General features: G+C 38.1%; 5 protein-coding genes across 5 annotated transcripts in view; 3 read left to right on the plus strand and 2 right to left on the minus strand.

Annotated features, from left to right (window-relative positions):
- Nucleotides 1-22,654: 22,654 nt before the first annotated feature.
- On the minus strand, nucleotides 22,655-26,687 carry LOC145131842 (protein NETWORKED 2A-like). Its single transcript, XM_079066492.1, has 2 exons — nucleotides 26,066-26,687; nucleotides 22,655-25,862 (listed from the first exon to the last, which is right to left on the minus strand). Exons 1-2 carry the CDS (start codon nucleotides 26,196-26,198, stop codon nucleotides 22,921-22,923), a joined length of 3,075 nt encoding a protein of 1,024 aa, XP_078922618.1. The 5' UTR covers nucleotides 26,199-26,687; the 3' UTR covers nucleotides 22,655-22,920.
- An 806-nt stretch (nucleotides 26,688-27,493) lies between these two features.
- Nucleotides 27,494-28,632, plus strand: LOC145169475 (transcription factor bHLH131-like). Its single transcript, XM_079088031.1, has 2 exons — nucleotides 27,494-27,863; nucleotides 28,066-28,632. The coding sequence occupies exons 1-2, from the start codon at nucleotides 27,726-27,728 to the stop codon at nucleotides 28,615-28,617; spliced, it is 690 nt and encodes a 229-aa protein (XP_078944157.1). The 5' UTR covers nucleotides 27,494-27,725; the 3' UTR covers nucleotides 28,618-28,632.
- A 484-nt stretch (nucleotides 28,633-29,116) lies between these two features.
- LOC145131847 (ubiquitin carboxyl-terminal hydrolase 17-like) lies at nucleotides 29,117-35,015 on the minus strand. Its single transcript, XM_079066496.1, has 11 exons — nucleotides 34,322-35,015; nucleotides 31,586-32,603; nucleotides 31,405-31,493; nucleotides 31,224-31,309; nucleotides 30,988-31,150; nucleotides 30,766-30,889; nucleotides 30,527-30,684; nucleotides 30,363-30,447; nucleotides 30,031-30,243; nucleotides 29,880-29,941; nucleotides 29,117-29,807 (listed from the first exon to the last, which is right to left on the minus strand). Exons 1-11 carry the CDS (start codon nucleotides 34,684-34,686, stop codon nucleotides 29,237-29,239), a joined length of 2,934 nt encoding a protein of 977 aa, XP_078922622.1. The 5' UTR covers nucleotides 34,687-35,015; the 3' UTR covers nucleotides 29,117-29,236.
- Nucleotides 35,016-35,786: 771 nt separating this feature from the next.
- Nucleotides 35,787-49,270, plus strand: LOC145110747 (rho GTPase-activating protein REN1-like). The gene is made up of 24 exons (XM_079047092.1): nucleotides 35,787-36,071; nucleotides 36,305-36,388; nucleotides 36,794-36,830; nucleotides 37,549-37,625; nucleotides 37,780-37,850; nucleotides 37,961-38,039; nucleotides 38,558-38,702; nucleotides 38,826-38,945; nucleotides 39,071-39,148; nucleotides 39,300-39,355; nucleotides 39,462-39,531; nucleotides 39,671-39,755; nucleotides 39,846-40,092; nucleotides 40,173-40,382; nucleotides 40,469-40,702; nucleotides 40,819-40,850; nucleotides 40,925-40,985; nucleotides 41,085-41,168; nucleotides 41,331-41,432; nucleotides 41,537-41,610; nucleotides 41,695-41,743; nucleotides 48,588-48,665; nucleotides 48,756-48,905; nucleotides 48,980-49,270. The coding sequence occupies exons 1-24, from the start codon at nucleotides 35,838-35,840 to the stop codon at nucleotides 49,268-49,270; spliced, it is 2,748 nt and encodes a 915-aa protein (XP_078903218.1). The 5' UTR covers nucleotides 35,787-35,837.
- Nucleotides 49,271-69,788: 20,518 nt separating this feature from the next.
- Nucleotides 69,789-72,089, plus strand: part of LOC145131854 (14-3-3-like protein G-BOX factor 14 lambda) — a 3,249-nt gene continuing 948 nt past the window's right edge. The window contains exons 1-2 of the mRNA XM_079066503.1: nucleotides 69,789-70,386; nucleotides 71,110-71,232. Of these exons, the coding sequence (XP_078922629.1) occupies nucleotides 69,883-70,386; nucleotides 71,110-71,232 (627 nt within the window). The 5' untranslated portion in view covers nucleotides 69,789-69,882. The remainder of the gene's footprint in view (nucleotides 70,387-71,109; nucleotides 71,233-72,089) is intronic.

Genomic DNA, 72,089 nt, shown 5'->3' on the forward strand with positions numbered 1-72,089 from the left:
TGTGTCTTAATATACTAAATAGGACTCGTTTGGTCTTCGGGACTTCACCCGTGAAACTTATCATCCTATATCGAACATTCAATCGAATCACTCACATAAGGTGAGTTCATACCCCTACAATTTACTCTTTTAAATGCTTTTAGGGGGAGAATACAAGTAGAAAACTATGGAATTGTGCTATTTATTTACATGTGGAAACAAACAAACCAAAAAGGAATTCTTATACTTAATTGTTGTTAAAGCCATTTTAAAAACTCTTTTAAACTATTTTAGGTTTCTGTTTTTATCAAAATCATATTCGTGTACATATTTATGTATAAGTATGCCTTAACGGACTTAGGACTATTTCTAAATATCGTAACTCATGTTCCTTGTTCGGTTGTGGGCTTAGGGTAGGATCACTAGTCCGACTGTCGGTTAAATCATAGTTATACTTGTTAAATATATGCCTGAATATTAAATTTCATTATTTTCAAGGAATATGCATAACTCAGTTGTACACATTAGACAAACTGAGTCTTTTCAGTAACAATTCAAACAAACATACTAGTAAACTATAATAGGTATATTTTAGAGGATCACTACATACTATTACTAGAACAGAGAAACAATATATGCGTCAGTACATACATACTATTACTATTCATTACAAAGCATATTATTCATATACAAGAACAGGAAGGAACCTACATACTATAACAGGAACAAGATAACTAAAATGTCAGCCACTACTTCATGACATAGCAATACACTTGCTATGTCACATTTTGTAACCAGAGTCTCCTGGGAGGAGAGTGTGAGTTTGTGTATAGATCTATACGGGATTGACAATCCCGCACCTCGCTGCTAGCTACAGTGGGACCTACAGGTCTATGGGTGACAAATGTCAAATCATTTTCGACGTCTGAAGAACGCCATGTTATATACTAGTCTATCGAGCATGGTTACAACCAAATCTCATTTAACCTTAATTAACCAATTGGTTTTCAAGGTAGTTAATACATCAGTAGTGTCTTTTATACAATTACTACCGTGAGTCTTCATTTTTCCATTACATTCATACCGTGATATTCTCACATGTGAAATGCATACAATTTTCGAGTAAATGTAGTTTTATAAATATGGAAAACATACATTTATACTATTTCAAGTACAAACATATAAACATTTTACTCTACTTTCAAAGAAAACAGGTCATACAAACAGTTGGGTCTTGGTAGAAGACTACTTTTCATTTAAAGGCAGGAAATATAGGATTTTCTGGGAAAGATACAAACATTTTTACTAAACATATACAAACATTTCATGAAACAAGAGAAAACCTTTAAATACTAAAATACTTATGCACTCACCAACTTAAATGTTGATTCTCTCTTTCAAAATAACTTGTATTCTCAGGAAACCAGTAGACAAGTGCACTAGCAGGTTTTTGAGAAGACTGAGCATGTTCAGATTCGTCTCTTATTTTGTTATACATTTTTGGTGGCATACTACTTTACAAACAACACACATGTATTAACTATTCTATTAATGCAATGGACGTTGTTACTTGTTTTACTATTTTGCATTATTGTGATACTGTACATGACGTCCTCCACCCCCGAATATTTCCGCCATCTCAGTTTGGGGGTGTGACAGTTGTGTTCTGGGCTAATTGAAGGATTGGATCATATGATATGGCCCAAAAAAGGGGTTTGGGCCCACTTTGGAAAATTGGGCCACTAATGGGCTTGTAAGTACATGGATTTCGTTGGGCTAGCTATGGACATGTATAATGATTCAGAAAAAGTATATGGGCTTTAGGAAAGGCCCATGTAAAGGTTTTGACCCAATTTGGAAAATTGGGTCATTAGTAGGCCTTTATGGATTTTGGAGTTTTGGACTTGATTGGTTTTGGACTTGGGCCTTAGCTAAGTATCTTGTGGTCCAGGGGTTAAATGGCTATTTTACCCAAGTATGGATTATGGATCATGGTTTAGGACCCAATTGCTAATTGGGTGATATTGTGATATTGATAGCTTCAGGAGTTGCCAAGGCAAAAGTAAGGATTTCTTGTTGTGGACTTGTAACACCCGTTCCTCGAGGTATTATTTAATTTATTGAGTTAATAATTGTTTTGGACTAACACTTGGACAATGGATTCATTTGGAGTGGACTTAGGAAGTGAGCTGTGAAGATGGGCCGCCCATAAGTCGTACGTCGGGCGTAACCTGACGTACGCGGGGCGTAAAGGCCATTGTATTCGAGGGACATGGGTACGTATGCCCAGCGTACGTGGGCAGATGCTAAACCCTAATTTTAGGGTTAAGGACCTATAAATACATCATTATAGCCTCCCCTTTTGGCCTTCTCACCTGTCCATCACCCTCAGAGAAACCCTAACTCGTTCATACTCTTCCTTGTGTGTGTGTGTGTGTGTTTGACATTTTTGAGCTTATTTTGGCAAAGAAGGACTTGGAAGAAGGAAGGAATGGTTGGAGAAGAAGCCCTTGAGTACCTTGAGCTCAAGGATCTAGAACAATCTCACCATTTGGCAGCAAGAGGAGGTATAAAGCTCCTATCTTTCCTCCTCAAAGTCTAGATCTAGGGTTTTGAAGATTTGGACCTTTTTAGGTCCAAAGATTGGCTCTTGACCTTGAAACTTCGATTTTGAGCTTAGGATTGCCACCCTTGAAGCTCAATGAGTTCCCTTAGCCATAAAGTTGCAAGCTTTGAGGCTTTTATGAAGCCATGCAAGAGATCTAGCCATTTTTATCGAAGCTCATTGTTATTCTTAGTGTTGGGCTCATTTGGTGGGTTGCAAGCCACCAAGTGATCAACTTTAAGGGTTAGAACAAAGCATGGGACTCAGATCTGTAGTTTGGACAGAGGGTCTTAAGAGATTAGGTCGTTTTGGAGAAAAGTGCTTTACATGAGAATATGTTGGGTGTACACGCCGGTACCCACAGTGTACAAGCCTTTTCAGAAGTACGCGCAGCATACATAGAGGTACGCCCAGCGTACGCTCAGACAGTGGACTTTTGTTATTGGGCCTTGGTTTGGGCCAAGTCCTGGATACAGTAGTAATGGGCTGTGATGGGCCTTTAGGCGTCAGTTAAGGGCCTAAGGATTAGTGGGCTTGGTAGGAAAGCCTATTTGAAGAGTTGGGCCTAATTTAGAAAATTGGGCCATTTGGGGACTTAATGGGCTTGAGTGACGACTAGAAAGGATTGGGCCTATGTCATGGCCCAAAATAGATCAGAGGGGTAAAATAGTCATTTTACCCATGGGAGGGTCATCAATTTTTGACTAAATGTTTATTTGGTCATTATAGTCGGGAAGTAGTTGGAGCAGCAGACGGTGTCACCTTTGCACGAGTTATTCAGCAGTCAGTTTGAGAGGTGAGTTTTCCTTCAGTAGGAATGGGTCTAAGGCACCAATGTCGGCCCGTTTAAGTAGTTATAGTATACCGGGGTGAGCCCGATGCAGTTTATATGTTTTCGGACCTTGGTCCGATGCCGGGGCGGTCCCGAGAGATAGTTATGTTTGCTTGATTTCTTTGTGATTCATGCATGTTACTTGTTATGTGTTGGGTGTTCCCGGCTTCGGTCTGACGTCGGGGCAAGTCCGATGTATGCTAGTCTAAATGTTGTATGTTATATGTTCCGGGCTTCGGCCCGATGTCGGGCAAGCCCGATGCAGTATATATGATTATGTTATATGCTTATGTTATGTTGTGTATGTGCAGGGGTAATCCCGATGCCGGGTTGAGCCCGATGCCCGGTGAGGCTGGATATCGGGGTGAGCCTGATGCCGGACAGGAGTCCGATGTCGGGTAAGTCGATGTCGGAATTCGTCTCGATACAGTTGGGAGTAATCCCAAAGTTAAGTGATTTGTATATGCATTTGTATGGTATGTGGTAGTTTGGGGGAGCTCACTAAGCTTCGTGCTTACAGTTTCAGTTTTGGTTTCACGTACTTCCGGTAGCAAGGGGAAGAGCTCGGGATGATCGCATGGCACACACCACAGTCACAGCATGGGAGTTTACTCTGATGTTTTGTTATGAGATTTTGATTTGAGACAGACACTATGATGTTTTATGATACATGATTTATGATTTTACTTATGACTTTGGATGGTTTATGATTTTAATAATGATTTGAAAACGAAATTTTTGGGTCATATTATTGGGGTGTTTCAAGTTGGTATCAGAGCCTTGGTTTGAGGGATTCGGGCACACTCTCGAGTGTGTCTGAACTCAAACTAAGGAAGTGGTATAAAATTTTCAAAAGAAAATCATTTTTACAAAAAGGAATTGGAAAACAGGAAAGAATTTTGAAAAGAGAAAAGGGGCGTGGTGCATGCAATCAGCCGAGCTCAAGTAAGTACTCCCAAATTACCCATACAAGTTTATGAAATGATATGTTTTCTAGCTTTATTAGAACAACATGCTAGATTATGACTAAGGATCTAGGAAGGATGCCTTATGTGCCTGTTATATGTGTATTAGCTTTATGAATTGCGTGCTAGTACAGATCGGACAGTATGATAGCCAGAGTAGTATGTGCTTGATTATGTGTACTCAATGCTCGAATGTTGCTTTCTTTGTGCTTTTAGGAGTCTTAGTTATCTTTTACTAACTAGTAAATGAATATGTTACATTACATATTGCGAGGATTAAATAATTTCAGAAGGTTAGGTCTAGCTCTATTGCGCAGCTCTTGTCTGAGTCCAACTGTTGTAGGGTAGGATCTCTCATTCGAAGAATTATCTAGTCTTAGTGAAGTGTAATAGTATGCACGAGCTAGTTAGGGGGAGGTAGCAGGGACTCTTTATACAACTGATGGTGGAGAGTGGGTTGGTGATTATCCTAGGGCAAGCCTAGGAAGAGTTTAGTATGAGATCAGCAGTAGTAGTAGAAGGGACTTGGTGGATTCAAGGCAGTTCTTGAGGAAAGTACGGATAGATGTGGAAGGTAGTATGGGCCCGTACTACTGAAAGAAGAGGATTCGTACTCGAATCAAGGAAGGCTGAGATAAGACCAGGGAACTTGTAGTATATGTGATCCCTCAAGTTATGTTAGTACTCTGACGTTTGTTATGATGTGTTTTCAGAATGGTGGTCTTACACCCTAGACCAACAGTTGGCAGTTCAGGTGCCGGAGAGGGATCGGGTTTAGGCTCTGGAGCCGAGCATCTAGATGAGTAGACCAGGGAGTTTCTCTCCTCAGAGATCACTCGCATTATACTTGAGCAGACCCCGGTGATCTTCGGTTCGATCAAGGAGGGTATTCTGGAGCTTATGGATGAGAGATTGAGTGTGTTCCGCACTGAGGTGGCGGCCATGATGGGGTCGCGCACGCTCACCTTCAGGGAGTTTAGAACATGTGAAGCTCTAGATTACCATGGGGCTCGGGACCCTATTGCTAGTGCCAGATGGTTGGCGGATGTCGCCAACGCATTCCACACCAACAGATGTCCAGAGGGGGACAAGGTTAGGCTTGCGTCCTGTCTTTTAAAGGACGGGGCACGTGACTGGTCGGAGGAGGTTTCGAGAGCCATTGGAGATGACATAGTTCTGGAGGCGATGGCTTGGGGTGATTTCACGACCAGGTTCAGGGTCGAGTTCGCACCTATCATTGAGGTGCAGCAGCTTGCTAGGGAGTTTCAGGACCTCCAGCAGACGACGGAGACGGTGGCGGAGATCACCACCAAGTTCAGAGAGATATTCCTACTTGTTCTGCAGTATGTGGCAGACAAAGAGATGAAGAAGGCCAGATACCATGAGATGTTGAGGAGTGACATTAGACAGTTTGTGAGTCGCTCCAGCTGCAAGACGCTGGAGGACATGATTGATAGGGCTTAGGAGAGGGAGTTGGATTTGGAGATGGAGAGGAAGAGGAAACCAGAGGGGGTTCAGTCAGGAGGTTCGGGCAAGAAGCCCAAGGTATCAAATTATAGATCTCAGGGCCAGCAGAGCCACGGTCATTGTGGCAAATGCGGCAGGATGCACGAGGGGACGTGCAGGGCGGGGAGTTCGGGCTGCTACAAGTGCGGCCGAACTAGTCATATGAGCCAAGATTGCACAACGACTACCACCACCACCACAGCAGCAGATCTGATTTGTTTCAGTGCGATCAGAGGGGACACAAGCGGTCCTAGTGCCCGAGTTTAGCACCAGCAGGGAAGGTGGTAGCACCTTCTCCTGCCACATTGAGGATTACAGATGGACGTCAGGGTCGGGCTGAGGCGCCTACGGCGCGAAGCAGGGCTTTTTAGCTTACTGCAGAGGAGGCACGAGCAGCTCCTGACGTGGTGACGGGTATCTATCTTTCTCTTATCTCTATATTTGATATTGTTTATTGCTCATGTTTGTTTGTTTTGTTATAGGATCATTCCTAGTGAACGGTATACCAGCCTTAGTACTATTTGATTCGGGAGCTACCCGATCCTTTGTGTCACTTGCACTTAGCAAGCGATTTAGTAGAGCTCTAGGGTAACTGGATTGCCCACTCGACGTTAAGATAGCCGATGACAGGACCGTCAGGGTCGCGAGAGTTCATAGAGGATGTACACTACGGTTATTTGATGAGCAGTTCTCAATGGATTTGGTTCCTATTCCCCTGTGAGGGAAAAAGGTTATCGTGGGTATGGATTGTTGAGCCCCAACGGGGCAGTGATTGATTGTGAACTGCAGCTAGTGAGGGTTCACACTCCTAGTGGGGGAGAGTTAGTGATTCAGGGTGAGAGGCCACATCGCGGACTGATTCTTTGTTCAGCGGTGAGAGCGAGGCACTACTTTCAGCAAGGTTGCACAGGATAAGTCGCCTATGTCATGGATACCCGGGATAAGGGTAAGGCGACAGTCAATGATGTACCAGTAGTGTGAGAGTACCCGGACATATTCCCAGAGGATTTGCCTGGGATACCTCCGGAGAGACAGGTTGAGTTCCGGATTGACATGGTCCTTGGTGCGACTCTGATAGCCAAGGCACCATATCGGTTGGCTCCTCCCGAGATGCAGGAGTTGTCTACGCAGCTGCAGGAGCTGCTAGACAAGGGTTTTATCAGGCCGAGCAGTTCGCCATGGGGATCCCTAATCCTGTTTGTAAAAAAGAAGGATGATTTGTTCATAGATTACCAGGAGCCCTGATCCGTATGTGCATAGATTACCAGGAGCTGAACAAAGTAACGGTGAAGAACCGTTACCCACTCCCGAAGATAGATGATTTGTTCGACCAGCTTCAGGGAGCATCTTGGTTCTCCAAGATTGATCTACGATCAGGATACCACCAGATGCGGGTCAGAGATGATGATGTGCAAAAGACCGCTTTTAGGACCCGCTATGGTCATTATGAGTTTGTGGTGATGCCGTTTGGGCTCACCATTACTCCAGCCACGTTCATGGACCTCATGAACCGCGTGTGCAGACCGATGTTGGATCGGTCTATACTAGTATTCATTGACGACATCTTGGTTTACTACAAGACTTAAGAGCAACAAGAGGAGCACCTGAGAGGGGTTCTAGAGACACTGAGGAGGGAGAGACTTTTCACAAAGTTCTCCAAGTGTGAGTTCTGGTTGCGCGAGGTGTAGTTCCTTGGGCACCTCGTCAACCAGAAGGGTATTCTGGTAGATCTTGCCAAAATAGAGGCCGTGATGCAGTGGGAGATTGCGAGGTCTCCATCTGAGATTCGGAGTTTCTTAGGTCTGGCATGGTATTACAGGAGATTTATCCAGGACTTCTCCAAGATAGCAGTTCCGTTGACCCGACTGACCAAGAAGTCGATGGTTTTTCGTTGGGGTTCTGAGCAGCAGACAGCCTTTGAGACGCTCAGACAACGATTGTGTGAGACGCCGATTCTCACCCTGCCAGAGGGAGTAGATGAATTCGTAGTCTACTGTAACGCTTCGATCACAGGTATGGGAGCAGTATTGATGCAGCGAGGTCATGTGATAGCCTACGCTTCAAGGCAGCTGAAGCCTCACGAGGCTAACTATCCGACACATGATTTGGAGCTAGGGGTTGTGGTGTTCACCCTCAAGATTTGGCGGCATTACCTCTACGGGGTCCGGTGTACCATTTACACGGACCATAAGAGTTTGAGGTACCTCATGGATCAGCCGAATCTGAACATGAGGCAGCGTCGGTGGTTAGATGTGGTGAAGGATTATGATTGTGAGATCCTATATCACCCGGGAAAGGCCAATGTAGTGGATGATGCCCTGAGCCGCAAGGCGGTAGCAGCCCCGATCCGAGATATTTGTTTGCGGATGACAGTGATTACTCCACTGCTGGAGCAGATTAGGGAGCCGCAGGTTGAGGGCCTGAAGGAGGAGCGCCAAAAGTGCGAGAGGATTGTGGGCCGAGTAGCTTCGTTTGATTACGATAGCCGAGGGTTGTTGACCCTACATGGGAGGGTCTGGGTACCGTATTGGGGCGGAGTGTTGGGTTATAAGCATTCTAACACTCCTAAGTGTACATGCAACCCTAAATACCTTAGATCTATGTTTTCTCTATTATACATACAATTAAGAACATCCAAGGTATTATCCTAATCTAGCATACAAAATAATAAATATAACAAGATAGAATACATACCTCTTTGATGTAGAATGTCTTCATGAAGCTTGAGTGCCTAGTGCCCCAAGTGTGACACCTCAAATGGTTCACACAACACCAAATACACTTGGAATAACTTGAGAGAAACTTGAACATTCCTTAAAATCGTCTAGCCCTCACACTCACACATTAGTGCACGATTTCTTGAGCCATGGGACTCTTTTATATGGTGGCTATTAGGGTTACACCATGTAACTCATAACTTTACCCATTCCTTATGCTCCATGGATTTTAACCTCCATGGAGTATCCATGGGTCACCCCATGGACTTAGTCCAACATAAGGAATCTTGGATCACAAGCCCACATATATAAGAATGAATGATTTACACAATCAACCCATATATTTAATTAGTCTCCTTTTGATCACTTAATTAATTCCAAATTAATTCTTGATCAATACTAATTAAATAACCTTATTAATATATTAGAACTTATAATATATTAACCAACCTTAAGTGTTATTTCTCTCATTATAGTCTATCCAAATGCATGATGTCATGCAACCCAAATGGACCATGTCGGGTCGGGTCAAGTCTTACCAATTATAGTTATGGACTTAGACATTAATCCAACAGTCTCCCACTTGGATAAGTCTAAAACTATTATTGCGTATGACTTCAGGAACCGATCAGCAATCGTAGCTCTCAAAAGCTTCTGTCGAACTCTGACCTTGTCGATGAACTCTGACATTTGTCAATGACTTGTCCATTAGATAAGGGATCATATATTCCTCCATTCTAGATATCATATGGACTGAGACATGGATTATCAATCATTCTCTCTGTCCATTTGTTGTTTCCCGATTTCCGATTCATGATGACTAACTGATTGAACAAATCAAATCAGTCCTGGCTTGGCCAAGCACTCACATGTATCATCTTTAAATCATCGAGGGGCCCACAGATATCGCTTTTATCCCGAAGGTAAAAGGAATGGATAAACTTCAACTCATATTGCTTGTTCTACTACTTGTTGAATCATACACAAAGGCACGTTTTATAACATCGAGTTACCAATGCGTTTTCGTGCAATCAATGTATAACCAACTCATAGTAACAACTCATATCTCTAGGTTTTAAGAATATAAGATATTATCGTCTCATGATCACTCGTGATAAAATCCATGAAGTGATTCAAATGAGTGTGGGTTGAATCCAATACTCATAACTTATGAGCACTCATGAGTGTTGTAGCACCGCTTTGTCCAACATCTTAGACCTCTACAAGCCAACCCATGACAGTCTTGATTCATATCTACTTCCAACATATGACCGACTGTGGATAGTTTGAATAACTTAGTCATTCAGGAAGAATGACCTAGTTTATTCTGGAAGTCAAAACATTCAAAATGAAACACAAGAATAAATGAATCAAATATGGTATCAAACCCTATGAATATAAATAGACCACTTTTATTTATCACCATACTGATTACTCATTATTTCATTGTTTCGGTTTTATCAACTTTATACTTGAATTTAAAACAATAGTTGTCCCATGCTCCAAGCATGTACACTATGTTTTCTAAACACTAGTCATGCCATACACCAAGTATGCATACTATGTTTGTCTATGATCTTTACTTTGTAAAATAGATCAATTGAACATCACTCCAATGATCCTCTTTTCACAGTCCCAAATCCTTACTGCAAATGCAAGAATTCCAAATTCATGCCATTTACTGAAATCTGTTAGATTCTAAACTTATATGCATTGATCCTCTTAATGATTATGCACGAAGTCAGAAAGACTTGACAACAATCATTACAGAGCATTCCAAAGGAGATCAGCTCCTTGGAAACATCCTTCTTTCATTAAGTTTCCTAATCTTACACAGATTGACTAATTTCTAACTTTGAAACATTTCCATATTCCATTTTGACTATCACTTCTGAACAAGAGTTGCCTTCTTACAGATTATGTCAATATGGTCCTTCCAGAATTAACATTATACTTCCAACTGTCCTTGAGCAACCAATCTTTGGTAAACCTTATATTGTCCTCGACAATTGCTTAATCATTTTAGTCATATCCAATTCTAGACCTTTTCCCTTCATAATGCCCCAGGCATTTGGAAAATTTTAGAAAGGATGAATATAGCACATGTAATCGATCCTATATCCGAAGCATATGGGACACGATTCATGATGTCTCACATAAAGACTAAACCAGTCTTTTGCTATAATATTTCCATTTCAATTTGCCAAGTTCTCAAAATTCAGATTATGAAAAAGGATGCCGTAATCATAATCGAATTTTAGAACGCAAATAATGGACCCATATATAGAATTTCCTTATGTTGAGCCATTCCAACATGAAATTCATATATATATCCTTGATTAAATACGATTAAAATCTCAATCTAAGCTTTTAGAATTGAAATGAAGTATAATTTCCTCTCCCTTAATTATAGCAAAACAACTTTTTCAACCCCTGCAACCTCACGAATTGAAACTTTTGTTTTCTATAATTAACATTGCTAACTTGCAACCTTTGTCATAATTATCATGCTCCCACTAACATGATGATTATTAGCATAACACTTATGCTCCCACTAGCTTTGACATGTACTCAGAAATCAGCTGACTTTCTTACCAAAGTTCAGATTTCTGATACTAGATTGTTTTGATAAAATTTTATCAAAATCATACACCTCTCTTAGATAGCTCACATGTGTGTCTAAACAATTTTAGAACTATGAAAAGGGATGCCTTAATCATAGTCTCAATTGTTTAGACCTTTGCCACTTCTCACAAGTCCATGTTAGTGTGTCGGTAAACCACACACGCTCCACTAACGACTTTGAGAATGCAAATATCACAATTGCTATCTAGCTAAAATCTACTTAGTGAAAGTGTTTCATCACCATCATTTTCATGAATCGGAGAGAAACCTTATGACACTTAGATTTAATAGTGTATGTGTTCTTATCCATGTGAATTTGTCAAAACCATAATCACAAGACAAGGTTAGTGACAAATCCAAACTCATATTGATTAAACTTGTGCAATCTTAAATTCTTGCTATTTGGCAGCTCAGGTGCCTGCCATTGCTTCCAAGTAGTTGTGCAACCAATTGAGAACTCTCAGAACTCCTATGCAAAGCCAACTTGAATAGGCACAAAAATTTCAACACGATAGGTTATAAACCTCAAGTCGTGTGCTAGTGAAGGACTTTAGGTTTTATTCTTGATTAAGTCTTGAAACTTTCAAGAGCTTTAAGACTCCCACTGTCCTCTTGACATATAAGACTCCTTTGTCAAATATTCAAGAGATAGTGCGGATTCTTTATCAAGACTAACACTTTACACAATTGGCCTAAGTTGGTCTCTGTTTTATCCAAAACATCACAACTTACCAATTTCAAATGTACAAGAGTAGATAACCTTTTACTCTTACATTTGACTAGTGTTAACAAACCCTCTTTAAGATATGTCACTCAAGTTACAATCTTGGAGTATGACTCTAAGAATTGTTTTGGAACGAAGTATGACTCATCTTTTTGATTTAACCATTTCAACAATTCATGACTCCTCTTCTTAGTCATAAGAATGCACTAAGATGACTTTAGAGGACCAATTGTGATATGGTATCTTAATCATTAAGATGATCATAAACATGATACTAAAGTACTCTCCCATCTTCTCAGATTTGAGAAACTTTTATCTTTCTGCCATACTTTGATTCTTCTTATTCGTTCTGTCTCACATTGAAACTTCTCCAATGCTACAGACTTATACTTAAACTTATAAGTATAACCATATTTACTGAACTTAAGTAAATCATGACGAATAGTCTTCTTGATCTTTTGTGGTGGACTTGACCAGTGCACAAGAATGTGTACTCGATCCCTTAGTCCTTTCCTTATTCACATAAGGAATTAGTCTTAATTTTCCAAGCTGAAAGTTCTCATTCATCATACTATACAACTTGCATGATTCCAAGTTTCGGTCCAATTGAACCTTGGGTGATGAGAATCTTTCCTTATTTGGTAATATTAGACACTACCACAACCGAAAGAATCAAATCCATTTTTCCAATATTGCTATCAATGGAATCTTATAAGCAACAACTTTTCACAAATGCCATTGTAAGGATACTTAAAATAAATAAAATCAAAACCTTTTTATTTTATTTTAAAACTTTGCGGAAAAACTTATCCTTACAATCCATATGAAAACCTTGTTGTTATCTATTCCTAAGCAATATAAATATCATAACTCTTAAGTAATAGCCCAAAATTCTGATCACCGAACCATGCGATTGAAATCCATCTTCGCGATCAGAATCAGCATGTACTTAATAGAGTTAGACAATGGACTTTACCTGTAGTAGAGCCAAACTTATTGACTTTAACATCCTTAGGTAAATTTGGCAGCTTCGTAACCAATGCCCCTTCCTTTGGCAGTAGTTACCTATGGACCCTTGATAATGGGACTATCTCAGACTTCGCCTCTCTCTTTACCATTGGGTCAACCGAGTTGACTATGGCCGATCCCTTTCCATTGGGAAGAGAGAGCTTTACTGGATATCCAATGTCATCATTGTCAATGTCCATAGCGTTTTAGGAAGTTGATTTTAGCAAATAGATAAGATCATTAAGGGTCTTGTCTTAGTCTGTATCATAGGATTCCCAAAAGAACTCACTATGTGACTTAGAAAGTAGTTGAGCCACCAACTTTCTCAAGACTTTGACACCCAACTCTCCCGGCTTGTCAATATGTGACTACATCTCCAAGATGTGATCACACCTAGACCTTGCCTTGCCAATAGGGCTTGAGTGACCTTAAACTTTTTAGGAACTTGTGGGTTAGGGAGAATAATTGGAGGAGGTGAAAGAAGTATGATATCCATGGGACATCATCTTCATTTAGGAAAGCTTGTTTCAAGAGATTTGGGAAGATCATAAATGTCTAGACCAGACATCTTTTTGGGAGATATTCAAGATAGTTGATTTAAAGTCCTTAATATGACACCCAATATGAAATATTAAGGCTAGGACCCAACAAACTATTTTATAACTTAGAAGAGGGATGCCGTAATCCAAGCTATAAAATATTTGAAGGTAGGTGAATGACGATTCACCAATTTCCACCATGAAAAACGAAATAATTTATTAGGTTTTAATTGGATTTGAAAGTCCTAGATCTTTGAGATTCATTGAACTGTTCAAAGGCATGTTTCAATCTCGAGTGTGCCCTTCAAGTTTTGTGACTGGGATGCCGAGGATCACAAAACAAGGTGTGAATAACCATGCAAATATACTTGGTACCCTTAATATTTACCCCTTAATCAGTGTGCCGGTTAACCACACACGCTCCACCGATACTATGATAAATATTAAGTTACCCTTTGCCTACCTTGTTAAGTCCAGGTTAGTGTGCCGGTTAACCACACACGCTCCACTAACGACTTAAGCAAAGTGCAAAGTGTAATTTCATGGGTTAGCACCAAATTCACATTTTCCTAAGTAACTAAGATTGGGTATTAATAAGAGTTTAGTTACTTAGTATTTATCATTAATACTTTTAATGAAAGGAGAATTATAGTCCTTGTCCTACCCGTTCGGCTAATGACCCTCCACCAGTCAAGGAAGCGGTGGGTGAGAGTGGACACCCATTAAACTGCCATTTTATAGGCAGTAACCTTATACCCCCCTTATAGACCGACTTCGTGAATGAGGCCTACTAACGGTAAGACTGACTTTACTCTTATACATATATATAAATATTATTAACTTATAATATTATAAAGTATAAGGGTTGAATTTTAACTTTTAAAATTCTAAGGGCTAACTTGGAATTAAAGTATTCATAAGTGAAAACTTTTCAAATTCCAAAACTTGAGGGCAAGTTTTGAAACTATTCAAAACTAATTAATTCCATAACTTATGAGTTTAAAGTAGTTTTAATTAAAAAAAAAAAAAAAAAAAAAAAAAAAAAAACTCTTCAAGTTCCATAACTTGAGGACAAGTTATGGAAGACTTTAAACTAATTAATAAAAAAATAACTTTTTTTATTGTAACTTATGGAACTAATTAAGGTTACACTTTTTTTTTAATTTAATGAAGAGACTCTTGAACCTCTATAACTTGAGGACAAGTTATGGAGTCATAAAACCATTTAATTAGAACTAGACTCTTCATTTTGTGACCTTTGCCAACTTTTATGAGTTTTATGATTCTTAAATGTGACTTTTCATATAACTTGAGGACAAGTTACAAAACACATTTTGGAATCAACTCTTAGATTAAAATGGATTGAAAACAACTATTTCACACAACTTTTCTATTAATCTAAGAACCTCATAAGAACAAGATAATTCAAATCATCAATCTTCAATAAATTAGCATGAACATACAAACTAATACAAATCTTGAAATTATGACAATTATCTTAGAAATTGGATTAGCATGAACATTACCACATCAAAAACAAGTTTATAAGTCCAAAGACATCTTAGGGTAATGTTCCTAGTCCAATTCCAGCCAAAACAATCGAATATATGCATCCAACTCGATTTTTCAGCTACTTTTGCAAATATAACAAGAAAAAAACCAGTCTCTGATACCACTGTTGGGTTATGAGCATTCTAACACTCCTAAGTGTACATGCAACCCTAAATACCTTGGATCTATGTTTTCTCTATTATACATACAATTATGAACATCCAAGGTATTATCCTAATCTAGCATACAAAATAATAAATATAACAAGATAGAATACATACCTCTTTGATGTAGAATATCTTCATGAAGCTTGAGTGCCTAGTGCCCCAAGTGTGACACCTCAAATGGTTCATACAACACCAAATACACTTGGAATAACTTGAGAGAAACTTGAACACTCCTTAAAATCGTCTAGCCCTCACACTCACACATTAGTGCACGATTTCTTGAGCCATGGGATTCTTTTATATGGTGGCTATTAGGGTTACACCATGTAACTCATAACTTTACCCATTCCTTATGCTCCATGGATTTTAACCTCCATGGAGTATCCATGGGTCACCCCATGGACTTAGTCCAACATAAGGAATCTTGGATCACAAGCCCACATATATAAGAATGAATGATTTACACAATCAACCCATATATTTAATTAGTCTCCTTTTGATCACTTAATTAATTCCAAATTAATTCTTGATCAATACTAATTAAATAACCTTATTAATATATTAGAACTTATAATATATTAACCAACCTTAAGTGTTATTTCTCTCATTATAGTCTATCCAAATGCATGATGCCATGCAACCCAAATGGACCATGCCGGGTCGGGTCAAGTCTTACCAATTATAGTTATGGACTTAGACATTAATCCAACACGGAGTACGGCAGGTATTGATGGATGAAGCCCATAAGTCCCGGTTCTCCATCCATCCAGGGACGACGAAGATGTATAGAGATCTCCGACCCGATTACTGGTGGCCCTTCATGAAGCGGGACGTAGCTTGGTACGTGGAGAGATGCCTGACCTGCAGAAAGGTCAAGGCAGAGCATCAGAGGCCTCACAGCAAGATGCGGCCGTTAGACATTCCTGTTTGGAAATGGGAGGATATCACTATGGATTTCATTAGTAAGCTTCCCAAGACCACACGTGGGATCGATTCGATACGGGTAATCGTGGATCGATTGACCAAAAGCGCTCATTTCATACCGATCCAGGAGAGCATCTCGGCCGAGAAGCTGGCCGAGATTAATGTGCGAGAGATAGTGGCACGTCATGGAGTGCCTATCTCGGTGGTGTCAGATCGAGATGTCCATTTCACTTCCAGGTTTTGGAAGCGGTTTCACGACGAGATGGGTACTCGTCTCCATTTCAGCACCGCTTTCCACCCTCAGACGGACGGACAAAGCGAGAGGACAATTCAGACTCTCAAGGACATGCTTCGTGCATGTGTTCTAGATTTATGTGGCAGTTGGGATACGTATCTTCCGTTAGCGGAATTTTCGTATAACAACAGCTACCACTCCAGTATAGATCGGCCCCCTTCGAGATGCTTTACAAGAGGAAGTGTAGGACCCCGATCTGTTTGCGTGAGGTCGGTCAGAGGGTCATGGGGAGTAAGGAGGTAGTACTCAAGATCACAGAGCGGAACCAGCAAGTCCGGAGCAGGCTTCAGACTGCTCAGAGTCGGCAGAAGAGTTACGCCGACAAGTGGCGTTCGGACTTGGAGTTTCAGGTTGGCTATATGGTCCTCCTGAAAGTGTCACCCTGGAAGGGTGTTATCAGGTTTCGGAAGCGGGGTAAGCTGGGCCCCAGGTTCATTGGTCCGTTTAGGGTTTTAGCCCGGGTGAGCCGGGTTGCTTACCAGTTAGATCTTCCAGCATAGCTCAGCCAAATCCACAACACTTTCCACGTTTCCCAGCTGTGAAAGTGCTTGGTGGATGATTCAGCAGTGGTACCCTTAGAGGATATTCAGGTTGATGACAGCCTGAATTACATAGAGAGACCGGTGGCGATTCTGGATCGCAAGACGAAGGAGTTGAGAAACAAAAGGGTCGAGCTAGTGAAGATGCAGTGGCAGCACAGGAAGGGTTCTAAATGGACATGGGAGTCCGAGGAGGAGATGAGGGAGCATTACCCGGAGTTGTTCCCGGATGCAACAGCAGACTTCGAGGACGAAGTCTGATTCAAGTGGGGGTGATTTGTAACACCCGTTCCTCGAGGTATTATTTAATTTATTGAGTTAATAATTGTTTTGGACTATCACTTGGACAATGGATTCATTTGGAGTGGACTTAGGAAGTGGGCCGTGAAGATGGGCCGCCCATAAGCCGTACGCCGGGCGTAACCTGACGTACGCGGGGCGTAAAGGCCATTGGATTCGAGGGACACGGGTACGTACACCCAGTGTACCAAGAGGTACGCCCAGCGTACGCGTGCAGATGCTAAACCCTAATTTTAGGGTTAAATACCTATAAATACATCATTATAGCCTCCCCTTTTGGCCTCCTCACCTGTCCATCACCCTCAGAGAAACCCTAACTCGTTCATACTCTTCCTTGTGTGTGTGTTTGACATTTTTGAGCTTATTTTAGCAAAGAAGGACTTGGAAGAAGGAAGGAAAGGTTGGAGAAGAAGCCCTTGAGTACCTTGAGCTCAAGGATCTAGAACAATCTCACCATTTGGCTGCAAGAGGAGGTATAAAGCTCCTATCTTTCTTCCTCAAAGTCTACATCTAGGGTTTTGAAGATTTGGACCTTTTTAGGTCTAAAGATTGGATCTTGACCTTGCAACTTCGATTTTGAGCTTAGGATTGCCACCCTTGAAGCTTAATGAGTTCCCTTAGCCATAAAGTTGCAAGCTTTGAGGCTTTTATGAAGCCATGCAAGAGATCTAGCCATTTTTATGGAAGTTCATTGTTATTCTTAGTGTTGGGCTCATTTGCTGGGTTGCAAGCCACCAAGTGATCAACTTTAAGGGTTAGGACGAAGCATGGGACTCAGATCTGTAGTTTGGACGTAGGGTCTTAAGAGATTAGGTCGTTTTGGAGAAAAGTGCTTTACAGGAGAGTATGTTGGGCGTACACGCCGGTACGCGCAGCGTACATAGAGGTACGCCCAGCGTACGCTCAGACAGTGGACTTTTGTTATTGGGCCTTGGTTTGGGCCAAGTCCTGGATATAGTAGTAATGGGTTGTGATGGGCCTTTAGGAGTCAATTAAGGGCCTAAGGATTAGTGGGCTTGGTAGGAAGGCCCATTTGAAGAGTTGGGCCCAATTTAGAAAATTGGGCCATTTGGGGACTTAATGGGCCTTAGTGAGGACTAGAAAGGATTGGGCCTAGGTCATGGCCCAAAATAGATCAGAGGGGTAAAATAGTCATTTTACCCATGGGAGAGTCATCAGTTTTTGACTAAATGTTTATTTGGTCATTATAGTCGGGGAGTAGTTGGAGCAGCAGACGATGTCACCTTTGCACGAGTTATTTAGTAGTCAGTTTGAGAAGTGAGTTTTCCCTCAGTAGGAATGGGTTTAAGGCACCAATGTCGGACCGTTTAAGTAGTTATAGTATACCGGGGTGAGCCCGATGTCGGGGTTAGCCCGATACAGTTTATATGTTTCCGGACCTTGGTCCGATGCCGGGGAGGTCCCGAGAGATAGTTATGTTTGCTTGATGTCTTTGTGATTCATGCATGTTACTTGTTATATGTTGGGTGTTCCCGGCTTTGGTCCGATGTCGGGGCAAGCTCGATATATGCTAGTCTATATGTTGTAAGTTATATGTTCCGGGCTTCGGCCCGATGCCGGACAAGCCCGATGCAGTATATGTGATTATGTTATATGCTTATGTTATGTTGTGTATGTGTTGGGGTAATCCCGATGCCGGGGCAAGCCCGATGCCAGGGTGAGCCCAATGCCCGGTGCGGTCAGATGCCGGGGTGAGCCCGATGCCAAACAGGAGTCCGATGTCGAGTAAGCCGATATCGAGATTCATCCCGATGCAGTTGGGAGTAATCCCAAAGTTATGTGATTTGTATATGAATTTGTATGGTATGTGGTAGTTTGGGGGAGCTCACTAAGCTTCGTGCTTACGGTTTCAGTTTTGGTTTCAGGCACTTCCAGTAGAAAGGGGAAGAGCTCTGGATGATCGCATGGCACACACCACAGTCACAGCCTGGGAGTTTACTCTGATGTTTTATTATGAGATTTTGATTTGGGACAGACACTATGATGTTTTATGATACATGACTTATGATTTTACTTACGGCTTTGGATGGTTTATGATTTTAATAATGATTTGAAAACGAAATTTTTGGGTCATATTTATGGGATGTTTCAGGACTTCAGCAGTACGATGTGAGTTACCTTCCAGTAGAAGTGGGTCGAAGGCACCAATGACGGCCCACTAGTAGTTGATTATAGTTGAGACGATTGTCTTTGTGATAATTGTCTGGTATGCCACTATTTGTTATGCTTTATGTGCTAGTATTATGTGATAGTGGTAGGTGTAGGTTACACCCCGCAGCAGGTTGAGATAAACCGGAGGGTAGTTCGGGCACCCAGATACGCCTAGTGGTATGTTATACTATGTTATTATGTGGTAGTGGTAGGGGTGAAATAGTCCCCATAGCCGGTTGAGATAAACCGGAGGGTAGGTCGGGCACCCAGATATGCCTGACAGTATGTTATGCTATGTTATTATGTGGTAGTGGTAGGGGTGAAATAGTCCCTGTAACCGGTTGAAATAAACCGGAGGGTAGATCGGTGTAACGTCTGGTTTCCTGGTACGTGTTTAATTAAGTATTTATCTATTTATTTTGAAAGAAGGACTCGACGAGTTGGTAGCCCTGAATCGTCGAGTAGAAGGCAGTTTGTACGTGGGGGTTTTAGTGAGCTACTCGACGAGTCGCAGCCCTGGCTCGACGAGTAGGACAGGCTAGATGAAACCCTAATCTTTAGGGTTTACACCCTATTTAAGCATCATATCTGGCCTCCATTCCAGCCACCATCACCTCCAAAACCCTAACTTTGAAACCCTAATCCACCATAAGTGATCTTGAGCTATTTCTTGCCATTTTGAGTGTTATTTTGTGCCTTTTGAAGCTTGTGGAAGAAGTAGAAGATAGAAGACTCAAGAGGGAAGGAGTAGATCCAGAAACTACACTCCATTAGCTACATTTTCTAGTAATCAAGTTTCCAACTTGATCATTCTTCTCTTAGATCTATTGGTTTCCATTTTATGAAAGTTTTGGTTCAAGAACCTTGGTCCTTGGAGTTGGGACGTCCCAAGTGGCTCATATCTCAGATCTAGGATCTAGGGAGGGTTCTACGGCATAAAGGTGCAAACTTTATGACCATGGAAGCCCCATGTAAGCATATGAGCAAGTTTATGGTCTTTGTAGCCCTAAAAGACTATGCATGGAAGGAAAAGTCAGAACTTTATGGTTCCAACAGATGTTAAGACCCTAGATCTAGGTTTGTATGTGTGGATTTGAGACTCTATGGCCTTTTGGACAAGATCCATGTCTTATAGGAATTAGGGTTTTGTCTAAACCCTTTTAGAAGAGTTATGGAGGGGTAAACTTGGAAACTTTGCCCTTAGAAAGGCCTTTCCAGTGGGCAAACGAACTAAGAACCTTGGATCTGGAAGATAGGGGCTTAATCCGTTAAGTTGGCCAAACAGACAGAAGAACTCGTCGAGTCCGTAAGGGAACTAGACGAGTCGTTTCGAGTTGTCCCGATTTCAATTAGTAGAACTCGACGAGTCTGTAGAGGGACTCGACGAGTGGATGAGCCAAGTCGCGACTGAACAGGTCGATAGAACTCGGCGATTCGAAAGGTTGACTCGGCAAGTTGGTCAACCCAGAATGTTGACTTTGACCAGAATGTTGACTTTGACCAGAATGTTGACTTTGACCAGGGGTAAAATGGTCATTTTACCCTATGAAGAGTTATTAGTTTTTGATTGAGTGTTATTATGGAATTTATAGCCGGGGAGTCGCTAGAGCAGCAGACAGGGATTTCCTCACTCAGGTTTTCAGCAGTCAGTCGTACGAGGTGAGTTTCCCTTCAGTAGGAACTAGTTTAAGGCACCAAGGTCGACCCGTAGTATGATATGTTAGTAGCCGAGAGTGGGCGGGGCTCGTATCTCACATTTTAATTCGATTATGGATATATGCGTGACTGATAGAACTAGTTATACATGTTGTCTATGTGATACCTGTATGTTATTTAGTAGCTGAGTGTGGGCGGGGCCTATCTCATAATAGTTGAGTGTGGGCGGGGCTCGTATCACATAGTAGCCGAGTGTGGGCGGGGCCCGTATCTCGAAGTAGCTGCGTGTGGGTGGGGCATGTATCTCATAATCAGCGGAGTGTGGGTGGGGCCCGTATCTCCTAGCTAGCGGAGTGAAGGCGGGGACCATATCTCCATGAGTGTGGGTGGGGCCCGTATCTCTTTAGTTGTATGTTATATGTGTATGGTATGTGGTAGTCTGGGGGAGCTCACTAAGATTCGTGCTTACGGTTTTCAGTGTTGGTTTCAGGTTCTTCCACTAGCAAAGGGAAAGGCTCGGGATGATCACATGGCACACACCACAGTCTTCAGCCTAAGAGTTTTACTCTGATATTTTGATATTAGATTTTGATATGTGACAGATATTATGATACCTTATGATACATGATTCACGATTTTATTTATGATTATGGATGATTTATGTTTTAATAATAATTTGAAAACGAAATTTTGTTCCATATTTTTGGGATGTTTCTGTCGGACACCCAGATATGTCTGGCAGGGTAGGTCGAGCACCCATATATGCTTGACAGGGGTAGGTCGGGCACCCTGGTATGCCTGACAAGGGTAGGTTGAGCACCCAGATATGCTCAGCAGGGTAGGTCGGGCACCCAGATATGCATGGCAGTATGTTTTGTGTATGGTATGTGGTATGATGGGGGAACTCACTAAGCTTCGTGCTTACGGTATACATTTTTGGTTTCAAGTTCATCCTTTTCAAAGAAAAGGAGCCGACACGATCGCAACGCATCACACTATGTTTCCGCACATGAGATCTTTGGGATTATGCTCTGATATTGTTTTATGATGACATGTTTTGATTATTGATATAATGATTTGACGTGGGATGATATTATGAACGTTTTTATACTATTGGTCTTTATAACAACTTATTTAAAAATGAAATTTTTGGTCATGAATTTTGGGATGTTACAGACATCCAATAATATATAATTTGTTCAATGTTCTTCAGGCCATTTATTTTTTTCCAGTGTAAATAAGTTTTTTGGGGTGTTAAATACACAATTAAAATGCATTTCAAATGGATAATTATGTCATATTCGATGTCACAGTGGGTGGACATAGGTGGAATAATTTAGGAGTAGTTTAGTGTATATATTTGTATTTGACGTTCCAAAAAAAATGTCACAGTTGACATAATGTCAATATTATGCCGACTTGAATAAATAAATTCTATCATATTCATATTGAATGCCACAATGAACAATACATCAGACAGAATTTAATATCTATTTATCCTTTTGAAATTTACCTTAATGGTGAAAGAAGACCCTAAAAAACATTGGTGGTCTATTGAATACAATTGAAAGATCAATGACAAAACTACATACTATTGGTGGTCATTTTATGACATTAACTACCTTACATATACATGAAGAACAATGAGAAACTCTAGGGTTCTTTCCATCTATAAACATATAAACTATATGCTTTAGGACATAGTTGTCAGTTGATGTCAATATCTATACATTGCTTAATCACTATAGACTATAGAGTAGTTCCAAACTTAGCTAGCTTCTTTCTCTTTCTGTGGTGATTCTTGGACTTTACTGTACTATCTTTGCAATGAGTGACTCATACCTCTTAATAGTGAAGAAGGCCTATGCTTCTTTCTTAACTTAACCCCAAAAAGGAATGACCTGAAAGGTACCTTTGACTTAGAGTTTGACCCTTTTTTCTTACCAAGATCCGCATCCAACTTTATTAATGTCTCTTCGATTTCAATATGTATCATTTTGACCCTTTCGCATGCAGCTCGTAACTCATCCAATACTTTATTATTCTCTTGCTTCATGTTAAGAAGTTCCCCTTGAAATTTTGCAGCTTGACAATCATTAAGTGGTCTGGCTTTCTTTTCAGATTTTGAATCGTCATTTGTCAAATTTGCTAATTCATTTTGAATTTCGCAAAGTGATATTAATCTATGTTGTAAATCGTCTTCTAAAATTTCACTCGACTCCAACCATAGAGTCACTTCTGCCAGCATGTCTTGTAAATGTCGATATATTGGTCGAATATCCGAGGCAAAAGAGGGAGAGTTTTGATGATAGTGGCGTTTACTAATCGCATGCCCAAGCCCATATTCGTGTTTCTTTTCTTTCCCTTCTTTTGCATCTCTTGCTTCCTGTATTTCTTTTAGTAGGTCATTTGTTGTATCTTGAAACCTGTTTATTTGGTGATATGTTGTACTAAATCTTAACCATAACTCTAAGCTCTCTTTTCTAAATTCATCGATTTCTCTACGTATCTCATCTTCTACTTCTCTAATTTCATTAGGGTCATCAACACCATCATTCAAATCTGGGTCTTTCTTTACTTCAGTCTCTAGGTTTTCATCACCATTTGAGTCTTGATCACCTTCCTTTTTTTCATCAAATTCTTCTCTTTCATGTGCCCCTTCATCAGTAGAATCAATTTCCGTAGTTTCAACTTCTTTTATAACTGAATCTTGTGCTTTTGTTACTTCAAAGTCTATATTTTTATCTAAATTTGTTTCAAAAAGTTTTAATTTTTCATGTAACGACCGAATCTCGTTATCTTTCGAGTCATTTGAATTTTTCAACATCTTCATCTCGACAGCGGTTTTGAACAATCTTGCACGATTCTTTGTTTCGGTTTCAATGAGCTTCTTTTTCAATTCCTTGTAGTTTCTCAAAGTCGATTTGTACTCCTCAAGTAACATTTTCTCTCTTTCTTCTATTTCATATGAAAATTTACGCTTCAAATTCGATTGATCTTCTTCACCCATTCGATCACCATTAACATCAACAACAATATCATGTTCTTCATTGATCACCCTTTTTGTCAATGTTTGTTCTTGTTCTTGTCCTTGTCCTTGTTCTTGCTCTTGCTCTTTCTCTTTCTCTTTCTCCTGCTCTTGCTCTTGCTCTTGCTCAAGCTCTTTTCCTCTTTCCATTTGGATATCCTTTTTCTTTACAGAATCCTCTAACTCATGACTATCTTCATTAGGTTTCATTACAAAACCCTCAAAGTCATCATTATCTTCATTAGGTTTCTTTTCTAAATCATTCTCTTCTTCTACTTCTGATCTTTTATCATATTCTTTCTTCTCTTCATCGTCTGAAGGGTTTTCATCTGGTTCAGCGATTAAAAGCTCATTAGATGCATTATCAAGATTAACACTCGCATCATCGAACCTGGTTTCCAAATGCACATTTTGCCCTTTGACTTTCTGATCAAGGCTCTGAATTCCTTCTAATTGTTCCTCAAGCCTTTTGATCTTCATCTTCATTTCATTTGAATCATCAACGAGGTTCTTGTTGTCATGTTCCAAACTTTGAAGTTGTTCATGAAGATCATCGTTTTCGAATCTAAGCCTCATCACAAGTGCAGTCTGGGACGCCAAATCAATTTCTAATATGATGACCTTATCAACAAGTTTCTCAATCTTCTCAGCAACTTTAGAGATAGTGACAGGTTCGCTTTTTCCAAGAATATCTTCTTTGATCCTCGATTTTCTATCTTCAACCGTTTCAGATTCTTTTTGGTCAAAATTACATTTGGGTTGACTTTCGATCAATCCTTCTTGACCATTTCCATCTCTATTCTCTACATTCTGTTGTTTCTCTTCGATTTTTGTTGTTTTGTCTTTAACTTGTTGGCTCGTTTGCTCCATGTTCTTAAAATCTGAATTACTGTTATTGCTCGATATCAGAGCCTCAAACTTCTTTCTAATGTCGCCAACCCTTTTGTGTTCAACCGTCGCCTCTTTTTCAACTCGATTTTGTTTATGTTTCAAGTTGGCGAGTGTTTCTCCACACATTTTCAATGCCGAAGACGCCATCAAGGTTTGAGCATCGTTATCCTCGATCACAGTCCTGACCTCCAACTCATCCTGCAAATTGCTAATTTTAGCATGCATCTCAGTGATGTTGGTCTCGATTTCCCAAAACTTTGATATCGCGTTTTCGTATGAACATTTTACAAATTCTTTTTCAGTCTGAAACCCTAAGATTTCCTTTTGAAGCTTATCGATCTCCTCAAGTGCCTCGTCTTTACTCAATCCGGAGCTTTTTACGGGAGCTTTTTCGTCGACCCCGATTTTGATAAGTCCTTTTTTTGACATCATTTTTCTTGGCATTTTCTTTTTCTTGAGCACTGCTTGAACTGCGTTCTCCATTTTTGGAAGATGGTTTAGTTTCGGTGCTTCTAGCATCGGCGTTGGCAACGGCAATGGCGCACCTGTAGGGTGCTTTTCATGTTCCTCTACACTAAACGCGAAATCTTCGTCGTCTTCTTCTTCAATTGACATCTGTACCCTTTCGGGGAAGATAACGGCGATGGTTCGATTCGCGCTTTGTAGATCTTTCGATAAATGATCGTATCTTTCTGCTAATGCTCGATATTCCCGAAAAGTATCTTCTACGAAGTTTACGATCTCGGGCCTTTTCTGATAGTATTGTTCAGCCCTAACCCTAAACGAGTCTCCATCTTCTGTGATGATTGTCATTATGTATTCTACCTTTTCCTCCATATCTGAAAGCCAACATGAGCAACACATTAATACGTTTCAAAACTCAAATAGACGCCATTGTTGAAGCTCTGAGAAATAATATTTTCTTTAAACTAACAAATTGTTGAAAATGGACACAAGTAATGTAATGCCAAAAAGAACACAACCCCACAAACTAACTGAATTTTGTTTCTCTAAGTATGAATTTTGATAAAGATATCAATACCTTGGAGATTCTGGTCCAGCCATTTTGATTGCTTGGTCCTGATGTGGCTAGCCCACCACCATGAATATGCATTTCTTGAAGCTCTTGTCAACATCCTCTTCTTCCTCTTTATTCTCCAACTAAGAATCCACATTGTCCACAAGAGTCTTTTTTTTGGTCGGACCTCTGGCTACCATTTAGCCTAATGGTTCTTGTCATGTGATTCCTCATTGCTTGAGTTTATGAAACTTGCATTAGAAGGTTATTGGATTGGTTGGAAAATGGATGATTATTTGGTCATATTGTTGGTATTCAGCAAGTTTCTTGAAGGGTAAAAGATTACATTTTTATGGGGTGGGGAAATTAATGGTGAGATATTGAAGGGGGAGTACTAAGTTTGGACCATTCAGGCGCATAAACATAGGAAACGATCACCTAATCTGCATATTAGCATTTAACAAAAGAGGGTTAAGCATGTAAAGCTTATATTTCAAGCAGGTTTGGTGGTAATAGATTTTTTATTGGACAAAACCCTCATTTTTATTTTTATGTTGAAAAAAAACATTGGCATGTTGATTTTTTTTTCCGTTTGCAACTAGCTTTCCGTTTGTTTTGTTTAATAAAGATATTCCGTGAAGTACTATTTCGGGGATGTTGAATTCCTAAGCTTATTTAGGTTAGGATGTTTGTTTGGAATTAACCTTTATATTGTGTGTGGTCCCAAAATGTACACATGAAGGAAGGAAGGAAGGAATATTTTGCAGAAATGAAGTTGGGGACCAAGCTACAACATACGAAAAACAAGCATACGTACATACCAAAACCAATTGCCAATTGGCATTTGGTGTGTTTGAGTTTGAGGTAGCCCCACCACCATTATATCAATCTGTCGCCACCTACGAATGAATCCCCTTTCACAACATTACAACCACCCTTCATTTTTGTCTTTTCCATTTACATAGTAACGACTTTATCATCAAAAATTATGTTGATCACTGTTTTTAAACAAAACATATGATATAATATTATAATGACAATATATTATGTACAAGAATTTTGCACTGCTGATTCAACAATATATTGTGTACAAGAATTGTTTACATCAAATGAATCATTAAAGTCCGTGAAATAACCATATTACATTGATTTTTAAAAATAATAATACAAAACAAAATTAGAAAATATGAGTTGTATATAGATATCATTCTACATTGATACAGAATACGACAACTGTTACTTATACATAAAGCATTATACAAAATGTTTCCTATATGGAAACAAGATCAAAGGACGCTTCTGCCAATTTTGTCACACATTTTGGACACATTTACAATATATTTATTTATATTTGTTCTTTTTATTAATTAAGTCTTCGAAATCTCAAATATCCCATCCTATTTATGTTTCCTTACAACTCAAATTCAATAACATTTATTACAAAATTATGAAAAATATTTTGAAGAGATACTTCTCTATTATATTTGCCATCAACTTGCTTAAGTATTCATCATCACTTTTCTTATTCTCCACCCCCGTTTTCTTGTCACGAGAAAGCAAAAAACATAATGGTTTCGGTTCAAAGCCATGCATGGCACCGGTGGTGATGATATGAAGATGAAGAACGTAAAGTTGAATAGTGGAATTAGTTCAAGTAGCTGCTGCTCAATTACCAGTTAGAGAAATGGTGAAACTCACAAAAGTAAAAGAGATTACTCATGAGTTAGCATCCAAAAAGCATGCCCTTTCTGAGCGTAAACGTAGAAGACGAATCAATTGCCACTACGACTCTCTTAGACACTTCTTCCCTCGAATACTCAAAGTAAGTATCAAAACACAAACATACATACATTTCATTATAATTTTGGTGCTAAAAAGTTAAAAACGAACCGATGTAGCTATTTGTTCGTTTGGGAATATCTTTTGGGGTATTAACCTACAATCTTGCATACATGATAATAAATAGAATTAATCTCCTAAATTTTTAGCTAAAAAAGATTACATTATATACGTTGCACTTGCAGAGCGATAAAGCCTCGGTGCTAGCAGAGACTGTGCGTCATTTAAAAGAGCTGAAAAAAATGGTCGCCGACCTAGCGCCGTCGCATCATGACGGAGAGCGGTGTGACAAGCAATCGTTTTTTATTCCCGGCGAGAACGACGAAATGAGCGTCGGTTACGTCGCCAGTGGCAACAAGACAGCCGTCCGAGCAATTGTCTGTTGCGAGGACCGACCGGGTCTTAATCAGGACTTGACAGAGGCGATTCATTCAGTCCGCGGGAAGGCAGTGAAGGCTGAGATGGCGACTATCGGTGGGCGAACTAAGGCGGAGGTGGTGGTGGAATTGCGGGAGGAGGACGACGTTGGGCTGTTAAGAAGAGCGTTAAAGGCTGTTGTGGAAAATCGAGTCTTGGGTCGAACCGGGTTAATCAGTCAAGGATATACTGAACCGGAATTCATTGGTTTCGGCCGGAGGTATGTAGATGGTGAAAGGCCCATATGTGATCAAATTGAAAATAGGCTTGCTGATGGCCTAATTGTAAGAAGTTTAGAGAAAAATACAAGTAAAGAGTAAAGATTATAAATATTATGTTTTGGGTTAAAACCTGTTTTTGGGGTACTAACCGAAATAAAGTTAGCTGACAACTAAAGATTTAGTTTGTGAATTGATAATGTAGCTGAGAAATATATCTTTTTAGATAAATACATAATATATTTTATTAAATTAAAAATAAAAAGAAATTAGCATGATATTTTCTTTATATTATCTGGGATCATTTTATAACCTTTTTCTTTATTAATTCGTTCCAACAAAATGGTTCTTATTTAAATATAACTAATAAAAATATATTTTTTAAAAAAAAACTACGTAACCTCATTGAACTGTTGGACTGATAAAACTGTTAAAAAACTAACTTATATTTTATTTTATTTTTGTCAAACATTACGACCTAAAAAAAAGTGTTTTAGAGATTTTGTTGAAAACTTAGCACTTTTGTGTACTAGTTAAAAGAATAAATGGTGGATGGCACTTGTATTATAATTTAATAAGGGGGAAGGGGAAGAGAGGAGAGTGACTTTAACAAACTACTACCATTACCATTACCATACATACAGAGAGATACAGATAACAACAGATACACTTATTCCCTCTCTACTCAAAAACCTCTTTTTTTTTTAAAAAGGTTTTTTTTTTACTCCAATATTCCCCTGGTTGCCGATCTTCTAAAGGTTACACTTGCACCTGGTTTGGACCCTAATCTATCCAGGTTCAAGTTAGTTACCCTAACCCTACTACAACTATTACAACTACAATCTAACTTTCTACATTCATCCTCGTTTGTCCTTGAAGTGTACAAGTGAGAAAGCCTGGAGTACAACGGGGACGGGAAGGAGGACGTCGATGAGGTGTCAGAATCCGACGAGGTCACATTCATGTTGGTGTTGGTGTTGGTGTTGGTGTTGATGTTGGTGCTGCTGTTGTTCCAGTAATCATGTTCCCAGTCACCCGGAATGTGATCACTGGAGTCCCTTTGGGTGCTGCTATCTGTGCTGCAAGAACATGACTCCGAGAAGAACCCCGAGTTGTCACTGGAGGAGGAAGATTCCTCCTCCAGACTCCGGTGCCGGTGGCCAGACTGAGAAGCCGGCTGGTAAATGCAAGCCTCCCAAGGTTCAGTGGAGTGAACGAATGTTTTGTGTTTCCGTGGATCTTGATGCTGGATTATTGAGCTGCGTATTGATCGTGGGGCCCGTGGGGAGCATCTAAACAAACAAAAAAAATGAAATTGCTTGACTAATAACATAAAAAAAAAAAAAAAAAAAAGATAAAAATACCTTGCATAAAAGAGCATGTATGCGCCTTTTGTCAATACATGTTGAAGATCCACCTCGTTCACCTACATTGACATGATATTAACTCATATAAGCATAAGAAATGAAAGGTGGTATTTTTGAAAAAAAAATAAATAAATTAGTGAACACATACCATGGTGTCGTTAAATTTGAACCATCGGTTGTGATGATTCTTAACATAGCAAACATAATGACCAGAAAAGGCATCATTCATTGTATCTACATGAACCACCACCCCATAAAGCCTGTAAACTGGCGACTTATCACTTGTCCCACTAACATACGGAGCCATGTCTAAAATCTCTGGGAACTCAACCGATTTGTTCAGCTTCCCAAATTTACCACACTGTAATACATACAATCAAATTCAGTGACATACCAAGACTTGCACAAATATCTTTTGGTAAAAATAATATATATATATATATATATATATATATATATATATATATATATATATATTACCTGAAATCTCTTCAATGCAATAGTAAGCACATTAGGAGCCTCCAATAACGTCAGTTTCTTTCTGGCTTTCTCATAGGATTTGCACCTTAAGAGCAAATTAATTAATACACTATATAACAGTGAAAAGGATGTGATCAAGAAAAGATAAGTGAACCAAAACCAACCTGCTGCATTTGTACTTGTTTTCACCATCCAGAATCTCGGTACATGTAAATTTATCCAAAGCCTCTTCCAAAGTTCCTATATCGCCTTCTATTTCAACTGTCAGATCCATCATCCTTTCATGCATCTCCGATTTGCCTCCACATTTGATGCAAATGATCTATTTATATAATCCAAAACTAAAATAAATACAAAGAGTCTGGTAATTATTTTAAATTTATATCTCAATGTCAAAAATCACCTTAGACCGTAGATAACCCCCAAAGGTAAGCCCAATCAGACTTGTTTCTTCTTCCAAACAGTTCAAGGCATTCGCTCCTGCAGCTTCCTTGATGCAAACTGCTTGCAAAGCATCGATAACATACCTGTAATTATAAATTCACTACTAGTTTAATCACACCACACAAACATAAATAAATAAGTTGTTCTTGTTCCATATCAAATTGTAACAGTAAAAGTTGACCTTAGAAATTCATGTGCATCTTCTTCTTTCCCATGCCCAAGATTGCTTCCGATGTTTTCAATATGGGTAAGTATGCGAATAGGAGACAACGGAGAGTTCCCATCTTTTGCCTTCATAACAAGGCCTTCAACCTCACATGTGAAGCACCATCCTCTCTTATCACCTAACAAACACTTTTTTTTTAATAATAGTTTACTCAGCTCAAAGAAACAACTTGTTAGTGCATGATAACATACATGCTTTGGAATGAAGCCCTTCCAGAAAATAAGCAGACAGAGGTGGAGTGTATATCAGGCACTGGAGCACCGCATTAGCATAACAGCTGCAAAATATGCATGCCATGCCATCAATATAGAAACTATTTAATTAAAAATGAAAATAATTACAAGCACATAACAGGTTAATGCCAAGCTCTACCTGTTTCCGCAATTTTTTAGGCCACAAGGCTGCAATTCAATCTTTTTTGAAGCGTACAGCTTGACAAACATTTGGTATGGGAAGAGACCCTGTATCAAAATTATACCAAAACTATCACCTTATAAATCTCATAGACTTGGAGTGAAAAATTAGATTAAACAAGAAAGGTTCCAAGTCAGACCTTGAAAGCGTATCTGTCACTTACTCCCTCTAATGACTTAGAGGGCTTGACCTGGTCAACAGCTTTTGATTTTGATGTCTTGGATCCACTTCTAATACGAGAACTTTCCGTGAGTTTGGGTGAAGAAACAGTGGCCCTATGATTGTCATCATCCACCTTCACAGGCTTTGTAGTATGAGATGCATGTCTACTACTGGTGTCCGGAGCTTTTGGTGATGAACTTATTTCCCTAGATTTGGATGTGTGGGAAATCCTACTCTTGTTACTGGAAATATCATTTGAAGAAGATAAGCTATCATCTTTAAGCACTGAAGCACGATGAGAAGGAGAATTTTTAGATTCCCTGAACTTGGAAGTATCATCCTTTGACGAATCACTGCTATCATTGAACTTGTTATTTCCCAAACCATCTATTATGACTTTATCAGCAATACATCCATTGATGATATTGCTATTCTGATTAGCAGTGTAACTGCCAGCTGAGGCAAAATCATCATGATCATTGATACTCGATTTCTTGTTATCAACAGTCGTATCCCAGAAACCAGAAGAGGTTGTAGAAGGCTCAGAAAATGAAGACTCGCTGTTTGTCCAACAAGATGAACTTGACTGAGCATCTTCATCACTTGGATTGGATCTTTTGAGATTGTTCTTCCCTAAACCAGTTGACTTTCTGGCTCTGGTAGGGCTACCCAATGTCTGGTGCAATGATTTCACTAAGTTGTCAACAGTAACACCTGCAGAAAATTTAGTAGGGGTGGTAGAGGTGGAATTTCTACCCTGCTGATGAGCAAGGGATTCATCATCATCCTTGTTATCAGAATTTTCTGGGAATCTCCCAGTCACAGACGATGTAAAAGTTTGCTGAGCTTCAGTATCAAAAGTGTCACTTTGATCTTCATGATCCACTTGCCTATAAGAGCTGCCTCCCTCATCATTGATTGGACTCACAGCAACATAGGGACGGCACTCATGTTTGTGGCCTTGTCTCCAATGAATTATTTGACATTTCCCAGAGCTGAAATTGCCATGCATAACATGAGACTTACATTCAAGAAATTAAAAAAAAGAAAAGAAAAAGTCATATTTGAAAGTGGGGCTCTACTATTGTTCACATGTCCAATTTAGTTCATACATGAAATCTCCATCACACCCATATCTAAAATTTTGAACCACCACTAGAAACTATTCACTATATAACAATCTACACATCTCAAGGTTTCTGGAAGCAGTTATAACTTATAACACACTAGTAGCAAATACAGATTCCATCTTCTAAATCATGTTCCTGTAATATTCTAGACCAAATCACCTCCAAATCTTTCTCCTTATTTGATGTATCATGTAACCATAACTACTCCACATGCCAGTTTATTCCACAAGTTAACATAATGCTCATAATATGGCTCAATAAATGATATGTTGAATTGCCAAGTACTTTAGTGTCTGCTGGATGGGTAAGCTACTGATAAAACAACATACAAATCTAAGGATTCTGCAGTGAATCACACCAAGTTTTGAGCAACACAAGGGTATTTATACAAGCGTACAACTCCACCTTTGCCAAAGTGAAATAATTATATAAAAAAAAAAAAAAAAAAAAAAGTTAAGACAGAAACATGAAGTTGCCGAAATCCAGGTTCAAAATACTCAATCTCAAAGGATGGAGTTGATAAAGATATTACAAGTCTATCATATGGAAGCATTTCAAAACGGGTCAACTTCATACTCATCACATCTTCGCTTGATAAATTGAAGGGGGGGATTATGATCTCAGATTATCATTTTGGAAATTTCCCACCATAAAGGCTAAATTGTTTCCTAAGATCCATCAAATATAATATGTATACATAGATTTACCATAAGTGTTGAGAAATACAAAAGTAAGCCTATGTCTCCCTGAAATACGACAATCTAAACCCCTGTTACTAAATTATCCTACTCACAGCTCTCTTTAAAAAAAAAAAAAAAAAAAAAAAAAAAAAAAAACATTATCTTTTATTCAAAGGATAATAGAAGAACTTTCAAATGAAACACCAGCAAAAATAGTTAAAGCCTTGATGGATAAGAATGTCTACCAAGCGCCAAATACATACTACAGACCCAACCTAAGTTTCAAAAAGATTTTTTACGTCACTAAATTCTGCACAGATGTTTGCTATATTAGAAAATGTGAGCTAATGTGAAGTCGGATGTGCCCACAAATTGTGCTAAAGATGCATGTTAAATTGCATATAAGTTATTTAGTGTTGCTAAAAACATCCATTTTATATGTCATATGTACTTCTCAATGTCCAAGCAATCTTCATTAAAGGAATTGACTACGAATTAAGAATGGGTATATGCATGAATTCCATCACAGGCTGGGCCATCAGAGCATATCATCAATTAACTCTTAACATGTCCATTACTATCTAAATTAGAAAAGGGGGATGTTCTTTGGTGACATTGTTTAAAAGGTTATCACACCCCCATGCCCTTATCAGATGGACCATTTTCAGTTAGTTTAAGCACCAACGTAGAAAGTAACCCTCCTTTAACAACTTTGTTATGCTCTATTCAAAACAAAATAACCACTTGTCCCCTCGTTTAAGCAAAGTGGAAAAGAAGAAAAAACGAGTGTTCTTTCCTAAGAATTTCCTATGTCTTTCTCCATTAGAATTAAGCACAATAACAGAACTGAAAGAAAAGGACGATTTATTTCATATTCAAGATCTTTGAATTAATTAAGCGTACCAGTAACGAACAGCTTTGCACTTGGCACAACGCGTGGTGGTGGGACAAAAGCAAACAGCACATTGGTATTGCGGTTTCAACGGAGAACCCAATGGAATCGACACGTAAGTCGGAACCGAAGCGGGAGTCAAAACCGAAACCCCAGCCGAGGGCGTAGCGTTCGCAGTGTAATAGTACGATTCTCGGGCTTCAAACTCAGCCCTAGCTAACTCCTCTGAAGCCGATACCACAAGCCTCTTAATCTCCTCACTTCTCGCTACCGAATGCCGCAATTTTCGACGGATAATGAGCACGATCACTGGCACAACCACAACCACAACCAGGAACACCAGGGAGGGAAACCCTAGATCCCGTCTAACAAGCATTTATACAAAATGATGACGCATCCAGAAAAATAACAATAAAATCCTAATTCCACAACAATCATAGAGAGATTCCTCAATTACAAGACAACTTCTCAGACAGTAATTATCAAATGATGCCTTCAGAAAGATCGAAGTCACTACTTTTTCCACAAAATTGATGCTTACAATGACGATTTCGGTACATATAAGAAAATCTTGAGGCGTGATGAGTTTCCTACTGAGTTCTTGGTGGAATCGGTAGAGATTTGCAGATCGATATTTTAGGGCTTGAGAATATTAGTACGTTAAAATACGTAAGAAACGAATTTTTTTAGCATCGAGAGACGTGAATTATCAGCTCATCTTATATTCCCGACCCGAACTCGCTAGGGATCCGATATTCAAATGTAAAAGATATTCTCGGGTAATTTACTAATTTAGAGTAAGTTACAGTTTTGGTCCCTAGCTATACCACTTTTTGCTGATTTGGACCATGTTTTATTTTTCTTGCAAATATGTCATTTTTGTTTTATTAAAATACCATTATGTTTTAGTCATTTTTCAGATATAATCTGTATGCATCAAACTATTTCACTAAAACATCCAACTATATCTTTTTCCATTTTCGATGTTGATTATTTTAAACAATAATAAAATATTAACGGTTTTCTTTGCGGAATATATAGCAATCTTTTTGACATTTTATTTAGCTATTTTGATTATTATTTCTTCCTTTGTAAAACGTACTTCTTCCATTGGGTTGTTTTTGTGTTATTTTTAACATTTTGTGGTATTTTATAATTTTATAAACTTGTAATTTCTAAATAACCATAGTCCTTAGAATTTGGTGATTATAATTAATCCATCGGATTTACATATGAATCTCCCAAATCCCAAAAAAAAAAAAAAAAAAAAAAAAAACAATTACCATTTTTTCTATATTCATTTTTTTTCTTCCTTTTATTTTTCATCATTTAAATAATGTTACCATTTTCCTTGCAGAAGATTCAATTTCATCAACAATTGTAAGTAGTACGCATTTCATTTTCGATATATGTTTTTTTTGCATTAAACATTCATGCGGTGTTGCTAATTGTGAATTAAGGAATACAGGTTATTGATTTGTTTGAATGGGTGAAAGCTAATCTCAGTCAAATGATATTGAGAACCATATGATGCCTAATCCCTTATTCAATACATCTGATTCGAAGAGCAATATGGTTGAGTCAAAAACAAACAACTCTGCAGCTACAACCACCAAAAACAATAATGCTAATTTGAAACACAATAACTCTGTCATCACCGAGAACAACATTGAAACAAATAACAACTCAGCTGTCAGTAACAACAACATCGATGTGAATACCAACTCAGATTCAAAAACAAGCATTGATGCTCTCGCTCAGGTTCGAGAGTTGCGGTTAACTTATTATTGTTATAATTTTCTACATATATACCAGAATCTGATTCTTCGAGTTGATCACTTTGAAGATACATGTATAAACATTTATTTAGTTATCCAACCTCTATGTTGATATAAGTATGTAAAGGTCAATGTGAATATGTAATCGATGGTAACTTTTGTTGGATTCTCATGGAATTTCTTCATGAGTAAGTTAGTTTTATCATTTTGTTTTAGGGATATAGTGGTGGTGGTGGTACATTATCTCCACATGAGGATGCCCAAATGTCTGAGAGCAAACATTCTCTTAATGGAAACAAGGTTATCCTTTTTCCTTAACTAACTTTTTTAATTGGTTATTACTTTTGTCATTGTTTTTTAATTCATAATCTATATTGATCCTCTTGTCTATTCAACACCAACAATTTCCATTTGTAGAATATGTTATAAAGTTTTGTTTCATATCAAGACTAACCAAAAAGCTCCAAAGTTATGCTTATATATCTTCATACTACAATTATGAGTATAATGCATTAAACTATATTTCCTTAAGCCATTTTATTGTAGAAATGGACACTTGAAACTAGCTTGTTCGCATGGGCTATAATCTTTTTGGATTTTGTCTCAACAAATTGAATGATGGAATCTCTCTCTCTCTCTCTCTCTCTGATGGGTTGGGACTTCCCACATTCATCGTTGTTTTGATATATAAATATTAATTTGCAGGTGTACAAAAGTGGGCCATTATTTTTGTCATCCAAAGGTGTGTTATTTTCATAACCTTGTGATTACAAGTGCTCTCTTGTACAAATTTAAGTTGACAAAATGAACATATTTGATCAGTGGATATGAATAGGCATGAAACTCGCTCTATAGATGTAACAAACCTGATTGCTTAAAATGAATTATATGAAGAAAAAAACATGTTATTTAATTTTATTTTGGTTGTTTAAATTCATTTTTACATTATTATTGTTTATGGCTTCAATCATGTATTATGGCCAATAACCAAAACTTAAATCACATATTGATGTCACCTTTTAATGAATTGTTCAATAACTTACATGTAATAATTTCCAACTAATACATGTGTTTTCTATCGCCACTAGGTACATATTGTTATAATCATGTATATAACTTATGTTTGATTATTAACTAAGAATATGGTGTGTGTTTGTGTGTGTGTGTGATCAACTTTTGTTATCCTATTTCCTTACTAAAACATTGAAGCAAAATATGCATAATTTACCATATAAGAAAATCATAATAAAATTAAAATTTTCTTTGAACACACTTATGTTGAATTGTAGATCATTTAGCATATATAATACAATGTATGTATGATGTATTCATTAAAAGGAGAACCTTAGTACCGATCCCTAACACTATTATGACAAATTCATTTTTATTTGCCAATTGTTTATCATTTTGATGGTACACCGTATTTTCTCTTAAATCCTTAAATTACACTTGTTATGTAGGGATTGGATGGACCTCTTGGAAGAAAAGGTGGTTTGTTTTGACACAAACCTCGTTAGTTTTCTTTCGAAGTGATCCAGTAAGTTGCATATTTAAGTCTCTGGGGAGTTTTTTCATTTATATTTCTCATATGTAAAGTATGTATGAAAATAATAATTTTAATTTCCCTATGGACATTGTTGCACCTTGTGTGTATTAAAGGTCCATTAACAACTTTATTTTTTCATGTTCAGAATGTTGCGTCTCAAAGAGGATGTGAGGTTAATCTGACCCTTGGTGGCATAGACATCAACAGTTCGGGAAGGTTAGCTTGCTTTCTTTAATTCATATAATATTTTACATTTTACATTTTACATATTTGTACCTTGTTCTCGATTCTTTTTTACTTACTAAAAATCTTTCTTTGAATTTCAGTGTTGTTGTTAAAGTAGATAAGAAACTCTTGACGGTTTTATTCCCAGATGGTCGTGATGGGAGAGCTTTTACTCTTAAGGTGTTATTTCATAGACTTACTTTAAATGTAACAACAAATTGTATATTATACTTATGTTTTTGTGTTAACAATCTGCTCACTAGTATTGATATTGCATATCATCCTATTTCATAATATTAAGCTTATTATTAAAAAAAATACTTATGAGGTGTATTTAACATAAATAGAACACATTGTTTTTATACAATACTAACCAATATCCATGTTTTAATTATTTAATGATCCGAATAAAACTTTTTTTATTGTAGAGTATTTTCCATTTAGCTTTGTTTTCCCTAAATGGGGATGTAATAACTTGAATTTGGAACTCAAAGTGTTCAGACTGTTATAAAGCTCTATATGCCTACAAATTGCATGTTAAAGAGTTGCACGATAATGAAAAACACAATGTGTCACGTTTTTTCATCGAACATATACTAGTCTAATTATTTACAAGTATCAAGACATTTTCCCCTTGATGGGCAGTGGTTGGCTGTTTGTTTCTAATTACAATCGTTAATTGGATTTTATTGTTGTAGGCTGAAACTGTAGATGATTTAAATGAATGGAAGGATGCATTGGAGGAGGCTTTGGCAAATGCACCAAGTGCTAGCCCAAAAGTGGGGCACAATGGAACATTGAAAAATGAGAAGATTGATACAGCCGACGGGTGTTCGGAACAATGTAAGAATAATATTTCGAGAAACAATTTATTCGAAATTTTTTACTGTGATATGGGTAGTCTTGTGATTAAAGATTCATATGGCAATATATAATCTATTTTGCTTTTTTGTTCTCTTCCAATAGCAAACGACCAACCGCTAACAACATCATTGGTCCTTGGTCGTCCAATCTTACTTGCATTGGAAGATATAGATGGAACCCCATCTTTCTTGGAGAAAGCCCTTAGATATGTTGAAGATCATGGTAAGATGCAAATTTCATTTAATATAGGACTCCTTAACTTTATAGCAACACACTTTCCAAGATTAGCATAATCCATATTGCTCTGGCTACATTTTTATTGAGTTGTTTGTCTTTGAATGTCCAAGGATTAAAAGTAGAAGGCATATTGAGGCAAGCTGCGGATGTGGAAGATGTAGAGCGTCGCATCCAAGAATACGAACATGGTGAGTATATAACTCCAAATATATGAAATATACAACCTTTCTTTTCCAATGTGAAGCACCATTGTGGTTAGTGGTTTTGCTAGTTATAATTTAAGGAGTATGATATGTTTGAAAGAACCGCATATTGGAGAATGTTTATGATTTCATGTAGGGAAGGTGGAGTTTACCGCAGATGAGGATGCACATGTTATAGGAGATTGTATAAAGGTAAGTCATGCAAGTTATTTATTGGCACATTGCTAGACTATTCCCTTTCCCTCATTGTACTTATGTCGAATTTTAATTGTGGACTTTTAATGCCTTTTTGTTTCAGTATGTTCTTCGAGAGTTGCCATCATCCCCGGTTCCAGCATCTTGTTGCAATGCTTTGCTAGATGCGTATCGTAAGTTCATGGTGTCATTTTCTAATGTAAGAAGTTATAAACAATAGTGCTAATGGTTTTTGGTGCTTGTTTTATTTAAATTTAAATAATGTTACATTTTGTTCTATTTTATCTTATAGTAATGCCAAATTATGGTTAGGGACCGATCGATCCACGAGAGTTAATGCCATACGTACAGCTATATGTGACACATTCCCCGAACCAAATCGACGTTTATTACAAAGGTATCGGATAAAACATTTATGTTTATGAATGGTGTATTAGTTTCCACTTTAATACATTTTGTATATCTCATGCTCATTGTTTTTTTATAGAATTCTAATAATGATGGAAACGGTCGCTGACAACAAGACAGTGAACAGAATGAGTGTTTCAGCAGTTGCAGCTTGCATGGCACCACTACTTCTTCGTCCCCTTTTGGCTGGTGAATGTAACCTTGATGGTCAATTCAGTATGTCTGGTGGTGATGGATCTGCTCAACTTCTTCAAGCAGCTGCAGCTGCTAACCATGCTCAAGCAATTATTATCACCCTTCTAGAAGAATACGATAACATATTTGGGGTAATTTCAACATATGTTCTTATTATTCCTATTGGATTTACTTATTTGACACTCATATTTGTTAATACGTGTGTTCGTAGGAAGGAGACATGTTAAGTGATCTATACTCTGATTCGGAAGAGCTTGGAAGTGAGAGTGAAGAGCTTAGTGAAGATGAAATATATGAAGATGACGATGAAGATGATGGTGAATATTCGTCTGAGAGTTCTAATACAGATAAAGATTTTATACATGCATCCACCTCGAGGCAGAGTGGTGATGATAGAGATAATCCTCAAATTCATAACAAGGTTGGATTCTTACACTTGTCATTTTGTTATTCAATGGTTGTACAAGTTTTGATGGTAGATCCATAAAAGAAATTTAGAAAATGCAGGGACTTGGTCATGTTTCACGTTCCATTTCCCAAAAAGTAACTAATGATCTTGATGCCGAAAAAAAGTTAACATCAAGTATTGACCCGTCAACAAAAAAATCAGTTGAGCATTCTGAAAATGACAATGTCCACGCAAGTACAGATAGAAATTCAAGTGATAATATTATTCATCGATCTTCAACTACTACAGATGGACCTCCAAACATGCAACGCATGACTTCTCGCCGAACAAGTGTACGTATGAATATGTTATGTAGGTCACACATACACCCACACACATGTAAAATTTATATTTTAGTTACATTATGTGCTGCCTTTTTGGCTACTAATTATGTTTTGTTTAATTATAGGTAAACAAAAAGGCATCAAATGCCAATAAAGAGTAAGTGATTTATAAATTATAATCATATAAATTATTAAGATCTAACAATACTTCATAAATATTTTGTTTAATAGTGCTCAAGTTGAAAGGCTTGAGGCCACTAAAGGAGAACTTAAAGCAAAAGTTGAAGCAGAGGTAGTAACTTTGCATTTTTTTACATCCTCGACATATTTTAACCATTTTTATAAAATATAATGGAATGCTAATTACGAAAAATAATATGTAATTTCACAGGCGAAAGGAAACTCGGTTTTAAAAGAGGATTTTTTAAACAAAAAGAGAGCTTTTGAGGTGCATCGTCTGCAACTCGAGCAAGATGTATGTACAAGATATATATATATATATATATATATATATATATATATATATATATATATATATATATATATATATATATATATATATATATAAGTTCTAGGACCTATTTCTCTAATAAAATATTTGTTTGCCACATTGGTATTTTAAATTACATGTATACAGGTGGTAAGATTAGAAGAACAACTGCGAAAGGAGCTGGAGTTGAAGAAAAAACTTGAGACTGGGATTAAGATATCTCAACAAGCCTTATTTTCACATGAAAAGGTTTTCTAATCTTATACTTTATTGTTTATGAGATTTGAATATTCATTAAATTATTGCAATCTAGATTTTCTAAAGGTAATCACCGATTCAAATGATTTTTCCAGGCAGAAAGTGATGTCACAAGCTTACATAAAAAAGTTAGCAATCCTGAAGACCGGTACTCAAAACCAGAAAAACTGTAAGTTGTTTTGTTCCAACAATTCTCTCACTTTATCAAGATTAATTTCTTATAACTATGTACTCTTTATATTCACGTTGTTAGGTACAGAAAAGATTCTCATGAAGCAACAACTACTTCTCATGAGAGTAAGGTAGCATATTGATGTTTCTTGATATATATATATATATATATATATATATATATATATATATATATATATATATATATATATATATATATATATATATATATATATATATATATATATATATATATATATATCGTTTATTATTGATGATGGCTTATTGAAATAACCTCTTTCTAAACTTTCGTATTTCTGAAAGACCCAAACTTTCATACTTCACAATATTGTCACTCCAAAACATGCTACATGCATATTTATAAACAATATTTTACATTGATAATTTATTACAAAAGAATGGATACAAACCGACTAAGTTTTAGTATATTACATAACTACCCAGGATATTTAAGCTTTTATACAAACGTAAACCCAAGTACAAAAATAATAGTATAAACTATTCTAAATCTTCCAACAGTATATGACTATACTGAATTCTCATTACCTGCAATTGTTAAACACTGAGAGAGGTAAGCGGTGACGCTTAGTGAGTTCAATAATAGATACAATATAACGCTATGTCATATATATACTTTAATATGGCAGAAGCAAAGGGGTACAAGGAACAATAAAGGCATATGTGAAATGCGACAAGCTTTCCATATCAATCAATGATTTGATTCAATGATATACAACCAATGAGACATAACAATTTCAATACTTGATATACATCAATAACACTTTGACACAAATGGCACAGAAGACATGCGATTTCTGATTAAACATTTTGGTAGATTTCAGGCTTTTAGCCTTATCTAACCTTCTGCCAATGCCATAGAATAGAGGTCATTCTCTTACGAGACATTCTCTACATGGCCAGATGCTACATACCAGTATCACCGTGAATCTAAGTCATTTCACTGATTACATGGTCAAATGTACAACTTTGCTACCATAATAACGGAAATAATAACACGAGATGATAACACGGAAAAGCACATAGCACATATAACACATAACATACAATTGTTCCTATATATTGAACTCACCGTGAAATAACTGGGGGTTAAAGTATTAATTTTGGCAGCACTTTGACTCTAAATATGACTTTCTGTGACGAAACCGGGGATTTTAGTTGAAAACCGGCCTTACTCGGGCAGAGTTTCGGCTAGAAAATATGATTTTCTCGGGAACTTCGGAGTGTCGGGACTTGCTTCGGGTGTCGGGGATGATATCGATCGGGGCTTCGGGGGGTTAAAAGTGGGTAAAAAGGGATTTCGGAGTGAAAGGAATTGAAAAATGGCAACCAAAATACGGGCAACCTTGCATCCCTTATATAGGGTCCGAAGCAGCTCACTACGCGGGGCGTACTGCATGGCGGTCTTCTACGCTGGGCGTACCTGCGACGTATCGACTGATCGGAACCTGGGCCTCGGACGTGCCATCCATGCGAGATACGTGTCTAATTTGCAAAGAAAGGAGCTATGTGGCCAACTTCTGACCTAGTCCGAGTACGATGGGCGTACAACTTCGGATAAGTCTTGAATTTTTATTTTTTTTTATTTAAAAACTTCAAAAATTCATATCTTTTGCATACGAGCTCCGTTTTTGACGTTCTTTATATCCACGCGTAGGTGAAATTATGCTTTACAACCTTTATTTAGACTCCGTCGGCTAACTTTGACTTCATTTTTAATATTATATTTTTAACGGGCTAGGGCAAGAAAAGTTCGTTAAAAATTCATAACTTCTTCATCTGATGTCCGTTTTCGTCTGTATTTTTACCGTTGTACTACTATTCTCGAGACCTTCGATTCTCGTTTAGGTTGCGTCGGCTAAAAATCATTCGATCTTTATTTCGAGCTTCTAGCTGTCTACTGTTATTCCGAAACTTGGAAAAATCATAACTTCCTCATACGAAGTCAGATTTGGACGTTCTTTTTATGAAAATTCTCGGTTTAACGAATACTACGACATTCGTTTAGATCATAAAGGCTAAAAAGTAGTTTATCGAAAACTCACTTTTTACGTCATAAAGCGTTGTGTCGGTTCTGTCGCGAAACTTCGATTGGTCATAACTTCTTCGTTATAACTCGGATTTCGATGAGGTTTTCGCTTAAATGTTTCTAACGAGATTCTTTACAACTTTCATTAATATAATTTTACTTATTTTCAACTTTATATTTTCGTTAATTTCAATAGCTGACATTTGATTGAAATCTCATAAGACTTCCAATACATTCTGAATGATTCTAAACATAGTTTTACTTCAATTCTAGTAAAAACTATCTGTTAGAACTCAATGCCCAAATTCATATAAAATTTCATTATATTATTCACTTTTAAAATTATATAACACGATAATTGAACGTGTATGTTACAATTACCTCCTCCTTTTGAGGATTTCGTCCCCGAAATCACATCGATATAAATAACTGGGAATATTTCGCTCTTATCTCATTCTTATTTTTCCAATTATAATTTGGGCCTCGATGGTGTTCCCACTTGACGTGCACCAACTCCAAAACATATGCAGAAAGCATATCTTCTACTATTTGGATTGTTCTCTCCGTATGACCATCTGTCTGGGAATGATAAGTTGTGCTACGAGCAACACGAGATCCCAATTCATGTTGCATACTTGCCCAAAAATGAGAAGTGAAGCGAGTATTACGATCATAAATAATCTTCAGTGGTACACATCATTTATAGTTTTCTTCTCCTCTTTGAGATATCAACTATATAGACCAAATAGATAGAACACCCCTTCGATATAAATTTAAGAGTTTTTAAGAAAGAATTTGTCTTTAAGATTTTTAAGTCTTTATTCACTATAGACATAAATAGGATCCTTCCCTTCGATAAGGTTACGTACCATCTATTCGTAACACTAGAGTTCTGCGTGGTTCTTTAATAATCAATACATGCCGAGAATAATATCAAAGTTGGGTAAGGAGATAGGAATCAGATTGGCAAGAAAATTATAGTCTTCAATTTCTATGACACAATATCTATAGATTTTATCAGCAAATAATGATATACTTCCTGCAGTATCTACGTGAAATGATTGGGCGAATGAATAACAAGCAATTTGGAAAGAATGCACAAATTCATGAGACACAAAAGAATCTGAGGCACCAGAATCAAATAAGATGTGAGTAGATCTAGAGTTGACAAGAAATGTACACGTCACAACATTCGGGTCCTCGTGTGCCTCCTCTGTGGTAATCTAGAGTGCACGACCCTTAGCCTTTGACACTTCCTCCTTTTTAGTTGGAGTATTCTTTGGTTGTTGGACGGAAGCTTGACTTCCCGCCATTTGACTAGTAAGAGTAGGGCAGAAACGCTTCTTGTGGCCAGTAATACCACATGCATAGCAAGTAACATCCTTCCTTGGGCAAGCTAGATTTATGTGACCCGCTTCTCCACATCCATAGCAGACCACGGATTCCTTTTCTATTCTGCATTGGCCCAGATGATTCTTTCCACAAATGCGACATGATGGCGATTGAATAGAAAAATATTGTGATCTATCGCGACCACGAACGGCGCTCTGAGATTGCTCTCTTGTATTTGAATTAGATCGAACAGATAGAGCTGGTGGAATAGAGGAAACAGGAACAGTTTGATCGATATGTGGATGCTTTGGAACAGAAAGAGTGGCACAACGTATCTCTAAGTCATGATCGCACTTTCGAGCATACTCAATAGCTTTGTCAAAGGACAGAACATCCCGATTGGCTACAAAATCGTGGATTTCATGCCGTAGTCCCTCCATGAATAACTGAATTTTCTCGTCTTCATTTGAAACTTACTTTGCAGCAAACCGTGCTTTTTGATTGAACTGAGTTTCATACTCATTCACAGTCATTCCTCCCTCTTTAAGCTCAAGAAACTCTTTCTCCAATCTTCTCCTCATGTCTAGAGGACAATACTTTCCTAGCAAACGAGTTTTGAACATTTCCCAGGATAAATTCTCCTGGTCATACCCGTTAAGAACTTCATATGTTGCCTCCCACCATACCAAGGCTTCTCCGATGAGCATTGCAGAAGCATAATTAGCCTTGTCTTTATTATCCACATGAGAGATACGAAATACTTTCTCTGTGTTCTGAATCCAAGTTAGAACAACTATGGGATTAAGGACACCAGAAAACTCCGTAGCACCACTACTCTTGAAATCTTTGAACGAGGGACGCTTCACATCCCCTTTTGAAAATTCTCCAGTGACTTTCTCTTTGCCTTTATCATTATTCTTCTTGTGTTCTTCGAGAGTCTGCCGAATAATACCAGTAAGTTTACCCAAGAGTCACTCCTCACGAGGGGATACTGGAGTATTTACTTCACCAGGTTTAGGATTTCCACCCACTTCTGGCGTATGGCTACCTTCCTGTTTAGCCATTCTTCTGAAAATTTGGAGCAACATAGTATTTAGAATGTTAGGATTTATTATTACCTAATATTTTACTTAAATCTTTCCTATGGTTTGTATCCATATACTCCTAAGGAATCCGTTCATATATTGAACTTCCAACGGTGTCTAAATACCAATCCGTGGAATTTAGTTCACTTAAACCACCGCTCTGATACCATGATTGAAAGAACCTCTTTCTAAACTTTCGTATTTCTGAAAGACCCAAACTTTCATACTTCACAATATTGTTACTCCGAAACATGCTACATGCATATTTATAAACAATATTTTACATTGATAATTTATTACAAAAGACCGGATACAAACCGACTAACTTTTAGTATATTACATAACTACCCAAGATATTTAAGCTTTTATACAAACGTAAACCAAAGTACAAAAATAATAGTATAAACTATTTTAAATCTTCCAACAGTATATGACTATACTAAATTCTCATTACCTGCAATTGTTAAACACTGAGAGAGGTAAGCGGTGACGCTTAGTGAGTTCAATAATAGATACAATATAACGCTATGTCATATATATACTTTAATATGGCAGAAGCAAAGGGGTACAAGGAACAACAAAGGCATATGTGAAATGCGACAAGCTTTCCATATCAATCAATGATTTGATTCAATGATATACAACCAATGAGACATAACAATTTCAATACTTGATATACATTAATAACACTTTGACACAAATGGCACAGAAGACATATGATTTCTGATTAAACATTTTGGTAGATTTCAGGCTTTTAGCCATATCTAACCTTATGCCAATGTCATAGAATAGATGTCATTCTCTTACGAGACATGCTCTACATGGCCAGAGGCTACATACCAGTACCACCGTGAATCTAAGTCCTTTCACTGATCACATGGTCAAAGGTACAACTTTGCTACCATAATAGCGGAAATAATAACACGAGATGATAACACGGAAAAGCACATAGCACATATAACACATAACATACAATTGTTCCTATATATTGAATTCACCGTGAAATAACCGGGGGTTAAAGTATTAATTTGGGCAGCACTTCGACTCTAAATACGACTTTCTGTGACGAAACCGGGGATTTTAGTTGAAAAGCGGCCTTACTCAGGCAGAGTTTCGGCTAGAAAATATGATTTTCTCCGGAACTTCGGAATGTCGGGACTTGCTTCGGGTGTCGGGGATGATATTGGGGCTTCAGGGGTTAAAAGTGGGTAAAAAGGGGTTTTAGAGTGAAAGGAATTGAAAAATGGCAACCAAAATACGGGCAGCCTCGCATCCCTTATATAGGGTCCGAAGCAGCTCACTACGCGGGGCGTACTGCATGGCGGTCCTCTACGTGGGGCGTACCTGCGAGGTGTCGACTGATCAGAACCTGGGCCTCGGACGTGCCATCCATGCGAGGTACGTGTCTAACTTGCGAAGAAAGGAGCTACGTGGCCAACTTCTGACCTAGTCCGAGTACGTTGGGCGTACAGCTTCGGATAAGTATTGAATTTTTATTTATTTTTTTTATTTAAAAACTTCAAAAATTCATATCTTTTGTATTCGAGCTTCGTTTTTGACGTTCTTTATATCCACGCGTAGGTGAAATTATGCTCTACAACTTTCGTTTAGACTCCGTCGGCTAACTTTGACTTCATTTTTAATATTATATTTTTAACAGGCTGGGGCAAGAAAAGTCCGTTAAAAATTCATAACTTCTTCATCCAATGTCCGTTTTCGTCTGCCTTTCAACCGTTGTACTACTATTTTCGAGACCTTCGATTCTCGTTTAGGTTGCATCGACTAAAAATCATTCGATCTTTATTTCGAGTTTTTAGTTGTCTACTGCTATTCCGAAACTTGGAAAAATCATAACTTCCTCATACGAAGTCAGATTTGGACGTTCTTTTTATGAAAATTCTCGGTTTAACGAATACTTCGACATTCGTTTAGATCATAAAGGCTAAATAGTATTTTATCGAAAACTCACTTTTTACGTCATAAAGCGTTGTGTCGGTTCTGTCGCAAAACTTCGATTGGTCATAACTTCTTCGTTATAACTCGGATTTCGATGAGGTTTTCGCCTAAATGTTTCTAACGAGATTATTTACAAATTTCATTAATATAATTTTACTTATTTTCAACTTTATATTTTCGTTAATTTCAATAGCTGACATTTGATTGGAATCTCATAAGATTTCTAATACATTCTGAATGATTCTAAACACAGTTTTACTTCAATTCTAGTAAAAAATATATGTTAGAACTCAACGCCCAAATTCATATAATATTTCATTATATTATTCACTTTTAAAATTATATAACACGATAACTGAACGTGTATGTTACACTTATTCGAATCATCAAATGTACATCAAAAATATTATATCGAATATCTTTTATTTTTAAAGAAATTCACGCGTCTTACAGTGATATATAACTTCATTGAGAATACTTGATAGCATTAAGCTTATTTGATCCCTAAAGTTAAGCTTTTTTTTATTCTAACAGGATAACAAGCATCAATTTCAGTCTTATTCTGCAAAATTACCTCCACATAAACAACTTGATCCAACAAACAGTTGCAAGGTACATACAAATTCCCTTTACAAGCATTTTATCTTACTTAATTTTCCTATATAATACACTTATGGTTTATATTTTTATGTTTGTTTGTAGCAACATACATACTTTAGCAAAGATAACAATGACAAACAACACTTCTACTCCTTTTCTTCAAGATTACCTCCTAGTCAACACTCTGATTCAACAAAAGAAATGAAAAAGTCTTCGACAACCAAACCTAAACGAATGAACTCAAAAAATGAGGTATGTATATTTGCATAATTTTCTTTCTCAATGATTTTCTATAGTCAATGTTATAATACTATGGTCCTTGGTAGACTACCGGTACAAATTCAGCAATGTCAAAGATTACAAATGGTATTAATTTCTTGAAAGAAAGAAGCAACCAACTAGCAGATGAGTTGCAAATCATGAACAAAGATAAGAATAAAAGCCAATCTCAAAGGCATGCCCGAAAAGACTCACAAGATGATTTGGATATCCAATCATCTATGAGACACAAAGAAAGTCAATTGCAACACTTGGATTCACATATAGATAGAGAGAGAAAAACAGATGATCAATCTACAAATCTATCAATAGATAAACTGCATGATGAGAGTTCCTAACATGCCAACTTGAGATGATGTGTGGGATTGATCTTCATGACTATTGTTTGCATATATGCTGTATGATTCAAAACAAATAAGTATGTATTATACTTGATTTAAGTTGTATAATGTAATATGAAAGAGTGTGTATCGGTAACAAATTTATAAGCCTATGCCAATGATACTCTTAGATGTTTCCATTTTTACTTAGTCGGTTTAACAAGGACAAGACATAATTAAGGAAGCTATATATGTGTGTTTCCACTTGATTTAAATAAGAAATAATAACCCAACAAAGAAATTAAGTCAGAAAAATGAGGTTTTCCCTGTTAAATCATGACTTTTTACAATATTATCTCCATTTAGTTTTTACTTGGAATGTGTGTTCATTGCATTTAACCTAAATTATTATTATTTCATTAATCTTTTACTTTAATTTCCTAAAGTGTGTTGTCATTTTTTCACACAATTCAAAACATAATTTATATAGACATTAATTGGTTGATGTAGATGATAGGAAAAAAGAAACAAGTTCTAAGATGTCTTGCTAAGGACTTGCAACTTGAAGATCTCAACATTAATAACAATTTTTGATTGTCTATTATCACTTGGTCATGGTTTTGGGTCATCATAAATGGTTTTGGATCATCATAAATGATAAATTTGTTCATTCTGCTAGAATTGTAACCCAAACCCTTTTTACTTTATTAAGGTATTTTGCGATGAAGGAACCACCCAATTAGTTAGACTATAAGTGTGGTGACCTCAAAATAGATTATTTTGTGATTCGATAGCTAAGATATCGTTTACCGACTAATCTTATATGAATGTTGATAACATGCCACTTGTTTGGGAATCTTTGCAACATCGTCTCTATGAAAGTGTCAAATGTCCTTTTATCTGTCAACTATCATGGTATATTACATATAGTCAATATATACATTCAAAATTGAGGGTAGTGGTGGCGTGGTATTGGCATTGTGGTCATGCATGTGGCAAGGTGATGCAAGAGTTTTATAGGTTAAGTGTGCAATTTGGTATATTTCTTAAAACTCATTTTTGTTGCAATTGATGTTAGAATAAATACATCAATAGTTAGGCCATAAGCTAAGTGATACGATATAAATACAAATAAAAGTCCTATTACAATAAGTACAATATACATTAAATATTACATTGTAGTTTTGTAGCACCCATATATTTAGGGGTAGAAATTTGAGCCTTAAGTGAATTTATATAAAAAATGAAATATTACTAAACTAAAAATAATTGAATTAAATAAATTAATGTAAAATGTAAATCTAGTTAAATTGAAATATTAAAAATGTTAATTAGGTAGTTAGAAGACAAGTTGTACCAAAAAATTTAAGATTGAGAATTAGTGGATGACACTCGGATAAATTCATTTAATTATGATATGAACCTATTTATTATGAATTTTATCATTTAAGGTTGAATTAAAATATATAAACTATAAATGTTAATTAGAATGTCATACTTGTTATGAAATACTAGTCTGTGAATGACCATTGTTTCCTCATTTCTCCATAACTCTTCATCATTATTTAGCATTAGTAACAACTATCTTAATGTGTTTTCTGAGTGTAACAATGCACCATCATAATGTGTATTCATTTTATAACTCATCTTTCATCTTATTTTGGTAATATGAACAGTGAGTCACATGTATAAAAAAGTTAGTGATTTTCATCACACGTATTGGATAAAGGTTCTTTACACTCTCATGTCGTTATTTACTTCATAATTTATACTGTTATTTGATCATATTTCATAATATGTTATCAGCATGACTCTACCATGGATCTTCAACTTCTTGTCACTCTTGTCATTGTCAAGTATATATTTTATAAGTTCACATGCATAATGCTAACAAGATATTTTATGAAACTTCTTAACTAATAATCCCCTAACACACAACTATTTATTTTGATTAGTACTTTCACTATGGCAAACCTTAGCAGACTTGAGTTTATGGATCTTGACATTAGTGGAAAGAATTATTTATCATGGATCTTTGATGTTGAAATCCACCTTGATGCTATGGGTCTTGGAAACACCATAAATGGTGTAAATCATTTAAATGAAGCATCAAGTCAAGAAAAGGCTAAGGCAATGATTTTCCTTATCTACCATCTCGATGAAGGATTAAAAGTTGAATACCTCACTGTCAAAGATCCAGATGATCTTTGGAATAATCTCAAAGAGACGTATGATCATGAAAACGCGGTGATACTTCCTAGAGCCCATTTTGATGGTTACACCTTCAGCTACATGATTTTAAATCTGTGAGTGAGTATAATTCAACCATGTTCAAAATTACTTCCCAACTAAAACTATGTGGTAAGACTATAACTAATGAAGACATGCTAGAGAAAACTTTCTCTACTTTTCATGCCACTAACATGCTCCTAGAACAGTAATATCGTGAGAAAGGTTTTGAAAAATATTGTGAATTAATATTATGTATTCTTGTGGCTGAACAAAATAATGAGCTCTTAATGAAAAATCACCAATCACGTCCCACAGATTCTAGTCAATTCCCCAAAGTGGATGCAACATCATCTAATCATAATGGTCGTGGGTCTAACCGTGGCCGTGGCCATGGTCATGGCCGAGGTTGTGGACGTGGTGGAGGCCATCATAATTATCATCCCAACAATAACAAGAATATAAACAACCACCAGAACTGGGAAAATAACAAAAATGTAACATCCCGACTCCCAAGTATAATATTTTATATTTATGTATGAGTTGATTGAGCAACTCGACGAGTTGGATGCCCCAACTCGTCGAGTAGAGGCGGATTGACCACGTGGGTTTTATGACCAACTCGACGAGTCGGAGAGACCAACTCGGTGAGTTGGCGCTATGAGAAGAAACCCTAATTCTCCGGGGTTGGGTCCTATTTAAAGGACCTTAAGCCCTCATTTCCGCCTCACCAGCACCTTACTCCCCTGTGTGAAACCCTAATCACCTATATTGAGCTAAGAGAGAAAGAGAGCTAATCTTTGGGCATTTTAGTGCACTTTTTGAAGAAAAGAGTGGGTCTTTTGGCCTTCAGTCTACACTGGTACGCCTCTCAGGTCTGCAGTCTATCCAGGACGCCCTGGGTCTTTTGGCATTCAGTCTACACTGGTCCGCCTCTACCCAAACCGCTCCTCCCGAGCATTCGTGCCTACAACTTACAGTCGGCTCAGACCGGGTATCTTGGCCTACCACATAAAGCAGGACCGCCTCAACCCAAACCAAACACAATATGTCGACATATAAACAATCAGGATCATGTAGGCACATAATACATACAAACAACAATCATACAGCTCACTACCGCCTACTGGTCCTCTCACAGTATACAACCCTGATACCAGCTAACCTCCATAGAATGCGTAACCATAAGTAACCATAGGTGTGATAGCCACCCGAATAGATGGTCCTACTCTAGAGCCACAACCAAACAAGGAACAGGCAAGAGAGCCTAGACCAAGAGTTATCAGGCTATCCGACATGACCACATATAATCCCTAAGGGCACTCCATAGACGATAATCAGCAAGCACATATACATACAGTCCTATAGATTATTACAGTAAAGAAACATACTTAATACTAGGAGACAGATCTAACAGATCACTACAGCATAGCAGCATATTCGATACCAGAACACATATCTAACAAATCCCTAATGCATCCCTCTACTACCAGATAACCAAAACTAGTGGGCCGACATTGGTGTCTTTGACCCACGGGTATAGTGAGGCGAAACTCACCTCGATATGCGCGTAGATAACCACTGTAGCAATGAAGGATTCTACCAGCTTCAAATTACTTCCAATCACCTACAAGAAGATACTTGAGTCAATACTCGATCACAGATCATAGTCACTTGCAACAATGACTACCCCAAATGAAATGACGATTAGGATTTCACATAAAATGACAATTAGGGTTAAGTAATACCACTTAACCCACTAAGGACTTAATCAACTAAGGGTAAGAATGATTAAGGTTTGACGTAGTCATTCTCGGGTGAAATAATAATCCAATCAACAACCCAAATACGCGCCCGGTCATTATCCAAATAGAGCTCCTTGATTCCAGGGGTTTTCACATAAAATCATAACTAGGGTTAGTGTTCCACACTTAACCCCTTCAGGAATTAATCCATTAAGACCAATATTGCACTAAGTTAATTGTAGAGAATTATTAAAGTATTATTTTAAGGTTAATTAATAGTTTTAATGCGGGTCCCGACCAACTCCAAAACTAGGGTTTCTTGACATTAGGGTTTTCTAAACCCTAATTAGGGTTTCCAACTCCTTAAGTTAGATGATTAGCGAAATAATTAAATATATATTTTAAATTGGGCACCACCCACTGCCACCTCGGGCAGTGATGGTCAGCGGCGGTCCATGGCGGCAGGAGGCGGCAACCACCATCTCACGGTGGTGGTGGTGGGTTTTTCTTTGATTTTTCCGACCAAGAATGTCCAAACAACATATTCTCATTAAAACACACACCAATATACATATACACACATCCACCCTCACACGGTGGTTGGTGGTGGCAGAAAAAGTAGAAATTGCGGCAGTCACCATGGTTGGCTGCCATGGTGGTCCTCTTGATTTCCGACCAACAACACACGCCAAAACACACTGAAACACACACACGAACACATGAAACACATACACAAACACGTCTACGACAGCCCTCTTCGGGAGTGGTACGACGACCGGAGCAGCGGATAGGAGGGTCGTACGAGCGGCGACAGTGGCGGCTAACTTCTGCGGGACAGAAAGAAGGCGAGGGGTATTCGGAGTAGCACCCTCAACTGCCGTGTCGCGGCTGCAGATGGCGACAGAAAAGAAGAAGTGGCGGAGGAATGGTGGCAGCGGTCGTTCACAGTTATCTTCGGTCTCGAAAGGTTTCCTTTACAACGCTAGTCGTCACCGGTAGTAGGATAGATGCGGCGGTGGTTCAACGAAGGTGATGGCGACGCTAGAGATGGGAGAGATAAGGGTGGAGGCGGCTGGAGATTTTAGGGTTAGGGTTTGTAGGGGTGTCGCATGAGGATACAAGGGGGAAAGGGAGGAGTCTCGGGTTTTAAGTACCGCTCCTACTTTCAAACATACATTCCATTTTAATCAACTTCAGTCCCTGCCATCAAAACCATAAACCCAATAATTCCCAAACAACCCTTGCTTCCTAAAATCTTTACATTACAAGTCCAAAAGTTACACTTTAACCCCCATTGCCCCAAAAATACTACTTTTAACTCCCTGATTTCCATAATTTATTACATTTAACTCCTTGCGCTAATACTCTAATAATTTATTACGGATATAGGGCCAATATAAAATATAAAAATATAAAATATAAATATATATAAAAATATATAAATACATCTCGGGGGTTTTAGGGCTTATTATTTATTTATTCATTTATTTATTTATTCACTTATTTTATTTTATTTATTTTATTTTAAATGAAATGTTACAACACTGATCAGAAGTATCATCATCATTCATTATAAAGTTCACCACATCCCCATCAAATTCCATAGAACGCGTACCAACAAAAACATCAATTTTTGTTTTAGCAGTTTTTAGAAAAGGTCTTCCCAAAATAATTGAGTTTTTATTTGATACGTATAAATCACCCATGTCCAAAATATAAAATCAATGGGAAAAATAAGCTCACCCACTTGGACGAGAACATCCTCCAATACACATTTTGAGTGTACTGTCGAGTGATCTGCCAACTGAATGAGTGTCCAGGTCTTGTGTAAAGTTCACAATTTTAATTTTTCAAAAACAGAAAATGGAAGGACATTTACTGAAGCACCTAAGTCAAGCATGAAATTTAAAAAAGTAAGGTTACCCAATTTGAAAGGAATCGAGAAAACTCCTGGATCCTTGCACTTTGGGGGCAAACCTCTTTGCAAAATTGAAGAGATATTTTTGCCAGCTTTGATAGTTTCATTAGTTTTAATTCATTTCTTAGAAACACATAAGTCTTTCAGAAACTTGGCATAACTAGGGATGTATGTAATGACATCAAGTAACAGAATATTTACCTCCACCTTACGAAAGGTGTCCATAATATCCTCGTCCTCATGCTCATGCTTCATGTTCTTCGGTATTGATGGGAAGGGTGGTAGGGGCTTGTACTCCTTTAGATACGACTTCATTGGTTGTGGAGTTTCTGTTCCTTTATCTTCTTCACCTTCTTCTTCAACCAAAACCTCTTCATATTCCTCATTTTCTTTTTTTCTTTATCTTTTTCATCTTCTTTGTCAATCAGAACTTCTTCATATTCTTCTTTAAGTTCTTTTTCTTTTTCAGATACACTTAGGCCTTCATAACTTTTTCCACTTGTCAAGGAGATAACACTCACATTGTGCTTTGGATTATTTTTAGTGTGCCCTGATAACTTTCCTTGAGATTCCAGCCCACCCATGTAACATCCCAAAAACACAGTCTGAAAATCTCGTTTAATTTAATAATAAAAACCATAGTCAATAAACCTCATATAAAAATCATAAGCAATGTATCTCAAAATATTATAACAACTGTCAAGTATATCAGAGTATAAACATCCCAGGCTGAACAAATGGTGTGTGCACTGCAATCTTCCCGAGCTCCTCTTTTGAAAACTGAGTACCTGAAACCAAAACTGAAACTGTAAGCACGAAGCTTAGTGAGCTCCCACAAACTACCACATACCATACAATAACATATAAAGCACATACTGGGTCTTGCCCACTGCATCAGACCGAAGTCCGGACTAACTGGGGCCTTGCCCCCTACATCGGACCGAAATCCGGACTAACTTGGGCCTTGCCCACTGCATCGGACCGAAGTCCGGACTAACTGGGGCCTTGCCCCCTGCATCGGACTAAAGTCCGGACTAACTTGGGCCTTGCCCACTGCATCGGACCGAAGTCCGGACTATCTGAACATAGCATAACATGATCATAGCATATAACATAAGCACATATATTGCACACTGTATCGGACCGAGGTCCGGACTAACTAACACACAAACATGCATGTATCACAAAGACATCAAGCACACTGAACTACTGCATCGGACCAAAGTCCGGAACTACTGCTATCTAAACGGGCCGGCATTGTGGCCGTAGACCCGTTCCTACTGGAAGGAAAACTCACCTCGTAATGTTGGCCGCTGAGATGCTAAATCTGAAACTGTCTGACTGCTGCTCCGGAACTCCCCGGCTACAAATCCCATAAACACTAAATCAGATACTGATAACTACTATCAGGGTAAAATGACTATTTTACCCTGATCAAAGTCAACACCCTCGTCAAAGTCAACTTCCTGGTCAAAGTCAACTTTCAGTTGACCGGACTTAAGTTGACCGGACTCGTCGAGTTTGGCAAAGGCTCGACGAGTTCTTCTTCGATACTAACATCTAGTTCATCTTCATCTGACTCATCGAGTTGTATGAACAACTCGTCGAGTCCCTCCACTACTAGATCTGAGCCTTAACTCACGAGTCCATTACCTACTCACTGATTCCACCTTAAACTCTCAAATGGGGAAAATCGGGGACTCGCGACTCGACTCGTCGAGTCTGAAGAACGACTCGTCGAGTCCCATGCATGTCATTACTAAACAGTCGATTCTGCTCGAATCCAGTGCATTCCATTCATAGATCTGGGCTCCTAGGGCTGATTTTTCACGTAAAGTTTCTAACTTTACGTGCATGCATGCTAATATGAAGCTCAAATACCCAAAATAAGCTAAAGGAAGAGATCTAAGCTTGGAATGGAAACTTGGCTCAATAAAGGTGGCAACCTTGAGCTTAAGAGGCTCTGGAAAGCTTAGATCTGAAGTCCATTCATCATATTAACTCTTACTTCGACCTTAAAGTCTAGAAAGGGCTCAAAATCAACAAGAGCAAACTTCTCAAGAGATCTAATTGATAATAAGCAAAGATTCGAGCTTGATACCTCAAAGGGGACTGAAATGCAACCAGAAGTCCGGATCTACTTGCTCCCCTTGAATACTTCTCTTCTCTCTTCTTCCCCAAATCCCCAAGATGCACTAAAACCTTCACAAGTGAGAAAATGCTCCAAAAATGCTTAAGGACGGCTAGGGTTTCGTATGGGACTCTTTGTGGGTGAGGGAGGCTGGTCTTGGGGCACATAAGATGTTTAAATAGGGTGCAAACCCTTGGAATTAGGGTTTCATCCAGACTGGCAGACTCGCCGAGTCCGGGAATATGGACTCGTCGAGTCGCCAACTTAAATCGCGTGCAATTCCCGCCTCTACTCGACGAGTCGGGCTACTGACTCGTCGAGTACCCCTTAAGAAATGAAAATTACTTTATTTAAATCACATACCAGAAATAGGGCGTTACAACTCTCCCCCACTTAAACTAGACTTCGTCCTCGAAGTCCGCTACGACCAACTGTCCTGCAATCTGTTTTCAACCTTCCTGCCTGATGAATCTAACTCCTGCTGACCACTTCCAATGACCTTCCTCCTGGTCATTACGGCTAAACTAGTCCCTGTAAATAATACCCTCGAGTGCGTTCCAATCCCGTCAATCCTGAGAACGCGACTTACTCAACTAACAATTCTTCCGGTACTCCTCGAGGGCTTATGCTGGACATCCTAGAGGTTAACCCCCTTATTGTTGAGCGTTCACTGGCCTTCCCAAGGCAAACTTCCCAAAAACAACAGCCTTTACTTCCTCTGTGAAGGACATACCCTTCGCTGAACCTACCTTTCCAGCCACTCCCAGTGCTGGTCACTTCACTGATACATACTGAGTGCTTTCTCTTTCTCTATACTGATGCTGAAAGCCCCTCCCAAAGGATGGATCAGATAATCCTTCGAGTAATAGACTCATCCCTGCAACGGTTAGACTCATACGAGAGCTGCACAACAGAGTCAAATCACTCACTCTGAGATTATTTAATCCTGCTGTTTGTAGCCTAGCACCTCTCAGTCAACTAACTACTTCCACCAGGAGTTTTCTTATCGTTATCCCAGTCTGAAGATTCTGCTATCTCTGATCTGCTCTCCGGATGAACCGAGACCACCCCGGTCCCAACTGATTTGCCATTGCCTTGACTATCGGACTCCTACCAGTTATTGAATTCAAACTCCATCTCTCAGTCGCTCTCAGCGACTTCTGAAGGAACTTCGGCTAACTAAAACTGCTCTGTCTACCTTTCCACTCTGGCTCTCTAAGTCCTGGGATCCTTAATCCCCTATCTTGTCTCTAAAATCTCTACTAGATTCCACTTGCGCTGCAAAAATCTCACGAACTATGTCTACCTGATCCTGACCAATCATCAAAAAGCCCTAACATCGGCAGGCGAACTAATTCCTCGCAACAAGATTACATGTAGTCTGTCTGAAATTTGTTGTCTCTAGATGATCTGAATCCCTAACAGACCACTCATACTGAATCATTATAGATGAACCCCGCGGTGGGTGACTAAGCATTACTCAGCAATCTGTTACGCTTATCATACATTGAGGTCCTCAAATACCATTACTGTTGGAGACCCCAAACTGTCTGAATCACTGATCTGTCTGAAAACACCGAACTGCCTGAAACACTGACTGTCCGAAACACTAAACTTCCTGAACACTGAACTGCCCGAAACACTGAACTGCCTGACACACTGAACTGCCTGAAACACTGAACTGTCTGAAACTGCATGCTGTCACATAGCTGCTTCCCAACATCTACCGAGACCTACTTGGTCTCAATTTTTCCGCCAATCATCTGAAATATCGGGTCCCAGCCCGACTGCGGAGCCAAAGGACTCCCTAGTTAGTCGCCTCACACGACTTCTAAACGAAAACCTTCTCTGTAACTATTTGCTACTAATTATCTTGTCACTGTGGCTCTAACGGCCTTCTGATCTAACTGATTGGTTCCATGCGTCGAATCCTGACGTCACCAAACCCAAGGCCAAAAGTGATTGCTACATGACCATTGGTAGCCTTATGTCATAAATAACCTTAAGCAGTCCACGGCTTCCTTGCTCTCATAGTTGTAGTGGCGCTTCCACAGTCTTACCATTGGCTTAACCAGGTCTGATCCATCTGGGTAATTCCGAAATCCAACCCGTGGATTTCCATATCCTCACTGCTACACCCGAACTGGTGGGTACTATTGTTCTTTCTGCGTCCTAACAACGCACTCACGCTATCTACCGATCTAGTGAATGCTACGGCTACACCCGCAGACTTACAACACTCTGACACTATCTAGCTGCTAGTGAATGCTACGGCTACACTCGTAGACTTACAACACTCTAACACTATCTGGCTGCTAGTGAATGCTACGGCTACACCCGCAGGCTTACAACACTCTGTCACTATCTGGCTGCTAGTGAATGCTACGGCTACACCCGCAGACTTACAACACTCCATACTGGATCGAACACGTGCTTGACCTGCACTCAGCTGAACTCATGTCCTGACTGGAATCCCCAACCTGATTCCCTAAGGCTTGCTAGCAAACATTACGGGAACGTGGTCTCCTTATTGGCAAGTTTTATCTGAACTTCCATCTCACACAATCCTCAAATCATACAACCGCTTGGGCTTTCTTCCTTCCTGACAAGGATGCAAAACTTATCCCATCTTCATAACCGCTCTTGCTTCGGAATCCTTGGGTGATTCTCCCCCACTTTGATTCAGCTAATGCCCTACAACACTTAAAACTGGAAAAATTCTCAATTCTTCCTACCCTCCCATGACCAATCTACTAGAACTCACGCTTATCCTTGCTAGGGTTTCAACACCAGCAAAACCAAAAGATCACACAACTTCTAAAAGAAAATCCGAATAAATCTCCGGTAATAACCCGCTAGACCCAGGAAACTCCGAATCTCAATTGGAGACCTCAGAATCTCCCACTGCATCACGGCCTCTATCTTGGCCGGTACGACTAGAATACCCTTCTGATTGACAAGGTGCCCAAGAAATTGCACCTCGCGCAACCAGAACTCACATTTGGAGTACCCTGCAAAAAAATCTCTCCCTCCTTAAAGTCTCTAGCACCTCCCTCAGGTGCTTCTCGTGCTGCTCCTCAGTCTTGGAATAAACCAAGATGACGTTGTACTCTCCCAATCCCGCGATTTGGGATACGATCTTCCGCTATCCGCTAATAATTCTCGGTATGCAATTGGCATGTGACATCTCTTGGAAGTATATTTCAAACACAGATAGAGGATCACCCAGAGTCACACTTACTCAAACCCTTGGAATGAAAGGCTCCCTTGTGCAGTTTCCCGCAAGTGCTGTACTGAATCTAACCCTGCTGGTCTCTCAAAGGCTGATCCAAATTCTAGGGTCTCCTCCCGAGACCCCTCAACATAAGCAACTGATCTAATTCCCTCTTACCAATGTGCTCCAAGTCCATATCTCGTTCTCAAGCTCAAGAAGTCATATCATTCAGGGTCTTGCACCCTGATATACTCATGATCTCCCTGCTATTATTCTACAGTATGTTCTGATAACTTACCTTCTTCATTTCCTCATCTGCTGCATACTGCGGTACCATATAAGCTCTTTCTCGAGACTTGGTAGTGATCTCTGCCACAGTATCAGTCGTCTGGTGGAGATCTAACAACTCTTGCGCCAACTGCTGCGCCTCAATCGCCTGGGCACATTGTGCCCAGAATCTAGTCTAAAAGTCGTCCAATGACATAACATCAACTGTTTCATCACTCCACTCACTACCAACCTCTTCCTATCAATCTCATGCTCTGTCCCTCAGGAGACAGGAAGCAAGTCGGATCTTGTCTCCTTTCGAGACGTCTGGTACGAAAAATGTTGGCGACATATGCCACTCATCTGCTGCTAACAATGGGGTCCCTGTCATGTCTGCAACCTCAGTGTAGAAAGCGCTCGGCCTCTCATCACAAATCTCTATAATTCCCTCCTTGATCATACTGAGGATCACAGGAGTCTGGTCAATGATAATGCGCATAATCTCATATGGAATGAACTCCCTCATCTGATCATCGAGCTGCCCGGCTACAGAGTCCGAGCCTGATCCCTCGTCGACACCAGAACTACCATTTGGTCTACCATATAGCATCACTATACTTGGCAATATACCATCACTAACATCACAATACTCATCCAAACTCGAGGGATTTCACACACTACAAGTTCCCTGGTTTCATCTCAGCCTTCCTTGATTCGAGTACGGATCCTCTGCTTTCAGTAGTACGGGCCCATACTACCTTCCACATCTATCCGTACTTTCCTCAAGAACTGCCTTGACTCCACCAAGTCCCTTCTACTACCACTGCTGTTCTCATGCTAATCTCATCCTAGGCTTGCCCTGGGGAAATCTCTGACTCTACCCAAACCAGTCCTCAGCTGATGAAGGCCTCCTTGTAATGCCAATTAGTCATCACCTGAATACCATCACATGTGACGAGGCTCAGATAATCCTTCGAGTAAAAGACTCGTCCCTACAACGGTTAGACTCAAACGAGAGCTGCGCAATAGATCTGAAGTCCATTCATCATATTAACTCTTAATTCGACCTTAAAGTCTAGAAAGGGCTCAAAATCAACAAGAGCAAACTTCTCAAGAGATCTAATTGATAATAAGCAAAGATTCGAGCTTGATACCTCAAAGGGGACTGAAATGCAACCAGAAGTCCGGATCTACTTGCTCCCCTTGAATACTTCTCTTCTCTCTTCTTCCCCAAATCCCCAAGATGCACTAAAACCTTCACAAGTGAGAAAATGCTCCAAAAATGCTTAAGGACGGCTAGGGTTTCGTATGGGACTCTTTGTGGGTGAGGGAGGCTGGTCTTGGGGCACATAAGATGTTTAAATAGGGTGCAAACCCTTGGAATTAGGGTTTCATCCAGACTGGCAGACTCGCCGAGTCCGGGAATATGGACTCGTCGAGTCGCCAACTTAAATCGCGTGCAATTCCCGCCTCTACTCGATGAGTTGGGCTACTGACTCGTCGAGTACCCCTTAAGAAATGAAAATTACTTTATTTAAATCACATACCAGAAATGGGGCGTTACAACCCACATAAGTGGCAAGTTGAGACACTTGTTGTTCTAGATTTTTGTACTAGCTCTGGTTTCATTCTTAAATGTTTGGGTGCTGGTGGCTAAGATTTTTATAATATCTTCTAGAGCCACATTGGAACTACTGGGTTGCTGATTTGGAGGCTGATTCTGAAAATTTAGATTTTGATAATTTTGCTGATGATGATTCTGAAAGTTTTGTTGAAAGGCCGGAGATGTTGAAATTGTTGTATTTGCTGATAATTGTTCTGATAAAAATTAGGAGGTTGATTAAGGTTTTTCTGTTGTTGATATCCACCGATAACTTTTACTACAGCTACATCTTCTTGCAACAGTGGACACATATCTGTTGGGTGTTCAGTTTTTAAGTAGATACTGCACTGTTTCTTCGCCACTGCTTTTTTCCTTTGTCAATAATAAAATTGCTTTCGTCAGCTCATAAATTTGGGACTCCAGATGAGCATTGTTGACTTCTTTGATACCTTGTGGTTGATCAGTGTACCAATCGTCTTTGTTTCCGGAATGCTTTGACTCTATCGCCAACTTCTCGATCAGTTCTTGGACTTCTGTTGGCGTCATATCACCTAAGGAACTACCACTGGAAGCACTTATCAGACGCCTTTCCATGGGTGTCAGACCTTCGTAGAAACAATTGTATAACTGATAATCACTGATCCCATGTTGTGGGCAATAAACCAACAACTTTTTAAATATTTCCCAGTAAGTGTGTAGAGTTGCTTTTCTGTCTTGTTTGATACCAGAGATTTCTCTTCTGAGACTTGAAACTCACGTTTCTAGAAAATACTTCTCTAAGAACAACTTCGCGAGTTCTGTACAAGTGGTGATCGATCCAGATGGAAGCTCATACAACCATTCTCTTATTGGGTCTTCAACTGAAAATAGGAATGCCCTGAACTTTATCTGATCTTCAATAACAATATGCGACTTTATTCCTGAACAAACCACATGAAATTCCTTGAGGAATATGTGGGTGTTCGTTTTCTAGACATCAGAATGTGGGAAGAAGATGTATTATCCCATATTTGAGTTCGTAGTTCTGGGATTCCAAAAACGTAATGCAAAGAGGCTGCTGATTGACCTCTTGAGTGGCCCACTATCTGAGAGACTTTTCTACTTCTTATCCTGCGTCACTCATGGCTGATTTTTCAGATTCTGAAGGTTTTGGTGTTTTAGATTTTTCCTATTGGGTTTTCGAATAATTTATTTGCTCAAAATTAACTAAGGATGGTGGGGAGTATGTTTTATAGGGGTTGTTCGAAGATGAATATGGGGGTACTTTCAGAAAAGACGAAAAAATTGGGTCTGGTTCGTTCCACAAGGAACTGCCTTGTGGTGTGGTGTTTCAGGTGGTAGGGAGGATGATGGTGAACTAAAGAAACCAATTGATTGTTTTTTATTTGTTGCTTCTTTCTTAAGCTTCCTTGCAGTTCTTTCAATTTATAGATCAAAAGCTACAAGTGTACCTGTACGAAAAATTCTTGGCATAAAACTATTAGAGACACTGTGTCCCCGACAACGACGCCAATTTGTTAACAAGCTGTCGCGGGCATATTAAGCAAATAAAATATCAATGTTGGTTGCAGTAAAAATATAGCATAGGGAAGCAGTGTCGAATCCTCAGAGACATAACCTAATGGTCAATGTCTTTTTACATTAGACACATTCTAGCCAATAAAACAGAAATTATAAAATGAGATTTTTTAATTAAACTAAAAACTATATTTTGTAGTGAAATAAACTAAACGAAAATCATTAATAAAAACGATTTTAGCTTTGCTGCGACTTTCCTAATCATGCAATCAGTTCATATCTGGTTATTTGAGATGCGTTCTATCTAAGCTGGTACTGAGAAAAACTAACAAGCTCTACTATAATCTCTTTTACCTAAATTAGTTAACCAAAACAAGCTCTTTGATTAACCCTAACTTTTTACTGTTTAATTAAACAATCTCTTAATTAAATCATAAAAGCAGGTTTATGATCTGTGTAAAATTCCCAGCAATAACCAATACTTTTCACAAGCTCGGAAGCGTATGATTTTTCAGTTTATATCAGAGTTAAATCTCAAACAAGGAACAATCTGATACTTGTTACTTATTACCAGTTGACAAGAACAATTACAGATTCTATTAACTGATTAAATGGAATAATAAAAACCATAGCTAGGTGATCAGACTAACAAGAATTAAAAATCAAACGTTCATTAAGTTCAAAATTGAAAAATCTAGATAAAAACACAAAAAGAAACCTAGATCTAAAAACTAATCACATGAAAAATACTAGTCTATTGTAGAACTGAAAACTAGGGTTTTAGCCAAACATGGCTAAAAACGAATATAAACTAGTAAAAAGAAACATTAATCGAATAATCTTCTAAACTAAGTGTGTGAGATGATTCACAGCCTTCATATCTTCAGAAATCGTTGAAAGGTATCAGAAATCGCGTTCAGAAGTGTTTTTCGTCGTGTGGAACCTTCTAACCCCGAATCTAATAATGAGGATCTTATTTATATGCGAGACAGAAGCTTTCGGAACAAATCGGTAGAAAAATGCGATCACAGAAGGCAGAATTGTGATAGCAGAAAATCAGATTTTTTCCAGATTTACCCTTAAATGATGTACGAGGCTGTTTTCAACACTTTTAGAACTTCGGGACAAAAATGCGATCGTAGATATGGTTTATGCGATCACAGTTTTTTGTATTTTCTCCAGGATTGCGTTTGAATGAAGTACAAAGCCATTTATGAAGTTTCTGGGATTATGGGACAAACATGCGATCGCAGAAAGGCAATATGTTATCGCAGAAATGGATTTTTCTTCTGAGATGACTTATTTCGGCCCTACAAAACTTTGTTGCATTTATGTGATCGCATAAAATAAAAATGCGATCACAGAAACTGATTTCTGACTCGTTTCGGATGCGACTCTTCAGTTTAAGCACTCCATGTTATTCCTTAGCATCCTTCTTCAGTTCCAGCTCCATTTAGGGTCAAAATATGCATCCAGTTGCTCCCAAAGTACCACTCCACTCGAACTATCTGAAAATGACACAAAAACGCTAGCAGTATGAGAATTTTGATAAAATACATGAGTTGAACATTATTTAAACTAATGACATACAAATGTATAAAATATGATGCTAAATGATAATAAAAACTATCTTAAAAGATGCATAAAATGGCATCTAACATTACCCCACACAACAATACACATACAATTCATGTACACCAGGCCTACAACACAGAGATGGACCGCCATCAGAGCCTATGTTGGACCACTCGTAAGAGCCTTCAACCTCATGCTGGATTGCTCTCCTTGGGCCCACAGTATGCACTGGACCGTCCTCCTTTGGGCCTACGCTATGGATGGACTGCCCGAGTCTCTTGGCCTTCAGCACACAACTAGATCGCCTCAACCCAACCATAATATGTCGACATATGCAAATAAACAGTAACAAGAAAAAAACATGTAATCATAATAAAGTTACCTGCCTAACAGATTACTACAACATAGTGACATCCTAACATACAAAGGATCCTTACTGCAGTAAAAAGTATAGTGAGAAAACACACCTCACAGTCGTACAGACAAAACACCACAACTCACAGAGAGTAAAGACCGGTACTACAAACCACCTAAACGTCAATCATAGGTCAATCCTTAATCTACAACCTGAAACCATCAAACTAACCAAAATTCAACATGGTCAAAAGTCAACGGTCAAAGTTCAATAGTCGGATACTACGTCGTGGCCAACCATTGACCGCGTTGTGGTAGCCTCACGAAAAAACAGTCGCATAGAAACCCACCACCATGTCGTGGCGAGCATCACACCACGTCGTGGGAACTAGCCAAAACAACGTGATGGATTAAGTTGTAATTCATTAAGACCAACATCCATACTTTTCAGAAAGCTTCTTAGCATCCTAAAGAGTCATAAAATCCCAACTTTATGGACATGTATGTCTAATGCATGTCCATACAAGACTAGGTCAAAATGGTGAAAAAGTGACCTAAATCTCATGCATGGCTTCAAAACACTCTCAACTTCTAGATCCAGAAGATATAACACCAGATAATAATAAAGTTGCTATTACAACCATTCTTCCAATCTCAACCAATGGACCAATATATTCTAACTTTTTAGATCTACAAGAAATGAACCATAAAGATGGAGCCTTGATGACTTACAATGGTCCAATGAATGCTCACAAGTAAATGCTTGTGCTTGCTAGATGGCCCTTTCCACTACAAACGACTCCTTTCTTCCTTTAATAGACACCGAAAGTAAATTGAGCTCAAGAACACCAAAATGAGGCTAGGGTTTTGAGTTTGGAGTGATAGAGGCTGAGGGTGGGAGAAACCCTAACCATCACATCCTTTAAATAGGGACCAAAGCCCGAGATCCAGGGTTTTGATCCCCAGATGTCACCACGCCGTGGCCAATACATGCGTGGTCACTAGAAAATTTGCGGTCATTTAACGAAAGACGCCATAACATGATGATCCTCCACCACCGCGTCGTGGCGAACCAAAATCCTCAAAATTAAGATTTAATCAATTTAACTTTATTAGAAGCATACATGAAAAACAGGTGTTACAATTACAAGCTGAAAGCCTGAAACTGTGCTAATTTTTACCAATGATACTATATTTAATATTTCTAAAATTAAGGTCAAATACAAGGAATAAAACCTAACATACATTGATTTGTTAATATTGTTATCGTACATATTATACATGCGTTTAAATAAGTGCGTAGGCGGGTGTATCTGTATGAATAAATAATTTTTAGTTATCACTACTTTGCCATTTGTAGCAATGAACTTTCATTATCTTTGCAAAATTCATTTAAGCGACCATTAATCGGTATTTTTTTTGTTTATAACAATGTACTTCAATTAAAAAATTATTGCTTAAAATTTCCACTGCAACATGCAAACTTAGAGTATCTCGAATGGTAGCTTTTATAAGTTTTTCATGATTTTACAAAATAAATAAATAATAATAATAAAAAAATAAAAAAATTTATCATTCGAGATATGGGCTTGTTTAATAGTTCACTGTTTTCTAACTTTTTTCCGGCTGTCTTGTAGTTTTTGTCCATTTTGGCATTTATATTTCCTAACAATTTATTTTACATCTATGTTATATTTATATATTATTTTTCTATTAATTAATCAATCTAACTTTTAATAGAAATTTATATCATAAAATAATAATTGTCAAAATTTTCAAAATGATACAAACATCAAAGACAAAAAAACATTACCGTAAGATGTTATTTAATTGCTTTTTATTTACTAAAATATTAATATCAATTAATTATTTTTAAAATTTATGATGCATGCTTAAAAATTAAAAATCAAAGACACGATAAAATAAATGTAAAAATATATTATATATTTTATTTAAAAAGTACATTTTAAAAAGATCAACTATTAGTTATATAATATATGATAAAAATAAATGTAAAAATACATTATATATTTTATTAAAAAAAATACATTTTAAAAGATCAACTATTAGATAGAGTTTATAATGTAAATTATACTGTAGCACCATAAAGTTGAGGTTTTTTTTTTCGGATTAGTCATTATTATTATTATTATTATTATTATTATTATTATTATTATTATTTTGCATAATAGATCTTTAAAGTTGAATTTCACATGTTAAATAGAGATTTATAGGGGTGAACATTTGGACCTCTAGATCAGACCGGACTGGGAACTAGGCTTGGACCGACCTTAACATGTCCAATCCAAGGTCCACAAATTTCTGCAAAACCGGTCTGGTCTAAAAGTCGGTCTGGTCAGTTCGGTCCAAATACTCACCCTTACAATCATATACTAACTTTTGGTAGGGCTTCAACGAGTTGTACCATATGCACCTAAAGTTGTACCGGTCTAACGAGTACAAGAATTGGAAAATCCGGACTTGGACTGACCTCAATAGGTCCAGTCCAAGGTCCACCAATTTCTCTCTAAACCGGTTCAGTCTAAGAGTCGATCCGGTCAGGTTCGGTTCGGTCCAATGTTCACCCCTAGGGACTTCATCCCCAAACTAACAAGTTTTCAGGTTAACAACATCATACATAGCAAAATAAGTCGCCTCTGATTAATAAATTTAAAAAAAAAAACATCACCAGTTCCCTCATCAATCCTAACATTCATTTTTTTCCACAAGATAAAGAAAACGGTGGTACATACTTCCCCTCTTAATTCTTCACCATCATCGATCTGTGCTGTCGGATTGTTGTCGACAATTCAACTTTCTCCCCCTCGCTGTTGTTCTCATACACTCATCGATCCAGACTTTAGAGACCCATTTTGAAACCGGAGGCAATTGGTCCTCTTAGTCAATGACTTTTGGAGGATGTGAAGTCGCAAAAAGTTTTTTGTCTGTGTTAGAGCCACCCTCTGGAAAATTCGAGTATTCAGAGCTAGTGTTTCAAGAATACAAGATGAAAAAAATCGATAGTGCAGAGCCCAACAAGCTTGGCATTTAGTGGTGAAGTAACCATAATGTTTTGGGCTTCCAGTAGTGAAGAAAGTACCACAGCCATCATCTCCGACCATTTATGCCGCCACTATGGCTGCCAGTACGAGTCCCTCTACCCCTCTTTGGATCTTAATTTCTCTGTCTTGCTGGTTCGATTTCTCAACACACACACACACATAAGGGAGATACCACGGTTGTCTCCCCTTTCTTCCTTATGATTTTGATGAATACTCCACCGGAATCAATACCATTGGATTTGTTTCCCGTTTATTTTCTTTTTGTTGTTGATTGGTGCAAACGGGTCAAAAAACACGAAATCAAGGTAAAAGAAGTACTATATCTAATGTACTATGTACAACAAGTAAAACAAGAAATTTATGATTATGTTGTTTACTCTTAAAATGGCCACGTGAATGCCATGTTAGCTAGCACAACTTGGGTATGTTTTGTTGACCATTATGTCACATGGCGTACCATGTCAACGATTAACCGGTTGACTGCTATCTTACATTCCAAAATGATGAAGTTGACACGTAAAATGATATTTTAAAGATCTATTGCGCAAAAAAAAAGCTTTTAGTGACCCATTTGGAAAAAAAACCCCAAATTTACTTGCCCTTCGGTCAAGATATCAATTAGTAGTGATTGAATTCATTCTATGATTCCACATGAGAAACAAGTTTATAACAAAGAAAATAATGATCGATAAAAATTAATAAAAAGATAATATATCAAAAATAAAAAACTGTTATGAGTGAAGATGCCCTTGATTTCGTTTAAAACAGCTAACAAATTTTTTATATAAAATAATATAAAATGAAAAGCTATTTTAATTCAAATCTCTAGTGGGACCGTAGGATCAATGGCTGTGATTTTACCGAAACCAAATAATGCATACACTTTGAAACACCGAATACAGACTCCCTCCTATATAATATACCGAAAGAATAGGGTGTTGATTGCTAGGACACATTTCGCTGTTCGCTTCTCTTGTATTTCTTCCTCCTCTCTTCGAAAACCCTCCTCCGTCAATGGCGGCGACGACAGCGTTCCCTGACAACTTAACGAGAGAACAGTATGTCTACATGGCAAAGCTGGCAGAGCAAGCCGAACGGTACGAAGAGATGGTGAAATTCATGGAAAAGCTCGTCATCGGACTAACGCCGGTGTCTGAGCTCACTGTCGAGGAGCGTAACCTACTCTCCGTGGCGTACAAGAACGTCATCGGCTCGCTCCGGGCGGCTTGGCGCATCGTCTCATCGATCGAACAAAAAGAGGAGTCACGGAAGAATGATGATCATGTAGTGTTAGTGAAGGACTACCGATCTAAGGTCGAGGACGAACTTTCCGATGTTTGCTGGGGAATACTGAAAATTTTGGAGTCAAATCTGGTGCCGTCGGCTTCTTCAGCGGAATCGAAGGTGTTTTATCTGAAGATGAAGGGAGATTATCATAGGTATTTGGCTGAGTTTAAAATTGGAGATGAGCGAAAGGAAGCAGCAGAGCAGACTATGAACTCGTATAAATCTGCTCAGGTATACTCGAATTTTATGTTGAAACTGAAGAATTCTGAAATCTAGGTCATAATACGATAACTATGTTACTGTTCGTATAAATTGATTTACATATCTGACCGCATATTTCAAATTTGAGATTGAATTTAGTTCAGTATAGGAGATCTAGGATAGTGGACTTGTTGTTATTAGGTTTTGATTTCTAGGATGATAAGTAGCGCTTGTTTTGTATCACATTGTATGAATATTTTACAGAAACTGGCAATACATTCATTGAAACAGTGGATCACGTCCTAACACATTTGATTTAATAGGTATAAACGTATGATAGTCTTGTTTTCTCCACACTCTGAGAAATCCTTACCCAGCTTCCATGTAAACAGCTTATATATTAAAAGCCTCTTTCGTAAGATGTTTGTATTTCGTGATTTCTGAAATTAGGAAAGATTGTTTTACCCCACTCGAATACCTTCATACCTATAAATTTCATAGAAGAATGCAGATATTGACATATTGTGTATTACCTTTCGTAAATAGATTGTGGACCTAAGCATGATGTTGCTTCCTACAAAGCAATTTGCAAAACTAGTCTCAAATTGATAGCGTATTTGAGCTGATATAATTACCTATATGACAATTGTTGATGGAATCAGGTATCTGATAATTGATAGTGAGGTGGCACTTTGTTGTTATTACTTGTTAGTAATTGTTTTTGATTATTTTCCATATAATCCTTTTTTGAAGGATATTGCGGAGGCAGATCTGGCTCCAACTCATCCAATAAGATTGGGTCTGGCATTGAATTTCTCTGTGTTCTATTACGAGATTCTCAATTCATCTGACAAGGCTTGCAGCATGGCGAAACAGGTTCAAATTCAATACCTGTTATTTTCTTATTCCCCTTTGGATTAATTTATTTCTCTTAAATCAAAAAGATTTGTCATCACTTCAGTTCTGAATTCAATATTTCTTGTTATTAAGTATGTTTAATTATTTGATAGGACTATCAAACTAGGTTTTTTGAATTGATTAATGAGGTAGTTAGACATTGACTTTGTAGGTGTCAAGTGGTATTAACACTTGATCTTTGAGGACACATAAAAGGCAACTTTATTTTATAATTGAAGAATGAGTCATTCAGAGGTTGACATATTGTCAACCTTGTTTTGAAGTTTTCTGTGGCTCATCGTATAAATAGATGTCACCATCATGTAAATGTTTATACATTTAATAATTAAGGGCCTTTTCCAACTAATGAATAGGATTTCATATATCTTGCCTCAATAGTCAATCCTAGAGTTATAATTATTTTATTTTTCACACATATATACATATCAGCATATGTGTGTATAGGATAGGTTCAAATATAAATGACATCTATTGTGTGAATGTTTAACTCATTCTGGACCAATCGTTTCAAAAGAAATTAACTACATTTTAAGCAACTTAATCAAAATCTGGGTTTTAAGGGATTTATTAACAAAATTAAATGATTTAATTAGTTAGTTTACCAATATACCCCTAAAATGATTGGTCCGCAATGAGTGGTACATTCACAACAAACTTAGCGATTTACACTTGATCCTAACTCTGCATGTATATATCTATATGTTTGTGTCACTATATCTACATGTATTTGTATGTGGATATAAACTATGAATATAATTTAATATTTTATTTTACTGGTTTTGCTTTGTATTTATATAGATAATATAAATGTGCCC

Source organism: Lactuca virosa, chromosome 1, assembly GCF_052849685.1.
Source record: "Lactuca virosa cultivar CGN04683 chromosome 1, Lactuca_virosa_CGN04683_v6, whole genome shotgun sequence".
NCBI classification, from domain to species: Eukaryota; Viridiplantae; Streptophyta; class Magnoliopsida; order Asterales; family Asteraceae; genus Lactuca; species Lactuca virosa.

Excerpts from the sequence above, each read along its gene's own strand:
- LOC145110747 (XM_079047092.1), top strand. The coding sequence starts at position 35,838 with ATGATGCCTAATCCCTTATTCAATACATCTGATTCGAAGAGCAATATG. Across the intron at positions 37,626-37,779 it reads TTTTCTTTCGAAGTGATCCA|AATGTTGCGTCTCAAAGAGG; the intron begins GTAAGTTGCATA and ends TTTCATGTTCAG. Across the intron at positions 41,611-41,694 it reads TACTCAAAACCAGAAAAACT|GTACAGAAAAGATTCTCATG; the intron begins GTAAGTTGTTTT and ends TCACGTTGTTAG.
- LOC145131842 (XM_079066492.1), bottom strand. The coding sequence starts at position 26,198 with ATGTGGATTCTTAGTTGGAGAATAAAGAGGAAGAAGAGGATGTTGACA. Across the intron at positions 25,863-26,065 it reads GCTGGACCAGAATCTCCAAG|ATATGGAGGAAAAGGTAGAA; the intron begins GTATTGATATCT and ends GTTGGCTTTCAG.
- LOC145131847 (XM_079066496.1), bottom strand. The coding sequence starts at position 34,686 with ATGCTTGTTAGACGGGATCTAGGGTTTCCCTCCCTGGTGTTCCTGGTT. Across the intron at positions 30,890-30,987 it reads GATGCACATGAATTTCTAAG|GTATGTTATCGATGCTTTGC; the intron begins GTCAACTTTTAC and ends TTATAATTACAG. Across the intron at positions 30,244-30,362 it reads TTGCATTGAAGAGATTTCAG|TGTGGTAAATTTGGGAAGCT; the intron begins GTAATATATATA and ends TATGTATTACAG.
- LOC145169475 (XM_079088031.1), top strand. The coding sequence starts at position 27,726 with ATGGTGAAACTCACAAAAGTAAAAGAGATTACTCATGAGTTAGCATCC. Across the intron at positions 27,864-28,065 it reads TCTTCCCTCGAATACTCAAA|AGCGATAAAGCCTCGGTGCT; the intron begins GTAAGTATCAAA and ends TTGCACTTGCAG.